The sequence below is a fragment of the Ambystoma mexicanum genome, chromosome 1q, assembly GCF_040938575.1.
Source record: "Ambystoma mexicanum isolate Mex_15411 chromosome 1q, UKY_AmexF1_1, whole genome shotgun sequence".
Lineage (NCBI taxonomy): Eukaryota > Metazoa > Chordata > Amphibia > Caudata > Ambystomatidae > Ambystoma > Ambystoma mexicanum.
Window position 1 is genome coordinate 379,151,255 of NC_090922.1, and position 72,089 is coordinate 379,223,343.

Consider the following 72,089-nt stretch of genomic DNA (forward strand, 5'->3'; position numbering starts at 1 on the left):
GGGGGTGTCCTGAGGACGCTGTCCATATTGTTCTCTGTCAAGTTGAATGTGTTCTAAGAACACTCATGGTGTCCTAAAATGTTCGCAAATAAACAAAATGGGGGTGTTCTGAAGACGTTTCTAAGAACATTCGCGGTGTCCTGGAATGTTCGTAGGGGGTGCCCTGAAGGCATAGTCCGTATTGTTTGCTGGCAAGTTGAATGTGTTCTAAGAACACTCGCAGTGTCCTGAGATGTTCGCAAATAAACAAAATGGGGGTGTCCTGAGGACGCTGTCCGTATTGTTCTCTGTCAAGTTGAATGTGTTCTAAGAACACTCGCGGTGTCCTGAAATGTTCACAAATAAACAAGATGGTGGTGTTCTGAAGAAGCTTCTAAGAACACTCGCGGTGTCCTGAAATGTTCGCAAATAAACAAAATGGGGGTGTCCTGAGGACGCTGTGCGTATTGTTCTCTGTTAAGTTGAATGTGTTCTAAGAACACTCGCGGTGTCCTGAAATGTTCGCAAATAAACAAGATGGTGGTGTTCTGAAGATGCTTCTAAGAACACTCACGGTGTCCTGAAATGTTCGCAAATAAACAAGATGGTGGTGTTCTGAAGATGCTTCTAAGAACACTCGCGGTGTCCTGAAATGTTCACAAATAAACAAGATGGTGGTGTTCTGAAGACGCTTCTAAGAACACTCGCGGTGTCCTGAAATGTTCGCAAATAAACAAAATGGGGGTGTTCTCAGGAAGCTGTCCGTATTGTTCTCTGTTAAGTTGAATGTGTTCTAAGAACACTCGCGGTGTCCTGAAATGTTTGCAAATAAACAAGATGGTGGTGTTCTGAAGATGCTTCTAGGAACACTTGCGGTGTCCTGAAATGTTCGCAAATAAACAAAATGGGGGTGTTCTGAGGACGCTGTCCGTATTATTCTCTGTCAAGTTTAATGTGTTCTAAGAACACTCACGGTGTCCTGAAATGTTCGTAAATACACAAAGTGAAATGTTCGCAAATAAACAAAACGGGGGTGTTCTGAAGACGCTTCTAAGAACACTTGCGGTGTCCTGAAATGTTTGCAAATACACAAAATGGGGGTGTTCTGAAGACGTTGTCTAACACTCGCTGTATCCTGAAATGTTCGCAAATATGAATGGGGAGTTGTGGCTGGCAAGTTGAATGTGTTCTAAGAACACTCACGATGTCCTGAAATGTTCGCAAATAAACAAAATGGGGGTGTCCTGAGGACGCTGTCCATATTGTTCTCTGTCAAGTTGAATGTGTTCTAAGAACACTCATGGTGTCCTAAAATGTTCGCAAATAAACAAAATGGGGGTGTTCTGAAGACGTTTCTAAGAACATTCGCGGTGTCCTGGAATGTTCGTAGGGGGTGCCCTGAAGGCACAGTCCGTATTGTTTGCTGGCAAGTTGAATGTGTTCTAAGAACACTCGCGGTGTCCTGAGATGTTCGCAAATAAACAAAATGGGGGTGTCCTGAGGACGCTGTCCGTATTGTTCTCTGTCAAGTTGAATGTGTTCTAAGAACACTCGCGGTGTCCTGAAATGTTCACAAATAAACAAGATGGTGGTGTTCTGAAGAAGCTTCTAAGAACACTCGCGGTGTCCTGAAATGTTCGCAAATAAACAAAATGGGGGTGTCCTGAGGACGCTGTGCGTATTGTTCTCTGTTAAGTTGAATGTGTTCTAAGAACACTCGCGGTGTCCTGAAATGTTCGCAAATAAACAAAATGGGGGTGTTCTCAGGAAGCTGTCCGTATTGTTCTCTGTTAAGTTGAATGTGTTCTAAGAACACTCGCGGTGTCCTGAAATGTTTGCAAATAAACAAGATGGTGGTGTTCTGAAGATGCTTCTAGGAACACTTGCGGTGTCCTGAAATGTTCGCAAATAAACAAAATGGGGGTGTTCTGAAGACGTTGTCGAACACTCGCTGTGTCCTGAAATGTTCGCAAATATGAATGGGGGGTTGTGGCTGGCAAGTTGAATGTGTTCTAAGAACACTCGCGGTGTCCTGAAATGTTTGCAAACAAACGAAATGGGGGTGTCCTGAGGACACTGTCCGTATTGTTCTCTGTCAAGTTGAATGTGTTCTAAGAACACTCGCAGTGTCCTGAAATGTTCGCAAATAAACAAGATGGTGGTGTTCTGAAGATGCTTCTAAGAACACTCGCGGTGTCCTGAAATGTTCGTAAATAAACAAAATGGGGGTGTCCTGAGGACGCTGTCCGTATTGTTCTCTGTCAAGTTGAATGTGTTCTAAGAACACTCGCTGTGTCCTGAAATGTTCGCAAATAAACAAGATGGTGGTGTTCTGAAGACGCTTCTAAGAACACTCGCGGTGTCCTGAAATGTTCGCAAATAAACAAAATGGGGGTGTTCTGAGGAGGCTGTCTGTATTATTCTCTGTCACGTTGAATGTGTTCTAAGAACACTCTCGGTGTCCTGAAATGTTCGCAAATAAAACAAAATGGGGGTGTCCTGAGGATGCTGTCCGTATTGTTCGTTGTCAAGTTGAATGTGTTCTAAGAACACTCGCAGTGTCCTGAAATGTTCGCAAATACACAAAATGGGGGTGTTCTGAAGACGATGTCCGTATTATTCTCTGTCAAGTTTAATGTGTTCTAAGAACACTCGCGGTGTCCTGAAATGTTCGCAAATACACAAAGTGAAATGTTCGCAAATAAACAAAATGGGAGTGTTCTGAAGACGTTTCTAAGAACACTCGCGATGTCCGGGGAATGTTCGTAGGGGGTGTCCTGAAGATGCTGTCCGTATTGTTCTCTGTAAAGTTGAATGTGTTCTAAGAACACTCGCTGTGTCTTGAAATGTTCGCAAATACACAAAATGGGGGTGTTCTGAAGACATTGTTGAACACTCGCTGTGTCCTGAAATGTTCGCAAATATGAATGGGGGGTTGTGGCTGGCAAGTTGAATGTGTTCTAAGAACACTCGCGGTGTCCTGAAATGTTCGCAAATAAACAAAATGGGGGTGTCCTGAGGACGCTGTCTGTATTGTTCTCTGTCAAGTTGAATGTGTTCTAAGAACACTCGCGGTGTCCTGAAATGTTTGCAAATAAACAAGATGGTGGTGTTCTGAAGATGCTTCTAAGGACACTCGCTGTGTCCTGAAATGTTCGCAAATAAACAAAATGGGGGTGTTCTGAAGACGTTTCTAAGAACACTAGCGGTGTCCGGGGAATGTTCATAGATGGTGTCCTGAGGACGCTGTCCGTATTATTCTCTGTCAAGTTTAATGTGTTCTAAGAACACTCGCGGTGTCCTAAAATGTTCACAAATACACAAAGTGAAATGTTCGCAAATAAACAAAATGGGGGTGTTCTGAAGATGTTTCTAAGAACACTTGCGGTGTCTGGGGAATGTTCGTAGAGGGTGTCCTGAGGACGCTATCCGTATTGTTCTCTGACAAGTTGAATGTGTTCTAAGAACACTTGCAGTGTCCTGAAATGTTTGCAAATACACAAAATGGGGGTGTTCTGAAGACGTTGTCGAACACTCGCTGTGTCCTGAAATGTTCGCAAATATGAATGGGGAGTTGTGGCTGGCAAGTTGAATGTGTTCTAAGAACACTCACGGTGTCCTGAAATGTTCGCAAATAAACAAAATGGGGGTGTCCTGAGGACGCTGTCCATATTGTTCTCTGTCAAGTTGAATGTGTTCTAAGAACACTCATGGTGTCCTAAAATGTTCGCAAATAAACAAAATGGGGGTGTTCTGAAGACGTTTCTAAGAACATTCGCGGTGTCCTGGAATGTTCGTAGGGGGTGCCCTGAAGGCATAGTCCGTATTGTTTGCTGGCAAGTTGAATGTGTTCTAAGAACACTCGCGGTGTCCTGAGATGTTCGCAAATAAACAAAATGGGGGTGTCCTGAGGACGCTGTCCGTATTGTTCTCTGTCAAGTTGAATGTGTTCTAAGAACACTCGCGGTGTCCTGAAATGTTCACAAATAAACAAGATGGTGGTGTTCTGAAGAAGCTTCTAAGAACACTCGCGGTGTCCTGAAATGTTCGCAAATAAACAAAATGGGGGTGTCCTGAGGACGCTGTCTGTATTGTTCTCTGTCAAGTTGAATGTGTTCTAAGAACACTCGCGGTGTCCTGAAATGTTTGCAAATGAACAAGATGGTGGTGTTCTGAAGATGCTTCTAAGGACACTTGCGGTGTCCTGAAATGTTCGCAAATAAACAAAATGGGGGTGTTCTGAAGACGTTTCTAAGAACACTAGCGGTGTTCGGGGAATGTTCATAGATGGTGTCCTGAGGACGCTGTCCGTATTATTCTCTGTCAAGTTGAATGTGTTCTAAGAACACTTGCAGTGTCCTGAAATGTTCACAAATAAACAAGATGGTGGTGTTCTGAAGAAGCTTCTAAGAACACTCGCGGTGTCCTGAAATGTTTGCAAATAAACAAAATGGGGGTGTCCTGAGGACGCTGTGCGTATTGTTCTCTGTTAAGTTAAATGTGTTCTAAGAACACTCGCGGTGTCCTGAAATGTTCGCAAATAAACAAGATGGTGGTGTTCTGAAGATGCTTCTAAGAACACTCGCGGTGTCCTGAAATGTTCGCAAATAAACAAGATGGTGGTGTTCTGAAGATGCTTCTAAGAACACTCGCGGTGTCCTGAAATGTTCACAAATAAACAAGATGGTGGTGTTCTGAAGACGCTTCTAAGAACACTCGCGTTGTCCTGAAATGTTCGCAAATAAACAAAATGGGGGTGTTCTCAGGAAGCTGTCCGTATTGTTCTCTGTTAAGTTAAATGTGTTCTAAGAACACTCGCGGTGTCCTGAAATGTTCGCAAATAAACAAGATGGTGGTGTCCTGAAGATGCTTCTAGGAACACTTGCGGTGTCCTGAAATGTTCGCAAATAAACAAAATGGGGGTGTTCTGCAGATGTTTCTAAGAACACTAGCAGTGTCTGGCGAATGTTCGTAGAGGGTGTCCTGAGGACGCTGTCCGTATTATTCTCTGTCAAGTTTAATGTGTTCTAAGAACACTTGCGGTGTCTCGAAATGTTCGAAAAATACCAAAATGGGGGTGTTCTGAAGATGTTTCCAAGAACACTAGCGGTGTCTGGCGAATGTTCGTAGAGGGTGTCCTGAAGACGCTGTCCGTATTATTCTCTGTCAAGTTTAATGTGTTCTAAGAACACTCACGGTGTCCTGAAATGTACGCAAATAAACAAAATGGGGGTGTCTGAGGACGCTGTCCATATTGTTCTCTGTCAAGTTGAATGTGTTCTAAGAACACTCACAATGTCCTGAAATGTTTGCAAATAAACAAAATGGGGGTGTTCTGAAGACGTTTCTAAGAACATTTGCGGTGTCCTGGAATGTTCGTAGGGGGTGCCCTGAAGGCGTAGTCCGTATTGTTCGCTGGCAAGTTGAATGTGTTCTAAGAACACTCGCGGTGTCCTGAAATGTTCGCAAATAAACAAAATGGGGGTGCCCTGAGGACGCTGTCCGTAATTGTTCTCTGTCAAGTTGAATGTGTTCTAAGAACACTCGCGGTGTCCTGAAATGTTTGCAAATAAACAAGATGGTGGTGTTCTGAAGACGCTTCTAAGAACACTCGTGGTGTCCTGAAATGTTCGCAAATAAACAAGATGGTGGTGTTCTGAAGATGCTTCTAAGAACACTCGCGGTGTCCTGAAATGTTCATAAATAAACAAAATGGGGGTGTCCTGAGGAGGCTGTCCGTATTGTTCTCTGTCAAGTTGAATGTGTTCTAAGAACACTCGCGGTGTCCTGAAATGTTCACAAATAAACAAGATGGTGGTGTTCTGAAGAAGCTTCTAAGAACACTCGCGGTGTCCTGAAATGTTCGCAAATAAACAAAATGGGGGTGTCCTGAGGACGCTGTGCGTATTGTTCTCTGTTAAGTTGAATGTGTTCTAAGAACACTCGCGGTGTCCTGAAATGTTCGCAAATAAACAAGATGGTGGTGTTCTGAAGATGCTTCTAAGAACACTCACGGTGTCCTGAAATGTTCGCAAATAAACAAGATGGTGGTGTTCTGAAGATGCTTCTAAGAACACTCGCGGTGTCCTGAAATGTTCACAAATAAACAAGATGGTGGTGTTCTGAAGACGCTTCTAAGAACACTCGCGGTGTCCTGAAATGTTCGCAAATAAACAAAATGGGGGTGTTCTCAGGAAGCTGTCCGTATTGTTCTCTGTTAAGTTGAATGTGTTCTAAGAACACTCGCGGTGTCCTGAAATGTTTGCAAATAAACAAGATGGTGGTGTTCTGAAGATGCTTCTAGGAACACTTGCGGTGTCCTGAAATGTTCGCAAATAAACAAAATGGGGGTGTTCTGAAGACGTTGTCGAACACTCGCTGTGTCCTGAAATGTTCGCAAATATGAATGGGGGGTTGTGGCTGGCAAGTTGAATGTGTTCTAAGAACACTCGCGGTGTCCTGAAATGTTTGCAAACAAACGAAATGGGGGTGTCCTGAGGACACTGTCCGTATTGTTCTCTGTCAAGTTGAATGTGTTCTAAGAACACTCGCAGTGTCCTGAAATGTTCGCAAATAAACAAGATGGTGGTGTTCTGAAGATGCTTCTAAGAACACTCGCGGTGTCCTGAAATGTTCGTAAATAAACAAAATGGGGGTGTCCTGAGGACGCTGTCCGTATTGTTCTCTGTCAAGTTGAATGTGTTCTAAGAACACTCGCTGTGTCCTGAAATGTTCGCAAATAAACAAGATGGTGGTGTTCTGAAGACGCTTCTAAGAACACTCGCGGTGTCCTGAAATGTTCGCAAATAAACAAAATGGGGGTGTTCTGAGGAGGCTGTCTGTATTATTCTCTGTCACGTTGAATGTGTTCTAAGAACACTCTCGGTGTCCTGAAATGTTCGCAAATAAAACAAAATGGGGGTGTCCTGAGGATGCTGTCCGTATTGTTCGTTGTCAAGTTGAATGTGTTCTAAGAACACTCGCGGTGTCCTGAAATGTTCGCAAATACACAAAGTGAAATGTTCGCAAATAAACAAAATGGGAGTGTTCTGAAGACGTTTCTAAGAACACTCGCGATGTCCGGGGAATGTTCGTAGGGGGTGTCCTGAAGATGCTGTCCGTATTGTTCTCTGTAAAGTTGAATGTGTTCTAAGAACACTCGCTGTGTCTTGAAATGTTCGCAAATACACAAAATGGGGGTGTTCTGAAGACATTGTCGAACACTCGCTGTGTCCTGAAATGCTCGCAAATATGAATGGGGGGTTGTGGCTGGCAAGTTGAATGTGTTCTAAGAACACTCGCGGTGTCCTGAAATGTTCGCAAATAAACAAAATGGGGGTGTCCTGAGGACGCTGTCTGTATTGTTCTCTGTCAAGTTGAATGTGTTCTAAGAACACTCGCGGTGTCCTGAAATGTTTGCAAATAAACAAGATGGTGGTGTTCTGAAGATGCTTCTAAGGACACTCGCTGTGTCCTGAAATGTTCGCAAATAAACAAAATGGGGGTGTTCTGAAGACGTTTCTAAGAACACTAGCGGTGTCCGGGGAATGTTCATAGATGGTGTCCTGAGGACGCTGTCCGTATTATTCTCTGTCAAGTTTAATGTGTTCTAAGAACACTCGCGGTGTCCTGAAATGTTCACAAATACACAAAGTGAAATGTTCGCAAATAAACAAAATGGGGGTGTTCTGAAGATGTTTCTAAGAACACTTGCGGTGTCTGGGGAATGTTCGTAGAGGGTGTCCTGAGGACGCTATCCGTATTGTTCTCTGACAAGTTGAATGTGTTCTAAGAACACTTGCAGTGTCCTGAAATGTTTGCAAATACACAAAATGGGGGTGTTCTGAAGACGTTGTCGAACACTCGCTGTGTCCTGAAATGTTCGCAAATATGAATGGGGAGTTGTGGCTGGCAAGTTGAATGTGTTCTAAGAACACTCACGGTGTCCTGAAATGTTCGCAAATAAACAAAATGGGGGTGTCCTGAGGACGCTGTCCATATTGTTCTCTGTCAAGTTGAATGTGTTCTAAGAACACTCATGGTGTCCTAAAATGTTCGCAAATAAACAAAATGGGGGTGTTCTGAAGACGTTTCTAAGAACATTCGCGGTGTCCTGGAATGTTCGTAGGGGGTGCCCTGAAGGCATAGTCCGTATTGTTTGCTGGCAAGTTGAATGTGTTCTAAGAACACTCGCGGTGTCCTGAGATGTTCGCAAATAAACAAAATGGGGGTGTCCTGAGGACGCTGTCCGTATTGTTCTCTGTCAAGTTGAATGTGTTCTAAGAACACTCGCGGTGTCCTGAAATGTTCACAAATAAACAAGATGGTGGTGTTCTGAAGAAGCTTCTAAGAACACTCGCGGTGTCCTGAAATGTTCGCAAATAAACAAAATGGGGGTGTCCTGAGGACGCTGTCTGTATTGTTCTCTGTCAAGTTGAATGTGTTCTAAGAACACTCGCGGTGTCCTGAAATGTTTGCAAATGAACAAGATGGTGGTGTTCTGAAGATGCTTCTAAGGACACTTGCGGTGTCCTGAAATGTTCGCAAATAAACAAAATGGGGGTGTTCTGAAGACGTTTCTAAGAACACTAGCGGTGTTCGGGGAATGTTCATAGATGGTGTCCTGAGGACGCTGTCCGTATTATTCTCTGTCAAGTTGAATGTGTTCTAAGAACACTTGCAGTGTCCTGAAATGTTCACAAATAAACAAGATGGTGGTGTTCTGAAGAAGCTTCTAAGAACACTCGCGGTGTCCTGAAATGTTTGCAAATAAACAAAATGGGGGTGTCCTGAGGACGCTGTGCGTATTGTTCTCTGTTAAGTTAAATGTGTTCTAAGAACACTCGCGGTGTCCTGAAATGTTCGCAAATAAACAAGATGGTGGTGTTCTGAAGATGCTTCTAAGAACACTCGCGGTGTCCTGAAATGTTCGCAAATAAACAAGATGGTGGTGTTCTGAAGATGCTTCTAAGAACACTCGCGGTGTCCTGAAATGTTCACAAATAAACAAGATGGTGGTGTTCTGAAGACGCTTCTAAGAACACTCGCGGTGTCCTGAAATGTTCGCAAATAAACAAAATGGGGGTGTTCTCAGGAAGCTGTCCGTATTGTTCTCTGTTAAGTTAAATCTTTTCTAAGAACACTCGCGGTGTCCTGAAATGTTCGCAAATAAACAAGATGGTGGTGTCCTGAAGATGCTTCTAGGAACACTTGCGGTGTCCTGAAATGTTCGCAAATAAACAAAATGGGGGTGTTCTGCAGATGTTTCTAAGAACACTAGCAGTGTCTGGCGAATGTTCGTAGAGGGTGTCCTGAGGACGCTGTCCGTATTATTCTCTGTCAAGTTTAATGTGTTCTAAGAACACTTGCGGTGTCTCGAAATGTTCGAAAAATACCAAAATGGGGGTGTTCTGAAGATGTTTCCAAGAACACTAGCGGTGTCTGGCGAATGTTCGTAGAGGGTGTCCTGAAGACGCTGTCCGTATTATTCTCTGTCAAGTTTAATGTGTTCTAAGAACACTCACGGTGTCCTGAACTGTACGCAAATAAACAAAATGGGGGTGTCTGAGGACGCTGTCCATATTGTTCTCTGTCAAGTTGAATGTGTTCTAAGAACACTCACAATGTCCTGAAATGTTTGCAAATAAACAAAATGGGGGTGTTCTGAAGACGTTTCTAAGAACATTTGCGGTGTCCTGGAATGTTCGTAGGGGGTGCCCTGAAGGCGTAGTCCGTATTGTTCGCTGGCAAGTTGAATGTGTTCTAAGAACACTCGCGGTGTCCTGAAATGTTCGCAAATAAACAAAATGGGGGTGCCCTGAGGACGCTGTCCGTAATTGTTCTCTGTCAAGTTGAATGTGTTCTAAGAACACTCGCGGTGTCCTGAAATGTTTGCAAATAAACAAGATGGTGGTGTTCTGAAGACGCTTCTAAGAACACTCGTGGTGTCCTGAAATGTTCGCAAATAAACAAGATGGTGGTGTTCTGAAGATGCTTCTAAGAACACTCGCGGTGTCCTGAAATGTTCATAAATAAACAAAATGGGGGTGTCCTGAGGAGGCTGTCCGTATTGTTCTCTGTCAAGTTGAATGTGTTCTAAGAACACTCGCTGTGTCCTGAAATGTTTGCAAATAAACAAGATGGTGGTGTTCTGAAGACGCTTCTAAGAACACTCGCGGTGTCCTGAAATGTTCGCAAATAAACAAAATGGGGGTGTTCTGAGGACGCTGTCCGTATTATTCTCTGTCACGTTGAATGTGTTCTAAGAACACTTGCGGTGTCCTGAAATTTTTGCAAATAAACAAAATGGGGGTGTCCTGAGGACGCTGTCCGTATTGTTCGTTGTCAAGTTGAATGTGTTGTAAGAACACTCGCGGTGTCCTGAAATGTTCGCAAATACACAAAATGGGGGTGGTCTGAAGACGTTGTCGAACACTCGCTCTGTCCTGAAATGTTCGCAAATATGAATGGGGGGTTATGGCTGGCAAGTTGAATGTGTTCTAAGAACACTCGCGGTGCCCTGAAATGTTCGCAAATAAACGAAATGGGGGTGTCCTGAAGACGCTGTCCGTATTGTTCTCTGTCAAGTTGAATGTGTTCTAAGAACACTCGCAGTGTCCTGAAATGTTCGCAAATAAACAAGATGGTGGTGTTCTGAAGATGCTTCTGAGAACACTCGCGGTGTCCTGAAATGTTCGTAAATAAACAAAATGGGGGTGTCCTGAGGACGCTGTCCGTATTGTTCTCTGTCAAGTTGAATGTGTTCTAAGAACACTCGCTGTGTCCTGAAATGTTCGCAAATAAACAAGATGGTGGTGTTCTGAAGACGCTTCTAAGAACACCCTCGGTGTCCTGAAATGTTCGCAAATAAACAAAATGGGGGTGTTCTGAGGACGCTGTCCGTATTATTCTCTGTCACGTTGAATGTGTTCTAAGAACACTCGCGGTGTCCTGAAATGTTCGCAAATAAACAAAATGGGGGTGTCCTGAGGACGATGCCCGTAATGTTCGTTGTCAAGTTGAATGTGTTCTAAGAACACTCGCGGTGTCCTGAAATGTTAGCAAATACACAAAATGGGGGTGTTCTGAAGACGTTGTCGAACACTCGCTGTGTCCTGAAATGTTCGCAAATATGAATGGGGGGTTGTGGCTGGCAAGTTGAATGTGTTCTAAGAACACTTGCGGTGTCTTGAAATGTTCGCAAATAAACAAAATGGGGGTGTCCTGAGGACGCTGTCCATATTGTTCTCTGTCAAGTTGAATGTGTTCTAAGAACACTCGCAGTGTCCTGAAATGTTTGCAAATAAACAAAATGGGGGTGTTCTGAGGACGCTGTCCGTATTGTTCTCTGTCACGTTGAATGTGTTCTAAGAACACTCGCTGTGTCCTGAAATGTTTGCAAATAAACAAGATGGTGGTGTTCTGAAGACGCTTCTAAGAACACTCGCGGTGTCCTGAAATGTTCGCAAATAAACAAAATGGGGGTGTTCTGAAGCCGTTTCTAAGAACACTCGTGGTGTCCGGGGAATGTTCGTAGGGGTGTCCTGAGGATGCTGTCCGTATTGTTATCTGTCAAGTTGAATGTGTTCTAAGAACACTCGCGGTGTCCTGAAATGTTCGCAAATACACAAAATAGGGGTGTTCTGAAGACGATGTCCGTATTATTCTCTGTCAAGTTTAATGTGTTCTAAGAACACTCGCGGTGTCCTGAAATGTTCGCAAATACACAAAGTGAAATGTTCGCAAATAAACAAAATGGGAGTGTTCTGAAGACGTTTCTAAGAACACTCGCGATGTCCGGGGAATGTTCGTAGGGGGTGTCCTGAAGATGCTGTCCGTATTGTTCTCTGTAAAGTTGAATGTGTTCTAAGAACACTCGCTGTGTCTTGAAATGTTTGCAAATACACAAAATGGGGGTGTTCTGAAGACATTGTCGAACACTCGCTGTGTCCTGAAATGTTCGCAAATATGAATGGGGGGTTGTGGCTGGCAAGTTGAATGTGTTCTAAGAACACTCGCGGTGTCCTGAAATGTTCGCAAATAAACAAAATGGGGGTGTCCTGAGGACGCTGTCTGTATTGTTCTCTGTCAAGTTGAATGTGTTCTAAGAACACTCGCGGTGTCCTGAAATGTTTGCAAATAAACAAGATGGTGGTGTTCTGAAGATGCTTCTAAGGACACTCGTGGTGTCCTGAAATGTTCGCAAATAAACAAGATGGTGGTGTTCTGAAGATGCTTCTAAGAACACTCGCGGTGTCCTGAAATGTTCATAAATAAACAAAATGGGGGTGTCCTGAGGAGGCTGTCCGTATTGTTCTCTGTCAAGTTGAATGTGTTCTAAGAACACTCGCTGTGTCCTGAAATGTTCGCAAATAAACAAGATGGTGGTGTTCTGAAGACGCTTCTAAGAACACCCTCGGTGTCCTGAAATGTTCGCAAATAAACAAAATGGGGGTGTTCTGAGGACGCTGTCCGTATTATTCTCTGTCACGTTGAATGTGTTCTAAGAACACTCGCGGTGTCCTGAAATGTTCGCAAATAAACAAAATGGGGGTGTCCTGAGGACGCTGCCCGTATTGTTCGTTGTCAAGTTGAATGTGTTCTAAGAACACTCGCGGTGTCCTGAAATGTTAGCAAATACACAAAATGGGGGTGTTCTGAAGACGTTGTCGAACACTCGCTGTGTCCTGAAATGTTCGCAAATATGAATGGGGGGTTGTGGCTGGCAAGTTGAATGTGTTCTAAGAACACTTGCGGTGTCTTGAAATGTTCGCAAATAAACAAAATGGGGGTGTCCTGAGGACGCTGTCCATATTGTTCTCTGTCAAGTTGAATGTGTTCTAAGAACACTCGCAGTGTCCTGAAATGTTTGCAAATAAACAAAATGGGGGTGTTCTGAGGACGCTGTCCGTATTGTTCTCTGTCACGTTGAATGTGTTCTAAGAACACTCGCTGTGTCCTGAAATGTTTGCAAATAAACAAGATGGTGGTGTTCTGAAGACGCTTCTAAGAACACTCGCGGTGTCCTGAAATGTTCGCAAATAAACAAAATGGGGGTGTTCTGAAGCCGTTTCTAAGAACACTCGTGGTGTCCGGGGAATGTTCGTAGGGGGTGTCCTGAGGATGCTGTCCGTATTGTTATCTGTCAAGTTGAATGTGTTCTAAGAACACTCGCGGTGTCCTGAAATGTTCGCAAATACACAAAATGGGGGTGTTCTGAAGACGATGTCCGTATTATTCTCTGTCAAGTTTAATGTGTTCTAAGAACACTCGCGGTGTCCTGAAATGTTCGCAAATACACAAAGTGAAATGTTCGCAAATAAACAAAATGGGAGTGTTCTGAAGACGTTTCTAAGAACACTCGCGATGTCCGGGGAATGTTCGTAGGGGGTGTCCTGAAGATGCTGTCCGTATTGTTCTCTGTAAAGTTGAATGTGTTCTAAGAACACTCGCTGTGTCTTGAAATGTTCGCAAATACACAAAATGGGGGTGTTCTGAAGACATTGTCGAACACTCGCTGTGTCCTGAAATGCTCGCAAATATGAATGGGGGGTTGTGGCTGGCAAGTTGAATGTGTTCTAAGAACACTCGCGGTGTCCTGAAATGTTCGCAAATAAACAAAATGGGGGTGTCCTGAGGACGCTGTCTGTATTGTTCTCTGTCAAGTTGAATGTGTTCTAAGAACACTCGCGGTGTCCTGAAATGTTTGCAAATAAACAAGATGGTGGTGTTCTGAAGATGCTTCTAAGGACACTCGCTGTGTCCTGAAATGTTCGCAAATAAACAAAATGGGGGTGTTCTGAAGACGTTTCTAAGAACACTAGCGGTGTCCGGGGAATGTTCATAGATGGTGTCCTGAGGACGCTGTCCGTATTATTCTCTGTCAAGTTTAATGTGTTCTAAGAACACTCGCGGTGTCCTGAAATGTTCACAAATACACAAAGTGAAATGTTCGCAAATAAACAAAATGGGGGTGTTCTGAAGATGTTTCTAAGAACACTTGCGGTGTCTGGGGAATGTTCGTAGAGGGTGTCCTGAGGACGCTATCCGTATTGTTCTCTGACAAGTTGAATGTGTTCTAAGAACACTTGCAGTGTCCTGAAATGTTTGCAAATACACAAAATGGGGGTGTTCTGAAGACGTTGTCGAACACTCGCTGTGTCCTGAAATGTTCGCAAATATGAATGGGGAGTTGTGGCTGGCAAGTTGAATGTGTTCTAAGAACACTCACGGTGTCCTGAAATGTTCGCAAATAAACAAAATGGGGGTGTCCTGAGGACGCTGTCCATATTGTTCTCTGTCAAGTTGAATGTGTTCTAAGAACACTCATGCTGTCCTAAAATGTTCGCAAATAAACAAAATGGGGGTGTTCTGAAGACGTTTCTAAGAACATTCGCGGTGTCCTGGAATGTTCGTAGGGGGTTCCCTGAAGGCATAGTCCGTATTGTTTGCTGGCAAGTTGAATGTGTTCTAAGAACACTCGCGGTGTCCTGAGATGTTCGCAAATAAACAAAATGGGGGTGTCCTGAGGACGCTGTCCGTATTGTTCTCTGTCAAGTTGAATGTGTTCTAAGAACACTCGCGGTGTCCTGAAATGTTCACAAATAAACAAGATGGTGGTGTTCTGAAGAAGCTTCTAAGAACACTCGCGGTGTCCTGAAATGTTCGCAAATAAACAAAATGGGGGTGTCCTGAGGACGCTGTCTGTATTGTTCTCTGTCAAGTTGAATGTGTTCTAAGAACACTCGCGGTGTCCTGAAATGTTTGCAAATGAACAAGATGGTGGTGTTCTGAAGATGCTTCTAAGGACACTCGCGGTGTCCTGAAATGTTCGCAAATAAACAAAATGGGGGTGTTCTGAAGACGTTTCTAAGAACACTAGCGGTGTCCGGGGAATGTTCATAGATGGTGTCCTGAGGACGCTGTCCGTATTATTCTCTGTCAAGTTGAATGTGTTCTAAGAACACTCGCGGTGTCCTGAAATGTTCACAAATAAACAAGATGGTGGTGTTCTGAAGAAGCTTCTAAGAACACTCGCGGTGTCCTGAAATGTTTGCAAATAAACAAAATGGGGGTGTCCTGAGGACGCTGTGCGTATTGTTCTCTGTTAAGTTGAATGTGTTCTAAGAACACTCGCGGTGTCCTGAAATGTTCGCAAATAAACAAGATGGTGGTGTTCTGAAGATGCTTCTAAGAACACTCGCGGTGTCCTGAAATGTTCGCAAATAAACAAGATGGTGGTGTTCTGAAGATGCTTCTAAGAACACTCGCGGTGTCCTGAAATGTTCACAAATAAACAAGATGGTGGTGTTCTGAAGACGCTTCTAAGAACACTCGCGGTGTCCTGAAATGTTCGCAAATAAACAAAATGGGGGTGTTCTCAGGAAGCTGTCCGTATTGTTCTCTGTTAAGTTAAATGTGTTCTAAGAACACTCGCGGTGTCCTGAAATGTTCGCAAATAAACAAAATGGGGGTGTCCTGAGGACGCTGTCTGTATTGTTCTCTGTCAAGTTGAATGTGTTCTAAGAACACTCGCGGTGTCCTGAAATGTTTGCAAATGAACAAGATGGTGGTGTTCTGAAGATGCTTCTAAGGACACTTGCGGTGTCCTGAAATGTTCGCAAATAAACAAAATGGGGGTGTTCTGAAGACGTTTCTAAGAACACTAGCGGTGTTCGGGGAATGTTCATAGATGGTGTCCTGAGGACGCTGTCCGTATTATTCTCTGTCAAGTTGAATGTGTTCTAAGAACACTTGCAGTGTCCTGAAATGTTCACAAATAAACAAGATGGTGGTGTTCTGAAGAAGCTTCTAAGAACACTCGCGGTGTCCTGAAATGTTTGCAAATAAACAAAATGGGGGTGTCCTGAGGACGCTGTGCGTATTGTTCTCTGTTAAGTTAAATGTGTTCTAAGAACACTCGCGGTGTCCTGAAATGTTCGCAAATAAACAAGATGGTGGTGTTCTGAAGATGCTTCTAAGAACACTCGCGGTGTCCTGAAATGTTCGCAAATAAACAAGATGGTGGTGTTCTGAAGATGCTTCTAAGAACACTCGCGGTGTCCTGAAATGTTCACAAATAAACAAGATGGTGGTGTTCTGAAGACGCTTCTAAGAACACTCGCGGTGTCCTGAAATGTTCGCAAATAAACAAAATGGGGGTGTTCTCAGGAAGCTGTCCGTATTGTTCTCTGTTAAGTTAAATGTGTTCTAAGAACACTCGCGGTGTCCTGAAATGTTCGCAAATAAACAAGATGGTGGTGTCCTGAAGATGCTTCTAGGAACACTTGCGGTGTCCTGAAATGTTCGCAAATAAACAAAATGGGGGTGTTCTGCAGATGTTTCTAAGAACACTAGCAGTGTCTGGCGAATGTTCGTAGAGGGTGTCCTGAGGACGCTGTCCGTATTATTCTCTGTCAAGTTTAATGTGTTCTAAGAACACTTGCGGTGTCTCGAAATGTTCGAAAAATACCAAAATGGGGGTGTTCTGAAGATGTTTCCAAGAACACTAGCGGTGTCTGGCGAATGTTCGTAGAGGGTGTCCTGAAGACGCTGTCCGTATTATTCTCTGTCAAGTTTAATGTGTTCTAAGAACACTCACGGTGTCCTGAAATGTACGCAAATAAACAAAATGGGGGTGTCTGAGGACGCTGTCCATATTGTTCTCTGTCAAGTTGAATGTGTTCTAAGAACACTCACAATGTCCTGAAATGTTTGCAAATAAACAAAATGGGGGTGTTCTGAAGACGTTTCTAAGAACATTTGCGGTGTCCTGGAATGTTCGTAGGGGGTGCCCTGAAGGCGTAGTCCGTATTGTTCGCTGGCAAGTTGAATGTGTTCTAAGAACACTCGCGGTGTCCTGAAATGTTCGCAAATAAACAAAATGGGGGTGCCCTGAGGACGCTGTCCGTAATTGTTCTCTGTCAAGTTGAATGTGTTCTAAGAACACTCGCGGTGTCCTGAAATGTTTGCAAATAAACAAGATGGTGGTGTTCTGAAGACGCTTCTAAGAACACTCGTGGTGTCCTGAAATGTTCGCAAATAAACAAGATGGTGGTGTTCTGAAGATGCTTCTAAGAACACTCGCGGTGTCCTGAAATGTTCATAAATAAACAAAATGGGGGTGTCCTGAGGAGGCTGTCCGTATTGTTCTCTGTCAAGTTGAATGTGTTCTAAGAACACTCGCTGTGTCCTGAAATGTTTGCAAATAAACAAGATGGTGGTGTTCTGAAGACGCTTCTAAGAACACTCGCGGTGTCCTGAAATGTTCGCAAATAAACAAAATGGGGGTGTTCTGAGGACGCTGTCCGTATTATTCTCTGTCACGTTGAATGTGTTCTAAGAACACTTGCGGTGTCCTGAAATTTTTGCAAATAAACAAAATGGGGGTGTCCTGAGGACGCTGTCCGTATTGTTCGTTGTCAAGTTGAATGTGTTGTAAGAACACTCGCGGTGTCCTGAAATGTTCGCAAATACACAAAATGGGGGTGGTCTGAAGACGTTGTCGAACACTCGCTCTGTCCTGAAATGTTCGCAAATATGAATGGGGGGTTATGGCTGGCAAGTTGAATGTGTTCTAAGAACACTCGCGGTGCCCTGAAATGTTCGCAAATAAACGAAATGGGGGTGTCCTGAAGACGCTGTCCGTATTGTTCTCTGTCAAGTTGAATGTGTTCTAAGAACACTCGCAGTGTCCTGAAATGTTCGCAAATAAACAAGATGGTGGTGTTCTGAAGATGCTTCTGAGAACACTCGCGGTGTCCTGAAATGTTCGTAAATAAACAAAATGGGGGTGTCCTGAGGACGCTGTCCGTATTGTTCTCTGTCAAGTTGAATGTGTTCTAAGAACACTCGCTGTGTCCTGAAATGTTCGCAAATAAACAAGATGGTGGTGTTCTGAAGACGCTTCTAAGAACACCCTCGGTGTCCTGAAATGTTCGCAAATAAACAAAATGGGGGTGTTCTGAGGACGCTGTCCGTATTATTCTCTGTCACGTTGAATGTGTTCTAAGAACACTCGCGGTGTCCTGAAATGTTCGCAAATAAACAAAATGGGGGTGTCCTGAGGACGATGCCCGTAATGTTCGTTGTCAAGTTGAATGTGTTCTAAGAACACTCGCGGTGTCCTGAAATGTTAGCAAATACACAAAATGGGGGTGTTCTGAAGACGTTGTCGAACACTCGCTGTGTCCTGAAATGTTCGCAAATATGAATGGGGGGTTGTGGCTGGCAAGTTGAATGTGTTCTAAGAACACTTGCGGTGTCTTGAAATGTTCGCAAATAAACAAAATGGGGGTGTCCTGAGGACGCTGTCCATATTGTTCTCTGTCAAGTTGAATGTGTTCTAAGAACACTCGCAGTGTCCTGAAATGTTTGCAAATAAACAAAATGGGGGTGTTCTGAGGACGCTGTCCGTATTGTTCTCTGTCACGTTGAATGTGTTCTAAGAACACTCGCTGTGTCCTGAAATGTTTGCAAATAAACAAGATGGTGGTGTTCTGAAGACGCTTCTAAGAACACTCGCGGTGTCCTGAAATGTTCGCAAATAAACAAAATGGGGGTGTTCTGAAGCCGTTTCTAAGAACACTCGTGGTGTCCGGGGAATGTTCGTAGGGGTGTCCTGAGGATGCTGTCCGTATTGTTATCTGTCAAGTTGAATGTGTTCTAAGAACACTCGCGGTGTCCTGAAATGTTCGCAAATACACAAAATAGGGGTGTTCTGAAGACGATGTCCGTATTATTCTCTGTCAAGTTTAATGTGTTCTAAGAACACTCGCGGTGTCCTGAAATGTTCGCAAATACACAAAGTGAAATGTTCGCAAATAAACAAAATGGGAGTGTTCTGAAGACGTTTCTAAGAACACTCGCGATGTCCGGGGAATGTTCGTAGGGGGTGTCCTGAAGATGCTGTCCGTATTGTTCTCTGTAAAGTTGAATGTGTTCTAAGAACACTCGCTGTGTCTTGAAATGTTTGCAAATACACAAAATGGGGGTGTTCTGAAGACATTGTCGAACACTCGCTGTGTCCTGAAATGTTCGCAAATATGAATGGGGGGTTGTGGCTGGCAAGTTGAATGTGTTCTAAGAACACTCGCGGTGTCCTGAAATGTTCGCAAATAAACAAAATGGGGGTGTCCTGAGGACGCTGTCTGTATTGTTCTCTGTCAAGTTGAATGTGTTCTAAGAACACTCGCGGTGTCCTGAAATGTTTGCAAATAAACAAGATGGTGGTGTTCTGAAGATGCTTCTAAGGACACTCGTGGTGTCCTGAAATGTTCGCAAATAAACAAGATGGTGGTGTTCTGAAGATGCTTCTAAGAACACTCGCGGTGTCCTGAAATGTTCATAAATAAACAAAATGGGGGTGTCCTGAGGAGGCTGTCCGTATTGTTCTCTGTCAAGTTGAATGTGTTCTAAGAACACTCGCTGTGTCCTGAAATGTTCGCAAATAAACAAGATGGTGGTGTTCTGAAGACGCTTCTAAGAACACCCTCGGTGTCCTGAAATGTTCGCAAATAAACAAAATGGGGGTGTTCTGAGGACGCTGTCCGTATTATTCTCTGTCACGTTGAATGTGTTCTAAGAACACTCGCGGTGTCCTGAAATGTTCGCAAATAAACAAAATGGGGGTGTCCTGAGGACGCTGCCCGTATTGTTCGTTGTCAAGTTGAATGTGTTCTAAGAACACTCGCGGTGTCCTGAAATGTTAGCAAATACACAAAATGGGGGTGTTCTGAAGACGTTGTCGAACACTCGCTGTGTCCTGAAATGTTCGCAAATATGAATGGGGGGTTGTGGCTGGCAAGTTGAATGTGTTCTAAGAACACTTGCGGTGTCTTGAAATGTTCGCAAATAAACAAAATGGGGGTGTCCTGAGGACGCTGTCCATATTGTTCTCTGTCAAGTTGAATGTGTTCTAAGAACACTCGCAGTGTCCTGAAATGTTTGCAAATAAACAAAATGGGGGTGTTCTGAGGACGCTGTCCGTATTGTTCTCTGTCACGTTGAATGTGTTCTAAGAACACTCGCTGTGTCCTGAAATGTTTGCAAATAAACAAGATGGTGGTGTTCTGAAGACGCTTCTAAGAACACTCGCGGTGTCCTGAAATGTTCGCAAATAAACAAAATGGGGGTGTTCTGAAGCCGTTTCTAAGAACACTCGTGGTGTCCGGGGAATGTTCGTAGGGGGTGTCCTGAGGATGCTGTCCGTATTGTTATCTGTCAAGTTGAATGTGTTCTAAGAACACTCGCGGTGTCCTGAAATGTTCGCAAATACACAAAATGGGGGTGTTCTGAAGACGATGTCCGTATTATTCTCTGTCAAGTTTAATGTGTTCTAAGAACACTCGCGGTGTCCTGAAATGTTCGCAAATACACAAAGTGAAATGTTCGCAAATAAACAAAATGGGAGTGTTCTGAAGACGTTTCTAAGAACACTCGCGATGTCCGGGGAATGTTCGTAGGGGGTGTCCTGAAGATGCTGTCCGTATTGTTCTCTGTAAAGTTGAATGTGTTCTAAGAACACTCGCTGTGTCTTGAAATGTTCGCAAATACACAAAATGGGGGTGTTCTGAAGACATTGTCGAACACTCGCTGTGTCCTGAAATGCTCGCAAATATGAATGGGGGGTTGTGGCTGGCAAGTTGAATGTGTTCTAAGAACACTCGCGGTGTCCTGAAATGTTCGCAAATAAACAAAATGGGGGTGTCCTGAGGACGCTGTCTGTATTGTTCTCTGTCAAGTTGAATGTGTTCTAAGAACACTCGCGGTGTCCTGAAATGTTTGCAAATAAACAAGATGGTGGTGTTCTGAAGATGCTTCTAAGGACACTCGCTGTGTCCTGAAATGTTCGCAAATAAACAAAATGGGGGTGTTCTGAAGACGTTTCTAAGAACACTAGCGGTGTCCGGGGAATGTTCATAGATGGTGTCCTGAGGACGCTGTCCGTATTATTCTCTGTCAAGTTTAATGTGTTCTAAGAACACTCGCGGTGTCCTGAAATGTTCACAAATACACAAAGTGAAATGTTCGCAAATAAACAAAATGGGGGTGTTCTGAAGATGTTTCTAAGAACACTTGCGGTGTCTGGGGAATGTTCGTAGAGGGTGTCCTGAGGACGCTATCCGTATTGTTCTCTGACAAGTTGAATGTGTTCTAAGAACACTTGCAGTGTCCTGAAATGTTTGCAAATACACAAAATGGGGGTGTTCTGAAGACGTTGTCGAACACTCGCTGTGTCCTGAAATGTTCGCAAATATGAATGGGGAGTTGTGGCTGGCAAGTTGAATGTGTTCTAAGAACACTCACGGTGTCCTGAAATGTTCGCAAATAAACAAAATGGGGGTGTCCTGAGGACGCTGTCCATATTGTTCTCTGTCAAGTTGAATGTGTTCTAAGAACACTCATGGTGTCCTAAAATGTTCGCAAATAAACAAAATGGGGGTGTTCTGAAGACGTTTCTAAGAACATTCGCGGTGTCCTGGAATGTTCGTAGGGGGTGCCCTGAAGGCATAGTCCGTATTGTTTGCTGGCAAGTTGAATGTGTTCTAAGAACACTCGCGGTGTCCTGAGATGTTCGCAAATAAACAAAATGGGGGTGTCCTGAGGACGCTGTCCGTATTGTTCTCTGTCAAGTTGAATGTGTTCTAAGAACACTCGCGGTGTCCTGAAATGTTCACAAATAAACAAGATGGTGGTGTTCTGAAGAAGCTTCTAAGAACACTCGCGGTGTCCTGAAATGTTCGCAAATAAACAAAATGGGGGTGTCCTGAGGACGCTGTCTGTATTGTTCTCTGTCAAGTTGAATGTGTTCTAAGAACACTCGCGGTGTCCTGAAATGTTTGCAAATGAACAAGATGGTGGTGTTCTGAAGATGCTTCTAAGGACACTCGCGGTGTCCTGAAATGTTCGCAAATAAACAAAATGGGGGTGTTCTGAAGACGTTTCTAAGAACACTAGCGGTGTCCGGGGAATGTTCATAGATGGTGTCCTGAGGACGCTGTCCGTATTATTCTCTGTCAAGTTGAATGTGTTCTAAGAACACTCGCGGTGTCCTGAAATGTTCACAAATAAACAAGATGGTGGTGTTCTGAAGAAGCTTCTAAGAACACTCGCGGTGTCCTGAAATGTTTGCAAATAAACAAAATGGGGGTGTCCTGAGGACGCTGTGCGTATTGTTCTCTGTTAAGTTGAATGTGTTCTAAGAACACTCGCGGTGTCCTGAAATGTTCGCAAATAAACAAGATGGTGGTGTTCTGAAGATGCTTCTAAGAACACTCGCGGTGTCCTGAAATGTTCGCAAATAAACAAGATGGTGGTGTTCTGAAGATGCTTCTAAGAACACTCGCGGTGTCCTGAAATGTTCACAAATAAACAAGATGGTGGTGTTCTGAAGACGCTTCTAAGAACACTCGCGGTGTCCTGAAATGTTCGCAAATAAACAAAATGGGGGTGTTCTCAGGAAGCTGTCCGTATTGTTCTCTGTTAAGTTAAATGTGTTCTAAGAACACTCGCGGTGTCCTGAAATGTTCGCAAATAAACAAGATGGTGGTGATCTGAAGATGCTTCTAGGAACACTTACGGTGTCCTGAAATGTTCGCAAATAAACAAAATGGGGGTGTTCTGCAGATGTTTCTAAGAACACTAGCAGTGTCTGGCGAATGTTCGTAGAGGGTGTCCTGAGGACGCTGTCCGTATTATTCTCTGTCAAGTTTAATGTGTTCTAAGAACACTTGCGGTGTCTCGAAATGTTCGAAAAATACACAAAATGGGGGTGTTCTGAAGATGTTTCCAAGAACACTAGCGGTGTCTGGCGAATGTTCGTAGAGGGTGTCCTGAAGACGCTGTCCGTATTATTCTCTGTCAAGTTTAATGTGTTCTAAGAACACTCACGGTGTCCTGAAATGTACGCAAATAAACAAAATGGGGGTGTCTGAGGACGCTGTCCATATTGTTCTCTGTCAAGTTGAATGTGTTCTAAGAACACTCACAATGTCCTGAAATGTTTGCAAATAAACAAAATGGGGGTGTTCTGAAGACGTTTCTAAGAACATTTGCGGTGTCCTGGAATGTTCGTAGGGGGTGCCCTGAAGGCGTAGTCCGTATTGTTCGCTGGCAAGTTGAATGTGTTCTAAGAACACTCGCGGTGTCCTGAAATGTTCGCAAATAAACAAAATGGGGGTGCCCTGAGGACGCTGTCCGTAATTGTTCTCTGTCAAGTTGAATGTGTTCTAAGAACACTCGCGGTGTCCTGAAATGTTTGCAAATAAACAAGATGGTGGTGTTCTGAAGACGCTTCTAAGAACACTCGTGGTGTCCTGAAATGTTCGCAAATAAACAAGATGGTGGTGTTCTGAAGATGCTTCTAAGAACACTCGCGGTGTCCTGAAATGTTCATAAATAAACAAAATGGGGGTGTCCTGAGGAGGCTGTCCGTATTGTTCTCTGTCAAGTTGAATGTGTTCTAAGAACACTCGCTGTGTCCTGAAATGTTTGCAAATAAACAAGATGGTGGTGTTCTGAAGACGCTTCTAAGAACACTCGCGGTGTCCTGAAATGTTCGCAAATAAACAAAATGGGGGTGTTCTGAGGACGCTGTCCGTATTATTCTCTGTCACGTTGAATGTGTTCTAAGAACACTTGCGGTGTCCTGAAATTTTTGCAAATAAACAAAATGGGGGTGTCCTGAGGACGCTGTCCGTATTGTTCGTTGTCAAGTTGAATGTGTTGTAAGAACACTCGCGGTGTCCTGAAATGTTCGCAAATACACAAAATGGGGGTGGTCTGAAGACGTTGTCGAACACTCGCTCTGTCCTGAAATGTTCGCAAATATGAATGGGGGGTTATGGCTGGCAAGTTGAATGTGTTCTAAGAACACTCGCGGTGCCCTGAAATGTTCGCAAATAAACGAAATGGGGGTGTCCTGAAGACGCTGTCCGTATTGTTCTCTGTCAAGTTGAATGTGTTCTAAGAACACTCGCAGTGTCCTGAAATGTTCGCAAATAAACAAGATGGTGGTGTTCTGAAGATGCTTCTGAGAACACTCGCGGTGTCCTGAAATGTTCGTAAATAAACAAAATGGGGGTGTCCTGAGGACGCTGTCCGTATTGTTCTCTGTCAAGTTGAATGTGTACTAAGAACACTCGCTGTGTCCTGAAATGTTCGCAAATAAACAAGATGGTGGTGTTCTGAAGACGCTTCTAAGAACACCCTCGGTGTCCTGAAATGTTCGCAAATAAACAAAATGGGGGTGTTCTGAGGACGCTGTCCGTATTATTCTCTGTCACGTTGAATGTGTTCTAAGAACACTCGCGGTGTCCTGAAATGTTCGCAAATAAACAAAATGGGGGTGTCCTGAGGACGCTGCCCGTATTGTTCGTTGTCAAGTTGAATGTGTTCTAAGAACACTCGCGGTGTCCTGAAATGTTAGCAAATACACAAAATGGGGGTGTTCTGAAGACGTTGTCGAACACTCGCTGTGTCCTGAAATGTTCGCAAATATGAATGGGGGGTTGTGGCTGGCAAGTTGAATGTGTTCTAAGAACACTTGCGGTGTCTTGAAATGTTCGCAAATAAACAAAATGGGGGTGTCCTGAGGACGCTGTCCATATTGTTCTCTGTCAAGTTGAATGTGTTCTAAGAACACTCGCAGTGTCCTGAAATGTTTGCAAATAAACAAAATGGGGGTGTTCTGAGGACGCTGTCCGTATTGTTCTCTGTCACGTTGAATGTGTTCTAAGAACACTCGCTGTGTCCTGAAATGTTTGCAAATAAACAAGATGGTGGTGTTCTGAAGACGCTTCTAAGAACACTCGCGGTGTCCTGAAATGTTCGCAAATAAACAAAATGGGGGTGTTCTGAAGCCGTTTCTAAGAACACTCGTGGTGTCCGGGGAATGTTCGTAGGGGGTGTCCTGAGGATGCTGTCCGTATTGTTATCTGTCAAGTTGAATGTGTTCTAAGAACACTCGCGGTGTCCTGAAATGTTCGCAAATACACAAAATGGGGGTGTTCTGAAGACGTTGTCGAACACTCGCTGTGTCCTGAAATGTTCGCAAATATGAATGGGGGGTTGTGGCTGGCAAGTTGAATGTGTTCTAAGAACACTCGCGGTGTCCTGAAATGTTCGCAAATAAACAAAATGGGGGTGTCCTGAGGACGCTGTCTGTATTGTTCTCTGTCAAGTTGAATGTGTTCTAAGAACACTCGCGGTGTCCTGAAATGTTTGCAAATAAACAAGATGGTGATGTCCTGAAGATGCTTCTAAGAACACTTGCGGTGTCCTGAAATGTTCGCAAATAAACAAAATGAGGGTGTTCTGAAGACGTTTCTAAAAACACTAGCGGTGTCCAGGGAATGTTCATAGAGGGTGTCCTGAGGACGCTGTCCGTATTATTCTCTGTCAAGTTTAATGTGTTGTAAGAACACTCGGGTTTCCTGAAATGTTCGCAAATACACAAAGTGAAATGTTCGCAAATAAACAAAATGGTGGTGTTCTGAAGACATTTCTAAGAACACTCTCGGTGTCCGCGGAATGTTCGTAGGGGGTGTCCTGAGGACGCTATCCGTATTGTTCTCTGACAAGTTGAATGTGTTCTAAGAACACTTGCGGTGTCCTGAAATGTTTGCAAATACACAAAATGGGGGTGTTCTGAAGACGTTGTCGAACACTTGCTGTGTCCTGAAATGTTTGCAAATATGAATGGGGGGTTGTGGCTGGCAAGTTGAATGTGTTCTAAGAACACTCGCGGTGTCCTGAAATGTTCGCAAATAAACAAAATGGGGGTGTCCTGAGGACGCTGTCTGTATTGTTCTCTGTCAAGTTGAATGTGTTCTAAGAACACTTGCGGTGTCCTGAAATGTTTGCAAATAAACAAGATGGTGGTGTTCTGAAGATGCTTCTAAGAACACTTGCGGTGTCCTGAAATGTTCTCAAATAAACAAAATGAGGGTGTTCTGAAGACGTTTCTAAGAACACTAGCGGTGTCCGGGGAATGTTCATAGAGGGTGTCCTGAGGACGCTGTCCGTATTATTCTCTGTCAAGTTTAATGTGTTCTAAGAACACTCTGGTTTCCTGAAATGTTCGCAAATACACAAAGTGAAATGTTCGCAAATAAACAAAATGGTGGTGTTCTGAAGACATTTCTAAGAACACTCTCGGTGTCTGCGGAATGTTCGTAGGGGGTGTCCTGAGGACGCTATCCGTATTGTTCTCTGACAAGTTGAATGTGTTCTAAGAACACTTGCGGTGTCCTGAAATGTTTGCAAATACACAAAATGGTGGTGTTCTGAAGACGTTGTCGAACACTCGCTGTGTCCTGAAATGTTCACAAATATGAATGGGGAGTTGTGGCTGGCAAGTTGAATGTGTTCTAAGAACACTCACGGTGTCCTGAAATGTTCGCAAATAAACAAAATGGGGGTGTCCTGAGGACGCTGTCCATATTATTCTCTGTCAAGTTGAATGTGTTCTAAGAACACTCATGGTGCCCTAAAATGTTCGCAAATAAACAAAATGGGGGTGTTCTGAAGACGTTTCTAAGAAAATTCGCTGTGTCCTGGAATGTTCGTAGGGGGTGCCCTGAAGGCGTAGTCCGTATTGTTCGCTGGCAAGTTGAATGTGTTCTAAGAACACTCGCGGTGTCCTGACATTTTCGCAAATAAACAAAATGGGGGTGTCCTGAGGACGCTGTCCATATTGTTCTCTGACAAGTTGAATGTGTTCTAAGAACACTCGCGGTGTCCTGAAATGTTCGCAAATAAACAAGATGGTGGTGTTCTGAAGACGCTTCTAAGAACACTCGCGGTGTCCTGAAATGTTCGCAAATAAACAAAAGGGGGGTGTCCTGAGGACGCTGTCCGTATTGTTCTCTGTTAAGTAGAATGTGTTCTAAGAACACTCGCGGTGTCCTGAAATGTTCGCAAATAAACAAGATGGTGGTGTTCTGAAGATGCTTCTAAGAACACTCACGGTGTCCTGAAATGTTCTCAAATAAACAAAATGGGGGTGTTCTGAGGACGCTGTCCGTATTGTTCTCTGTCACGTTGAATGTGTTCTAAGAACACTCGCTGTGTCCTGAAATGTTCGCAAATAAACAAGATGGTGGTGTTCTGAAGGCGCTTCTAAGAACACTCGCGGTGTCCTGAAATGTTCGCAAATAAACAAAATGGGAGTGTTCTGAAGACGTTTCTAAGAACACTCGTAGTGTCCGGGGAATGTTTGTAGAGGGTGTCCTGAGGACGCTGTCCGTATTGTTCTCTGTCAAGTTGAATGTGTTCTAAGAACACTTGCGGTGTCCTGAAATGTTCGCAAATACACAAAATGGGGGTGTTCTGAAGACGTTGTCGAACACTCGCTGTGTCCTAAAATGTTCGCAAATATGAATGGGGGGTTGTGGCTGGCAAGTTGAATGTGTTCTAAGAACACTCGCGGTGTCCTGAAATGTTCGCAAATAAACAAAATGGGGGTGTCCTGAGGACGCTATCTGTATTGTTCTCTGTCAAGTTGAATGTGTTCTAAGAACACTCGCGGTGTCCTGAAATGTTCGCAAATAAACAAGATGGTGGTGTTCTGAAGACGCTTCTAAGAACACTCGCGGTGTCCTGAAATGTTTGCAAATAAACAAAATGGGGGTGTTCTGAGGAAGCTGTCCGTATTGTTCTCTGTTAAGTTGAATGTGTTCTAAGAACACTTGCGGTGTCCTGAAATGTTCGCAAATACACAAAATGTGGGTGTTCTGAAGACAGTGTCGAACACTCGCTGTGTCCTGAAATGTTCGCAAATATGAATGGGGAGTTGTGGCTGGCAAGTTGAATGTGTTCTAAGAACACTCACGGTGTCCTGAAATGTTCGCAAATAAACAAAATGGGGGTGTTCTGAGGACGCTGTCCATATTATTCTCTGTCAAGTTGAATGTGTTCTAAGAACACACATGGTGTCCTAAAATGTTCGCAAATAAACAAAATGGGGGTGTTCTGAAGACGTTTCTAAGAAAATTCGCTGTGTCCTGGAATGTTCGTAGGGGGTGCCCTGAAGGCGTAGTCCGTATTGTTCGCTGGTAAATTGAATGTGTTCTAAGAACACTTGCGGTGTCCTGAAATGTTCGCAAATAAACAAAATGGGGGTGTCCTGAGGACGCTGTCCGTATTGTTCTCTGACAAGTTGAATGTGTTCTAAGAACACTTGCGGTGTCCTGAAATGTTTGCAAATACACAAAATGGGGGTGTTCTGAAGACGTTGTCGAACACTCGCTTTTTCCTGAAATGTTCGCAAATAAACAAAATGGGGGTGTCCTGAGGACGCTGTCCGTATTGTTCTTTGTCAAGTTGAATGTGTTCTAAGAACACTCGCGGTGTTCTGAAATGTTCGCAAATAAACAAGATGGTGGTGTTCTGAAGATGCTTCTAAGAACACTCACGGTCTCCTGAAATGTTCTCAAATAAACAAAATGGGGGTGTTCTGAGGACGCTGTCCGTATTGTTCTCTGTCACGTTGAATGTGTTCTAAGAACACTCGCTGTGTCCTGAAATGTTCGCAAATAAACAAGATGGTGGTGTTCTGAAGACGCTTCTAAGAACACTTGCGGTGTCCTGAAATGTTCGCAAATAAACAAAATGGGAGTGTTCTGAAGACGTTTCTAAGAACACTCGTAGTGTCCGGGGAATGTTCGTAGAGGGTGTCCTGAGGACGCTGTCCGTATTGTTCTCTGTCAAGTTGAATGTGTTCTAAGAACACTTGCGGTGTCCTGAAATGTTCGCAAATACACAAAATGGGGGTGTTCTGAAGACGTTGTCGAACACTCGCTGTGTCCTAAAATGTTCGCAAATATGAATGGGGGGTTGTGGCTGGCAAGTTGAATGTGTTCTAAGAACACTCGCGGTGTCCTGAAATGTTCGCAAATAAACAAAATAGGGGTGTCCTGAGGACGCTATCTGTATTGTTCTCTGTCAAGTTGAATGTGTTCTAAGAACACTCGCGGTGTCCTGAAATGTTCACAAATAAACAAGATGGTGGTGTTCTGAAGACGCTTCTAAGAACACTCGCGGTGTCCTGAAATGTTTGCAAATAAACAAAATGGGGGTGTTCTGAGGAAGCTGTCCGTATTGTTCTCTGTTAAGTTGAATGTGTTCTAAGAACACTTGTGGTGTCCTGAAATGTTCGCAAATACACAAAATGGGGATGTTCTGAAGACGGTGTCGAACACTCGCTGTGTCCTGAAATGTTCGCAAATATGAATGGGGAGTTGTGGCTGGCAAGTTGAATGTGTTCTAAGAACACTCACGGTGTCCTGAAATGTTCGCAAATAAACAAAATGGGGGTGTTCTGAGGACGCTGTCCATATTATTCTCTGTCAAGTTGAATGTGTTCTAAGAACACACATGGTGTCCTAAAATGTTCGCAAATAAACAAAATGGGGGTGTTCTGAAGACGTTTCTAAGAAAATTCGCTGTGTCCTGGAATGTTCATAGGGGGTGCCCTGAAGGCGTAGTCCGTATTGTTCGCTGGCAAGTTGAATGTGTTCTAAGAACACTCGCGGTGTCCTGAAATGTTCGCAAACAAACAAGATGGTGGTGTTCTGAAGACGCTTCTAAGAACACTCGCGGTGTCCTGAAATGTTCGCAAATAAACAAAATGGGGGTGTCCTGAGGACGCTGTCCGTATTGTTCTCTGTTAAGTTGAATGTGTTCTAAGAACACTCGCGGTGTCCTGAAATGTTCGCAAATAAACAAGATGGTGGTGTTCTGAAGATGCTTCTAAGAACACTCGCGGTGTCCTGAAATGTTCTCAAATAAACAAAATGGGGGTTTTCTGAGGACGCTGTCCGTATTGTTCTCTGTCACATTGAATGTGTTCTAAGAACACTCGCTGTGTCCTGAAATGTTCGCAATTAAACAAGATGGTGGTGTTCTGAAGACGCTTCTAAGAACACTCGCGGTGTCCTGAAATGTTCGCAAATAAACAAAATGGAAGTGTTCTGAAGACGTTTCTAAGAACACTCGTGGTGTCCGGGGAATGTTTGTAGAGGGTGTCCTGAGGACGCTGTCCGTATTGTTCTCTGTCAAGTTGAATGTGTTCTAAGAACACTCGCAGTGTCCTGAAATGTTCGCAAATAAACAAGATGGTGGTGTTCTGAAGATGCTTCTGAGAACACTCGCGGTGTCCTGAAATGTTCGTAAATAAACAAAATGGGGGTGTCCTGAGGACGCTGTCCGTATTGTTCTCTGTCAAGTTGAATGTGTTCTAAGAACACTCGCAGTGTCCTGAAATGTTCGCAAATAAACAAGATGGTGGTGTTCTGAAGATGCTTCTGAGAACACTCGCGGTGTCCTGAAATGTTCGTAAATAAACAAAATGGGGGTGTCCTGAGGACGCTGTCCGTATTGTTCTCTGTCAAGTTGAATGTGTTCTAAGAACACTCGATGTGTCCTGAAATGTTCGCAAATAAGCAAGATGGTGGTGTTCTGAAGACGCTTCTAAGAACACTCGCGGTGTCCTGAAATGTTCGCAAATAAACAAAATGGGGGTGTCCTGAGGACGCTGTCCGTATTGTTCGTTGTCAAGTTGAATGTGTTCTAAGAACACTCGCGGTGTCCTGAAATGTTCGCAAATACACAAAATGGGGGTGTTCTGAAGACGTTGTCGAACACTCGCTGTGTCCTGAAATGTTCGCAAATATGAATGGGGGGTTGTGGCTGGCAAGTTGAATGTGTTCTAAGAACACTTTCAGTGTCTTGAAATGTTCGCAAATAAACAAAATGGGGGTGTCCTGAGGACGCTGTCCGTATTGTTCTCTGTCAAGTTGAATGTGTTCTAAGAACACTCGCAGTGTCCTGAAATGTTCGCAAAAAAACAATATGGTGGTGTTCTGAAGATGCTTCTAAGAACACTCGCGGTGTCCTGAAATGTTTGCAAATAAACAAAATGGGGTGTTCTGAGGACGCTGTCCGTATTGTTCTCTGTCACGTTGAATGTGTTCTAAGAACACTCGCTGTGTCCTGAAATGTTCGCAAATAAGCAAGATGGTGGTGTTCTGAAGACGCTTCTAAGAACACTCGCGGTGTCCTGAAATGTTCGCAAATAAACAAAATGGGGGTGTCCTGAGGATGCTGTCCGTATTGTTCGTTGTCAAGTTGAATGTGTTCTAAGAACACTCGCGGTGTCCTGAAATGTTCGCAAATACACAAAATGGGGGTGTTCTGAAGACGTTGTCGAACACTCGCTGTGTCCTGAATTGTTCGCAAATATGAATGGGGGGTTGTGGCTGGCAAGTTGAATGTGTTCTAAGAACACTTGCAGTGTCTTGAAATGTTCGCAAATAAACAAAATGGGGGTGTCCTGAGGACGCTGTCCGTATTGTTCTCTGTCAAGTTGAATGTGTTCTAAGAACACTCGCAGTGTCCTGAAATATTCGCAAAAAAACAATATGGTGGTGTTCTGAAGATGCTTCTAAGAACACTCGCGGTGTCCTGAAATGTTTGCAAATAAACAAAATGGGGTGTTCTGAGGACGCTGTCCGTATTGTTCTCTGTCACGTTGAATGTGTTCTAAGAACACTCGCTGTGTCCTGAAATGTTCGCAAATAAACAAGATGGTGGTGTTCTGAAGATGCTTCTAAGAACACTCGCGGTGTCCTGAAATGTTCGCAAATAAACAAAATGGGGGTGTTCTGAAGACGTTTCTAAGAACACTCGTGGTGTCCGGGGAATGTTCGTGGGGGTGTCCTGAGGATGCTGTCCGTATTGTTATCTGTCAAGTTGAATGTGTTCTAAGAACACTCGCGGTGTCCTGAAATGTTCGCAAATACACAAAATGGGGGTGTTCTGAAGACGTTGTCGAACACTCGCTGTGTCCTGAAATGTTCGCAAATATGAATGGGGGGTTGTGGCTGGCAAGTTGAATGTGTTCTAAGAACACTCGCGGTGTCCTGAAATGTTCGCAAATAAACAAAATGGGGGTGTCCTGAGGACGCTGTCTGTTTTGTTCTCTGTCAAGTTAATTGTGTTCTAAGAACACTCGCGGTGTCCTGAAATGTTTGCAAATAAACAAGATGGTGGTGTTCTGAAGATGCTTCTAAGAACACTCGCGTTGTCCTGAAATGTTCGCAAATAAACAAAATGGGGGTGTTCTGAGGAAGCTGTCCGTATTGTTCTCTGTTAAGTTGAATGTGTTCTAAGAACACTTGCGGTGTCCTGAAATGTTCGCAAATACACAAAATGGGGGTGTTCTGAAGACGTTGTCGAACAATCGCTGTGTCCTGAAATTTTCGCAAATATGAATGGGGAGTTGTGGCTGGCAAGTTGAATGTGTTCTAAGAACACTCACGGTGTCCTGAAATGTTCGGAAATAAACAAAATGGGGGTGTCCTGAGAACGCTGTCCATATTATTCTCTGTCAAGTTGAATGTGTTCTAAGAACACTCGCGGTGTCCTGAAATGTTCGCAAATAAATAAGATGGTGGTGTTCTGAAGACGCTTCTAAGAACACTTGCGGTGTCCTGAAATGTTCGCAAATAAACAAAATGGGGGTGTCCTGAGGACGCTGTCTGTATTGTTCTCTGTTAAGTTGAATGTGTTCTAAGAACACTCGCAGTGTCCTGAAATGTTCGCAAATAAACAAGATGGTGGTGTTCTGAAGATGCTTCTAAGAACACTCGGGTTGTCCTGAAATGTTCTCAAATAAACAAAATGGGGGTGTTCTGAGGACGCTGTCTGTATTGTTCTCTGTCACGTTGAATGTGTTCTAAGAACACTCGCTGTGTCCTGAAATGTTCGCAAATAAACAAGATGGTGGTGTTCTGAAGACGCTTCTAAGAACACTTGCGGTGTCCTGAAATGTTCGCAAATAAACAAAATGGGAGTGTTCTGAAGACGTTTCTAAGAACACTCGTAGTGTCCGGGGAATGTTCGTAGAGGGTGTCCTGACGACCCTGTCCGTATTGTTCTCTGTCAAGTTGAATGTGTTCTAAGAACACTCGCAGTGTCCTGAAATGTTCGCAAATACACAAAATGGGGGTGTTCTGAAGACGTTGTCGAACACTCGCTGTGTCCTAAAAGGTTCGCAAATATGAATGGGGGGTTGTGGCTGGCAAGTTGAATGTGTTCTAAGAACACTCGCGGTGTCCTGAAATGTTCGCAAATAAACAAAATGGGGGTGTCCTGAGGACGCTGTCTGTATTGTTCTCTGTCAAGTTGAATGTGTTCTTAGAACACTCGCGGTGTCCTGAAATGTTCGCAAATAAACAAGATGGTGGTGTTCTGAAGACGCTTCTAAGAACACTCGCGGTGTCCTGAAATGTTTGCAAATAAACAAAATGGGGGTGTTCTGAGGAAGCTGTCCGTATTGTTCTCTGTTAAGTTGAATGTGTTCTAAGAACACTTGGGGTGTCCTGAAATGTTCGCAAATACACAAAATGGGGGTGTTCTGAAGACGTTGTCGAACACTCGCTGTGTCCTGAAATGTTCGCAAATATGAATGGGGAGTTGTGGCTGGCAAGTTGAATGTGTTCTAAGAACACTCACGATGTCCTGAAATGTTCGCAAATAAACAAAATGGGGGTGTTCTGAGGACGCTGTCCATATTATTCTCTGTCAAGTTGAATGTGTTCTAAGAACACTCATGGTGTCCTAAAATTTTCGCAAATAAACAAAATGGGGGTGTTCTGAAGACGTTTCTAAGAAAATTCGCTGTGTCCTGGAATGTTCGTAGGGGGTGCCCTGAAGGCGTAGTCCGTATTGTTCACTGGCAAGTTGAATGTGTTCTAAGAACACTCACGGTGTCCTGAAATGTTCGCAAATAAAATCAAAATGGGGGTGTCCTGAGGACGCTGTCTGTATTGTTCTCTGTCAAGCTGAATGTGTTCTAAGAACACTCGCGGTGTCCTGAAATGTTCACAAATAAACAAGATGGTGGTGTTCTGAAGACGCTTCTAAGAACACTCGCGGTGTCCTGAAATATTCGCAAATAAACAAAATGGGGGTGTCCTGAGGACGCTGTCCGTATTGTTCTCTGTTAAGTTGAATGTGTTCTAAGAACACTCGCGGTGTCCTGAAATGTTCGCAAATAAACAAGATGGTGGTGTTCTGAAGATGCTTCTAAGAACACTCGCGGTGTCCTGAAATGTTCTCAAATAAACAAAATGGGGGTTTTCTGAGGACGCTGTCCGTATTGTTCTCTGTTAAGTTGAATGTGTTCTAAGAACACTCGCGGTGTCCTGAAATGTTCGCAAATAAACAAGATGGTGGTGTTCTGAAGATGCTTCTAAAAACACTCGCGGTGTCCTGAAATGTTCGCAAATAAACAAAATGGGAGTGTTCTGAAGAAGTTTCTAAGAACACTAGCAGTGTCTGGGGAATGTTCGTAGAGGGTGTCCTGAGGACGCTGTCCGTATTATTCTCTGTCAAGTTTAATGTGTTCTAAGAACACTTGCGGTGTCCTGAAATGTTCGCAAATACACAAAGTGAAATGTTCGCAAATAAACAAAATGGGAGTGTTCTGAAGACGTTTCTAAGAACACTCGCGGTGTCCGGGGAATGTTCGTAGGGGGTGTCCTGAGGACGCTATCCGTATTGTTCTCTGACAAGTTGAATGTGTTCTAAGAACACTTGCGGTGTCCTGAAATGTTTGCAATACACAAAATGGGGGTGTTCTGAAGACGTTGTCGAACACTCGCTGAGTCCTGAAATGTTCGCAAATATGAATGGGGAGTTGTGGCTGGCAAGTTGAATGTGTTCTAAGAACACTCGCGGTGTCCTGAAATGTTTGCAAATAAACAAGATGGTGGTGTTCTGAAGACGCTTCTAAGAACACTCGCGGTGTCCTGAAATGTTCGCAAATAAACAAAATGGGGGTGTCCTGAGGACGCTGTCCATATTGTTCTCTGTTAAGTTGAATGTGTTCTAAGAACACTCGCGGTGTCCTGAAATGTTCGCAAATAAACAAGATGGTGGTGTTCTGAAGATGCTTCTAAGAACACTCGCGGTGTTCTGAAATGTTCTCAAATAAACAAAATGGGGGTTTTCTGAGGACGCTGTCCGTATTGTTCTCTGTCACGTTGAATGTGTTCTAAGAACACTCGCTGTGCCCTGAAATGTTCGCAATTAAACAAGATGGTGGTGTTCTGAAGACGCTTCTAAGAACACTCGCGGTGTCCTGAAATGTTCGCAAATAAACAAAATGGGAGTGTTCTGAAGAAGTTTCTAAGAACACTCGTGGTGTCCGGGGAATGTTCGTAGATGGTGTCCTGAGGACGCTGTCCGTATTGTTCTCTGTCAAGTTGAATGTGTTCTAAGAACACTCGCAGTGTCCTGAAATGTTCGCAAATAAACAAGATGGTGGTGTTCTGAAGATGCTTCTGAGAACACTTGCGGTGTCCTGAAATGTTCGTAAATAAACAAAATGGGGGTGTCCTGAGGACGCTGTCCGTATTGTTCTCTGTCAAGTTGAATGTGTTCTAAGAACACTCGATGTGTCCTGAAATGTTTGCAAATAAGCAAGATGGTGGTGTTCTGAAGACGCTTCTAAGAACACTCGCGGTGTCCTGAAATGTTAGCAAATAAACAAAATGGGGGTGTTCTGAGGACGCTGTCCGTATTAATCTCTGTCACGTTGAATGTGTTCTAAGAACACTCGCGGTGTCCTGAAATGTTCGCAAATAAACAAAATGGGGGTGTCCTGAGGACGCTGTCCGTATTGTTCGTTGTCAAGTTGAATGTGTTCTAAGAACACTCGCGGTGTCCTGAAATGTTCGCAAATACACAAAATGGGGGTGTTCTGAAGACGTTGTCGAACACTCGCTGTGTCCTGAAATGTTCGCAAATATGAATGGGGGGTTGTGGCTGGCAAGTTGAATATGTTCTAAGAACATTTGCGGTGTCTTGAAATGTTCGCAAATAAACAAAATGGGGTGTCCTGAGGACGCTGTCCGTATTGTTCTCTGTCAAGTTGAATGTGTTCTAAGAACACTCATGGTGTCCTAAAATGTTCGCAAATAAACAAAATGGGGGTGTTCTGAAGACGTTTCTAAGAAAATTCGCTGTGTCCTGGAATGTTCGTAGGGGGTGCCCTGAAGGCGTAGTCCGTATTGTTCGCTGGCAAGTTGAATGTGTTCTAAGAACACTCACGGTGTCCTGAAATGTTCGCAAATAAAATCAAAATGGGGGTGTCCTGAGGACGCTGTCTGTATTGTTCTCTGTCAAGCTGAATGTGTTCTAAGAACACTCGCGGTGTCCTGAAATGTTCACAAATAAACAAGATGGTGGTGTTCTGAAGACGCTTCTAAGAACACTCGCGGTGTCCTGAAATATTCGCAAATAAACAAAATGGGGGTGTCCTGAGGACGCTGTCCGTATTGTTCTCTGTTAAGTTGAATGTGTTCTAAGAACACTCGCGGTGTCCTGAAATGTTCGCAAATAAACAAGATGGTGGTGTTCTGAAGATGCTTCTAAGAACACTCGCGGTGTCCTGAAATGTTCTCAAATAAACAAAATGGGGGTTTTCTGAGGACGCTGTCCGTATTGTTCTCTGTTAAGTTGAATGTGTTCTAAGAACACTCGCGGTGTCCTGAAATGTTCGCAAATAAACAAGATGGTGGTGTTCTGAAGATGCTTCTAAAAACACTCGCGGTGTCCTGAAATGTTCGCAAATAAACAAAATGGGAGTGTTCTGAAGACGTTTCTAAGAACACTAGCAGTGTCTGGGGAATGTTCGTAGAGGGTGTCCTGAGGACGCTGTCCGTATTATTCTCTGTCAAGTTTAATGTGTTCTAAGAACACTTGCGGTGTCCTGAAATGTTCGCAAATACACAAAGTGAAATGTTCGCAAATAAACAAAATGGGAGTGTTCTGAAGACGTTTCTAAGAACACTCGCGGTGTCCGGGGAATGTTCGTAGGGGGTGTCCTGAGGACGCTATCCGTATTGTTCTCTGACAAGTTGAATGTGTTCTAAGAACACTTGCGGTGTCCTGAAATGTTTGCAATACACAAAATGGGGGTGTTCTGAAGACGTTGTCGAACACTCGCTGAGTCCTGAAATGTTCGCAAATATGAATGGGGAGTTGTGGCTGGCAAGTTGAATGTGTTCTAAGAACACTCGCGGTGTCCTGAAATGTTTGCAAATAAACAAGATGGTGGTGTTCTGAAGACGCTTCTAAGAACACTCGCGGTGTCCTGAAATGTTCGCAAATAAACAAAATGGGGGTGTCCTGAACACGCTGTCCATATTGTTCTCTGTTAAGTTGAATGTGTTCTAAGAACACTCGCGGTGTCCTGAAATGTTCGCAAATAAACAAGATGGTGGTGTTCTGAAGATGCTTCTAAGAACACTCGCGGTGTTCTGAAATGTTCTCAAATAAACAAAATGGGGGTTTTCTGAGGACGCTGTCCGTATTGTTCTCTGTCACGTTGAATGTGTTCTAAGAACACTCGCTGTGCCCTGAAATGTTCGCAATTAAACAAGATGGTGGTGTTCTGAAGACGCTTCTAAGAACACTCGCGGTGTCCTGAAATGTTCGCAAATAAACAAAATGGGAGTGTTCTGAAGACGTTTCTAAGAACACTCGTGGTGTCCGGGGAATGTTCGTAGAGGGTGTCCTGAGGACGCTGTCCGTATTGTTCTCTGTCAAGTTGAATGTGTTCTAAGAACACTCGCAGTGTCCTGAAATGTTCGCAAATAAACAAGATGGTGGTGTTCTGAAGATGCTTCTGAGAACACTTGCGGTGTCCTGAAATGTTCGTAAATAAACAAAATGGGGGTGTCCTGAGGACGCTGTCCGTATTGTTCTCTGTCAAGTTGAATGTGTTCTAAGAACACTCGATGTGTCCTGAAATGTTCGCAAATAAGCAAGATGGTGGTGTTCTGAAGACGCTTCTAAGAACACTTGCGGTGTCCTGAAATGTTAGCAAATAAACAAAATGGGGGTGTTCTGAGGACGCTGTCCGTATTAATCTCTGTCACGTTGAATGTGTTCTAAGAACACTTGCGGTGTCCTGAAATGTTCGCAAATAAACAAAATGGGGGTGTCCTGAGGACGCTGTCCGTATTGTTCGTTGTCAAGTTGAATGTGTTCTAAGAACACTCGCGGTGTCCTGAAATGTTCGCAAATACACAAAATGGGGGTGTTCTGAAGACGTTGTCGAACACTCGCTGTGTCCTGAAATGTTCGCAAATATGAATGGGGGGTTGTGGCTGGCAAGTTGAATATGTTCTAAGAACATTTGCGGTGTCTTGAAATGTTCGCAAATAAACAAAATGGGGTGTCCTGAGTACGCTGTCCGTATTGTTCTCTGTCAAGTTGAATGTGTTCTAAGAACACTCGCAGTGTCCTGAAATGTTCGCAAAAAAACAATATGGTGGTGTTCTGAAGATGCTTCTAAGAACACTCGCGGTGTCCTGAAATGTTTGCAAATAAACAAAATGGGGGTGTTCTGAGGACGCTGTCCGTATTGTTCTCTGTTAAGTTGAATGTGTTCTAAGAACACTCGCGGTGTCCTGAAATGTTCGCAAATAAACAAGATGGTGGTGTTCTGAAGACGCTTCTAAGAACACTCGCGGTGTCCTGAAATGTTCGCAAATAAACAAAATGGGAGTGTTCTGAAGACGTTTCTAAGAACACTAGCAGTGTCTGGGGAATGTTCGTAGAGGGTGTCCTGAGGACGCTGTCCGTATTATTCTCTGTCAAGTTTAATGTGTTCTAAGAACACTTGCGGTGTCCTGAAATGTTCGCAAATACACAAAGTGAAATGTTCGCAAATAAACAAAATGGGAGTGTTCTTAAGACGTTTCTAAGAACACTCGCGGTGTCCGGGGAATGTTCGTAGGGGGTGTCCTGAGGACGCTATCCGTATTGTTCTCTGACAAGTTGAATGTGTTCTAAGAACACTTGCGGTGTCCTGAAATGTTTGCAATACACAAAATGGGGGTGTTCTGAAGACGTTGTCGAACACTCGCTGAGTCCTGAAATGTTCGCAAATATGAATGGGGAGTTGTGGCTGGCAAGTTGAATGTGTTCTAAGAACACTCGCGGTGTCCTGAAATGTTTGCAAATAAACATGATGGTGGTGTTCTGAAGACGCTTCTAAGAACACTCGCGGTGTCCTGAAATGTTCGCAAATAAACAAAATGGGGGTGTCCTGAGGACGCTGTCCGTATTGTTCTCTGTTAAGTTGAATGTGTTCTAAGAACACTCGCGGTGTCCTGAAATGTTCGCAAATAAACAAGATGGTGGTGTTCTGAAGACGCTTCTAAGAACACTCGCGGTGTCCTGAAATGTTCGCAAATAAACAAAATGGGGGTGTCCTGAACACGCTGTCCATATTGTTCTCTGTTAAGTTGAATGTGTTCTAAGAACACTCGCGGTGTCCTGAAATGTTCGCAAATAAACAAGATGGTGGTGTTCTGAAGATGCTTCTAAGAACACTCGCGGTGTTCTGAAATGTTCTCAAATAAACAAAATGGGGGTTTTCTGAGGACGCTGTCCGTATTGTTCTCTGTCACGTTGAATGTGTTCTAAGAACACTCGCTGTGCCCTGAAATGTTCGCAATTAAACAAGATGGTGGTGTTCTGAAGACGCTTCTAAGAACACTCGCGGTGTCCTGAAATGTTCGCAAATTAACAAAATGGGAGTGTTCTGAAGACGTTTCTAAGAACACTCGTGGTGTCCGGGGAATGTTCGTAGAGGGTGTCCTGAGGACGCTGTCCGTATTGTTCTCTGTCAAGTTGAATGTGTTCTAAGAACACTCGCAGTGTCCTGAAATGTTCGCAAATAAACAAGATGGTAGTGTTCTGAAGATGCTTCTGAGAACACTTGCGGTGTCCTGAAATGTTCGTAAATAAACAAAATGGGGGTGTCCTGAGGACGCTGTCCGTATTGTTCTCTGTCAAGTTGAATGTGTTCTAAGAACACTCGATGTGTCCTGAAATGTTCGCAAATAAGCAAGATGGTGGTGTTCTGAAGACGCTTCTAAGAACACTCGCGGTGTCCTGAAATGTTAGCAAATAAACAAAATGGGGGTGTTCTGAGGACGCTGTCCGTATTAATCTCTGTCACGTTGAATGTGTTCTAAGAACACTCGCGGTGTCCTGAAATGTTCGCAAATAAACAAAATGGGGGTGTCCTGAGGACGCTGTCCGTATTGTTCGTTGTCAAGTTGAATGTGTTCTAAGAACACTCGCGGTGTCCTGAAATGTTCGCAAATACACAAAATGGGGGTGTTCTGAAGACGTTGTCGAACACTCGCTGTGTCCTGAAATGTTCGCAAATATGAATGGGGGGTTGTGGCTGGCAAGTTGAATATGTTCTAAGAACATTTGCGGTGTCTTGAAATGTTCGCAAATAAACAAAATGGGGTGTCCTGAGTACGCTGTCCGTATTGTTCTCTGTCAAGTTGAATGTGTTCTAAGAACACTCGCAGTGTCCTGAAATGTTCGCAAAAAAACAATATGGTGGTGTTCTGAAGATGCTTCTAAGAACACTCGCGGTGTCCTGAAATGTTTGCAAATAAACAAAATGGGGGTGTTCTGAGGACGCTGTCCGTATTGTTCTCTGTTAAGTTGAATGTGTTCTAAGAACACTCGCGGTGTCCTGAAATGTTCGCAAATAAACAAGATGGTGGTGTTCTGAAGACGCTTCTAAGAACACTCGCGGTGTCCTGAAATGTTCGCAAATAAACAAAATGGGAGTGTTCTGAAGACGTTTCTAAGAACACTAGCAGTGTCTGGGGAATGTTCGTAGAGGGTGTCCTGAGGACGCTGTTCGTATTATTCTCTGTCAAGTTTAATGTGTTCTAAGAACACTTGCGGTGTCCTGAAATGTTCGCAAATACACAAAGTGAAATGTTCGCAAATAAACAAAATGGGAGTGTTCTGAAGACGTTTCTAAGAACACTCGCGGTGTCCGGGGAATGTTCGTAGGGGGTGTCCTGAGGACGCTATCCGTATTGTTCTCTGACAAGTTGAATGTGTTCTAAGAACACTTCCGGTGTCCTGAAATGTTTGCAATACACAAAATGGGGGTGTTCTGAAGACGTTGTCGAACACTCGCTGAGTCCTGAAATGTTCGCAAATATGAATGGGGAGTTGTGGCTGGCAAGTTGAATGTGTTCTAAGAACACTCGCGGTGTCCTGAAATGTTTGCAAATAAACATGATGGTGGTGTTCTGAAGACGCTTCTAAGAACACTCGCGGTGTCCTGAAATGTTCTCAAATAAACAAAATGGGGGTGTCCTGAGGACGCTGTCCGTATTGTTCTCTGTTAAGTTGAATGTGTTCTAAGAACACTCGCGGTGTCCTGAAATGTTCGCAAATAAACAAGATGGTGGTGTTCTGAAGATGCTTCTAAGAACACTCGCGGTGTCCTGAAATGTTCTCAAATAAACAAAATGGGGGTTTTCTGAGGACGCTGTCCGTATTGTTCTCTGTCACGTTGAATGTGTTCTAAGAACACTCGCTGTGCCCTGAAATGTTCGCAATTAAACAAGATGGTGGTGTTCTGAAGACGCTTCTAAGAACACTCGCGGTGTCCTGAAATGTTTGCAAATAAACAAAATGGGAGTGTTCTGAAGACGTTTCTAAGAACACTCGTGGTGTCCGGGGAATGTTCGTAGAGGGTGTCCTGAGGACGCTGTCCGTATTGTTCTCTGTCAAGTTGAATGTGTTCTAAGAACACTCGCAGTGTCCTGAAATGTTCGCAAATAAACAAGATGGTGGTGTTCTGAAGATGCTTCTGAGAACACTTGCGGTGTCCTGAAATGTTCGTAAATAAACAAAATGGGGGTGTCCTGAGGACGCTGTCCGTATTGTTCTCTGTCAAGTTGAATGTGTTCTAAGAACACTCGATGTGTCCTGAAAAGTTCGCAAATAAGCAAGATGGTGGTGTTCTGAAGACGCTTCTAAGAACACTCGCGGTGTCCTGAAATGTTAGCAAATAAACAAAATGGGGGTGTTCTGAGGACGCTGTCCGTATTAATCTCTATCACGTTTTATGTGTTCTAAGAACACTCGCGGTGTCCTGAAATGTTCGCAAATAAACAAAATGGGGGTGTCCTGAGGACGCTGTCCGTATTGTTCGTTGTCAAGTTGAATGTGTTCTAAGAACACTCGCGGTGTCCTGAAATGTTCGCAAATACACAAAATGGGGGTGTTCTGAAGACGTTGTCGAACACTCGCTGTGTCCTGAAATGTTCGCAAATATGAATGGGGGGTTGTGGCTGGCAAGTTGAATGTGTTCTAAGAACACTTGCGGTGTCTTGAAATGTTCGCAAATAAACAAAATGGGGTGTCCTGAGGACGCTGTCCGTATTGTTCTCTGTCAAGTTGAATGTGTTCTAAGAACACTCGCAGTGTCCTGAAATGTTCGCAAAAAAACAATATGGTGGTGTTCTGAAGATGCTTCTAAGAACACTCGCGGTGTCCTGAAATGTTTGCAAATAAACAAAATGGGGGTGTTCTGAGGACGCTGTCCGTATTGTTCTCTATCACGTTGAATGTGTTCTAAGAACACTCGCTGTGTCCTGAAATGTTCGCAAATAAACAAGATGGTGGTGTTCTGAAGACGCTTCTAAGAACACTCGCGGTGTCCTGAAATGTTCGCAAATAAACAAAATGGGGGTGTTCTGAAGACGTTTCTAAGAATACTCGTGGTGTCCGGGGAATGTTCGTAGGGGTGTCCTGAGGATGCTGTCCGTATTGTTATCTGTCAAGTTGAATGTGTTCTAAGAACACTCGCGGTGTCCTGAAATGTTCGCAAATACACAAAATGGGGGTGTTCTGAAGACGTTGTCGAACACTCGCTGTGTCCTGAAATGTTCGCAAATATGAATGGGGGGTTGTGGCTGGCAAGTTGAATGTGTTCTAAGAACACTCGCGGTGTCCTGAAATGTTCGCAAATAAACAAAATGGGGGTGTCCTGAGGACGCTGTCTGTATTGTTCTCTGTCAAGTTAATTGTGTTCTAAGAACACTCGCAGTGTCCTGAAATGTTCGCAAAAAAACAAGATGGTGGTGTTCTGAAGATGCTTCTAAGAACACTCGCGTTGTCCTGAAATGTTCGCAAATAAACAAAATGGGGGTGTTCTGAGGAAGCTGTCCGTATTGTTCTCTGTTAAGTTGAATGTGTTCTAAGAACACTTGCGGTGTCCTGAAATGTTTGCAAATACACACAATGGGGGTGTTCTGAAGACGTTGTCGAACACTCGCTGTGTCCTGAAATTTTCGCAAATATGAATGGGGAGTTGTGGCTGGCAAGTTGAATGTGTTCTAAGAACACTCACGGTGTCCTGAAATGTTCGGAAATAAACAAAATGGGGGTGTCCTGAGGACGCTGTCCATATTATTCTCTGTCAAGTTGAATGTGTTCTAAGAACACTCGCGGTGTCCTGAAATGTTCGCAAATAAACAAGATGGTGGTGTTCTGAAGACGCTTCTAAGAACACTCGCGGTGTCCTGAAATGTTCGCAAATAAACAAAATGGGGGTGTCCTGAGGACGCTGTCCGTATTGTTCTCTGTTAAGTTGAATGTGTTCTAAGAACACTCGCGGTGTCCTGAAATGTTCGCAAATAAACAAGATGGTGGTGTTCTGAAGATGCTTCTAAGAACACTCGCGGTGTCCTGAAATGTTCTCAAATAAACAAAATGGGGGTGTTCTGAGGACGCTGTCTGTATTGTTCTCTGTCACGTTGAATGTGTTCTAAGAACACTCGCTGTGTCCTGAAATGTTCGCAAATAAACAAGATGGTGGTGTTCTGAAGACGCTTCTAAGAACACTCGTGGTGTCCTGAAATGTTCACAAATAAACAAAATGGGAGTGTTCTGAAGACGTTTCTAAGAACACTCGTAGTGTCCGGGGAATGTTCGTAGAGGGTGTCCTGACGACCCTGTCCGTATTGTTCTCTGTCAAGTTGAATGTGTTCTAAGAACACTCGCGGTGTCCTGAAATGTTCGCAAATACACAAAATGGGGGTGTTCTGAAGACGTTGTCGAACACTCGCTGTGTCCTAAAAGGTTCGCAAATATGAATGGGGGGTTGTGGCTGGCAAGTTGAATGTGTTCTAAGAACACTCGCGGTGTCCTGAAATGTTCGCAAATAAACAAAATGGGGGTGTCCTGAGGACGCTGTCTGTATTGTTCTCTGTCAAGTTGAATGTGTTCTTAGAACACTTGCGGTGTCCTGAAATGTTCGCAAATAAACAAGATGGTGGTGTTCTGAAGACGCTTCTAAGAACACTCGCGGTGTCCTGAAATGTTTGCAAATAAACAAAATGGGGGTGTTCTGAGGAAGCTGTCCGTATTGTTCTCTGTTAAGTTGAATTTGTTCTAAGAACACTTGCGGTGTCCTGAAATGTTCGCAAATACACAAAATGGGGGTGTTCTGAAGACGTTGTCGAACACTCGCTGTGTCCTGAAATGTTCGCAAATATGAATGGGGAGTTGTGGCTGGCAAGTTGAATGTGTTCTAAGAACACTCACGGTGTCCTGAAATGTTCGCAAATAAACAAAATGGGGGTGTTCTGAGGACGCTGTCCATATTATTCTCTGTCAAGTTGAATGTGTTCTAAGAACACTCATGGTGTCCTAAAATGTTTGCAAATAAACAAAATGGGGGTGTTCTGAAGACGTTTCTAAGAAAATTCGCTGTGTCCTGGAATGTTCGTAGGGGGTGCCCTGAAGGCGTAGTCCGTATTGTTCGCTGGCAAGTTGAATGTGTTCTAAGAAGACTCGCGGTGTCCTGAAATGTTCGCAAATAAACAAAATGGGGGTGTCCTGAGGATGCTGTCCGTATTGTTCTCTGTCAAGTTGAATGTGTTCTAACAACACTCGCGGTGTCCTGAAATGTTCGCAAATAAACAAGATGGTGGTGTTCTGAAGACGCTTCTAAGAACACTTGCGGTGTCCTGAAATGTTTGCAAATAAACAAAATGGGGGTGTCCTGAGGACGCTGTCCGTATTGTTCTCTGTCAAGTTGAAGGTGTTCTGAGAACACTCGCGGTGTCCTGAAATGTTCGCAAATACACAAAATGGGGGTGTTCTGAAGACGTTGTCGAACACTCGTTGGGCCTCATTACGACCCAGGCGGTTGTGGCTGGCAAGTTGAATGTGTTCTAAGAACACTTGCGGTGTCCTGAAAAGTTTGCAAATATGAATGGGGGTTGTGGCTTGCAAGTTGAATAAGTTCTAAGAACACTCGCGGTGTATTGAAATGTTCGCAAATAAACAAAATGGGGGTGTCCTGAGGATGCTGTCCGTATTGTTCTCTGTCAAGTTGAATGTGTTCTAAGAACTCTCGTGTTGTTCTGAAATGTTCGTAGGGGGTGTCCTGAAGATGCTGTTCGTATTGTTCGATGGCAAGTTGAATGTGTTCTTAGAACACTCGCAGTGTCCTGAAATTTTCGCAAATAAACGAAATGGGGGTGTTCTGAGGACACTGTTCGTATTGTTCGTTGTCAAGTTGAAAGTGTTCTAAGAACTATAGCGTTGTTCTGAAATGTTTGTAGGGGGTGTCCTGAAAACGATGTCCGTATTGTTCGCTGTCAAGCTGAAAGTGTTCTAAGAACACTCATAATGTCCGCGGACATTAAAAGTTTCCGTAGACCATAGTCGAAATGTTTGACTCTATGGATGTGATATGCTGCTGTGGTTGTGGCCAGGGCATAGAGTCTTGGGTGCATGGCCATTTTGCCATGCACCCAAGACTCTATGCCCTGGCCACAACCACCGCAGCATATCACATTCATATTTGCTTATAACATTGGGTGAAAAACAAATGTATAGGGAACAAAGGTATTAGATACTATGGATGTGATATGCTGCGATGGTTCTCCTTATTATTGTATACTTACTGTTTGGTCTAGTAACCGGAGTACATGTATTTCTTGTTAATTTCTGTGATAAAAGAAAATAGCATGTTAGTATTAGTATTTTGTAATGACTTATTACATTGTATAATCAACATACTTTTTTTTTTGGACCCTCATATTTAGTAGATTACAAATCAGAGTACTGTGCAATTTGCTCAGTTTCTGTGTTTGTTGCTAAAATCATTGGGTCTGTGGGAGAAACAAAAATCCATGTTGGATTTAAAAAAAAACTTTTTCTGTTATGCTACAGTTTATTTGTTTGTTTGTTTTCAGTGTTCACTTGTTGTTTCTGGCTAATGCTTTATACTTTGGCTTGTTGCATTTTTTTGGAGCAGTAACATATTATTTATTTGTTTGGATATTATAAAATTTTGGAGCAGTTAGATACCAATTGGCGTATTGTAACTGTCTCTTTTTTTGATATATTTTAGTGGTATTGTTTTATCTATTTGGATATTGTAAAATTTTGGGACAGTTAGATACCAATTGGCGTATTCTAACTGTGTATTTTTTGGTCTAATTTAGTGGTATTCATTTATCTGATTAGTTGTTGTAGAATCTTTGAGCAGTTAGATAGCTTTTGGAGTATTCTAACAGTTTATATTTTTTTAACACAAGTTTACTTAGGGTTTAAATACAGTTTAGTTATCAAATTTTGGTTTTAAGAACATCAAATAAGCGTTTGTAAGATTTGCTGGTAATCTCTGCATTAGAGTAATGGTACTATCATTACATTCCAACCATCCACATTTCTTTTTTATATATGCATTGTAGTGCCCTGAATTGGTTGTGACTCCTGCGTGGTAGATTATACATATTTTTGTGAAGGTTTTCTTACCAAGTGATATTTGACCATGTGTGAATCCAGTCAGCTTGCAGTTGTTTTTGGTACCATCTGCATTGTAACATAGAAGCATTAGTATTATGTATTTACTATGTGTTTGTATTACTAATGCGGAGCGATTATCTGAATTACAGGTAGAGCATAATCTACCATGGTTTGCATTTTGTACAAGTCGCTGAAATGGAATGGATTCACAATTTGGTATTGATATATATATATATTAAGCGTTCATTGGGGATTTCTTCTTGTGTCACATTGTTGCAGAGAGTGCATGTATGTTTCCACATGTATGAAATCCTGAAGATTTAGGTATGTTTTTGTTTTCCAGTACTTGTAGTAAGTACATTAGAAATTCGTGTGGATCTTCCTTTGAGTTTATAGTGAATTTCACCATTCCAGCACAGTAGTCCAATTTTTGTCTTATTCCATAAACACTATATGTGTTATCAGGATTGTTTGCTGCATTTCTGTGAAGTACTAACATTTGCATACACAATGGGTCTGTACTGTGTAAGTAAATGTTGTCAACAATTGGTGGTAATTGAAATAGAATATTCATTGCTACATTTGCGTATCAATTTGCACCAACTATATTTGAGAATTTAAATGGTCCAGGTAGTTCTGTATCTAACTGCTTTTTTTGGAGTTTGTCTTCCTTCTTTAAAGAAGTACCTGGTTTACTTTCCCTAATTGATTCTTTTTTGCTTGTGGTACTTGATGAAGTATTAGTCTCTTTTACTCTCTTTGGAGGATTTGCAGTGACATCCTGTTGTATTTCTGTTTGATTTATTTTTCTTTTATAACGTTTTACTTTTTGTGGAACAGAATATGTGTTTAGGTGGGGGGTGTTTAGTGAGCAAAGTCTATTGTATTCTAAAATGCAAGGAATATCAGCGTTTATTTTACTTGCATCAAAGTTGATTAGAAATAGACCGTCAAGTGTACGTAAGCGTGATAGTGCTACGTAGCTCATGCCTTCTTTAAAGACTGTGTTACCAATATCTATCATTGCTTTGTCTAGGGTAAGACCTTGTGATTTATGAATCGTGACTGCGTATGCAAGAGTTAGAGAAAATTGTTCTCTGCGTACATACATATCTTTGAAGAGAAGGAATCTAGCTGTTGAGCGTCCTATCCTTTTTACTTCTGAAAGTTTGTCAAAGAGTATATTGACAAACCGAATTTTGTTGTCGCGTGGGTATGTTTGAAAGCCAACAACTGTGCCCAGTGCTCCATTGACTAGTCCTTGGTCCACATCTAGGTTACGTTTAAGCATTACTCTGCAATTTAAGGATAATTGTAATATCTTTTCTAAGCCTGCTGTGTTTGAGATTGATTTTTCTAAACTATTTAGTCTTGTTGTGGCTTGGTCACACATGGGTAGTGTCATACCATGTACATCTAGTTTGTCTGTGGCGCTAATTTCCATGATTGGTTGCATTTCTTTACTTAGCATGATTTCATTGAATTTGAAACAGCTTGCAAGAGTTGGCATTAAGGCTATACAATTGACATTTTTGTGGGCTAATTGTTCCATAACATCTGTAGCACATGCATTATCGCCGTAAAGTGCATTAATGTGCCGGGTTTTCAATATTGCTTTTGCTTCTTTAGAAAGTATACCAACTCTGATACTTTTTAAAATGTTGGCATAAGTGAGATCTGCAGATTGCCGCATGTTTTCTGTTAATTCTCTGTATTGGAAATGTTGCCAAAGGTTGACATTTCCAATGCTGCCAACAGTTTTACGGCAGAGTTTGTGTCCTAATGTTTTAAAAATAGGCTTACCTTTTGCTGGTGTTAATTGAAGCAGATCTCCAAAAACAATAATGTGTTTTCCTGCAAAGAGCTCTTCATAGTCTGTTTTGAGTACTTCTTGTAATCTGAGGTGAATCAAAGCTAACATCAGGTTGGGGACCATGCTCACTTCATCTATTAGTAGCATTTCCATTTGTTTCAATACTCTGCGTAGTTCCATTGCAGCTTCTGCAGAAAGTTTGTAATAGTCTAATTTGTTCTGGTGTTCTACTGGTAATAGTAGTAATCGGTGTAATGTAACACCACCTATATTGTAGGCAGCTAAACCTGTGGGGGCAGTGACAACAGCTGACAGTTTGTTGTTTGTCAATTGTTGAAGGAACTTACTAATGATTTTGTTAGGAATGTTTTGCCATAACCAGCTTCACCACTGACGTACAGTAGTATAGGTTTATAATTATGGCAGGAACATTCTTTATTTTCATGTTTTACACCATGTGCAATTTGTTTTGTTACTTCTTGAAAAATGCTACTTTGCTCATTGTTTAGTTTTAATTGTAGTATAGTTAAGTCTTCTTTATCTTCATACTGACACATGGTGTTTTCTACTTCTATCATAGCTAATTCTGCCTCATTTATTATTAGTGGTTCTCCCAGTGGTTCTTGGCTTCCTGTTACAGAAGGTTGACTACTGTCAGGAGTGTCCCTATCTAGTTGGGCTTGGAGATCTTCTTCGTGTTGCTGTTCATTGTGCAACATTGTTTTGTACTGTGTAAAGTTTACATCAGTTATAGTGCTTTCATTTGCTTTGAAAGCATCCTCATATGAGTCATAGTTATCTAGAATGTGTTCTTCTTTTCTCCATGGTTTGAAGAGTTGTAGCAGGGACATGTAATATACTACTTTATGTTGAGGAGTCTTTAATGACAATTTGATATGATTAATTAAATTTGGTTTAGTGAGTTTAACTAAGCTGCCTTCACAGTTTGCCATTCTATATTTACCTTTTTTCATCAGGTTTCATATTATTTTTGTATGTGTAGTTTTGGGCTATGTGCTATAGACACATATTTTCCAAAGTATTACTTCTGTTTGGGTAGTATGTTTCCAACAAATTGTTTTTTAAAATGTCTTGGCTGTTGGGATCACGTTTGGCTATTGTTTCTATATCTTCATTTGATTTTAGAACTCTTTTTCTAGATTTAGCTGACCAAGACTTAGCAATACTATATTTTCAGATTTATCATACAATGCAATACCAGTTAAACGATCAGCTGCTTCATATGATCCACATTCTCTATGGGTGAGCATTTTTATGCCCAAGCTGTATAATTTCTGAGACACTGTTTTATCTGATGACAGGTCATTCCAGAGATCTTGGAGCTCTGTCTTTTCTGCTTTAGTTAAGTATGCTGTGACATATCGTGCAACTGCAGTAGAATTGTCTGCAATGTACTGCACATCTATGTTTGCATTCCATAAGTGGGCAATGATTGCATTATAATCATTGATATATTTTTCTTCTTCTTTTCTTTTTATGTAATATGTATTTTTAGGTGACTTACCTTTAACACTATGGGCCTCATTACGACCCAGGCGGTAAGTTACTGCCTGGGTCGTACCTTTACCACCATGGCGTAAACTACGTTTACGCCATGGTGGTTGGCGGACTTACCGCCCCATTCCGAGGTGAGTGGGGCGGTAAGTCCCCATTAACCCATTTACCCTTCCCCATTCCCATTTTTGCCCCATAGGGCATAATGGGAGTGGGGAAGGCGTTAATTACACCACCGTAAATTACGGTGGCTAAAAGCAGGTGTTAAAACCTCCATGGCGCTAAGGTACCTCGGAATCAGGCGGTAAGGGTCAGCGCTGTTTACGCCGCCGTAAACCCCTCACCGCCTGGGTCCTAATGAGGCCCTATGTCTAACTGAAGACATGAGGTTGTTCACTTGACCTGTATTTGTAACTGGTCTAGGGAAACCAAATCGGCATTTGGTGTAGTATTTCCCTTTGTTTTTGTATTTGCGACGACAATATTTTCCACATTTGTGTCTTTGAAATTGTAAAATGTGTGCATGAAGATCACTATTTGTGGCTTCGGATGGAATTTCACAAGTGACATATTTTTCAATAAACTATGTAAAACAGTGGCATCACTGTCTTGACCAAATTTAGGAGCATCTTTAATCCATAAAAGCATGTGGATATGTGGTGCTCCTCTGGCTTGGTATTCCTTTCTCCAAAAGAAGTGTTGCACTTCTCCAAGGGGATTAACAGTTTTATTACAAATAAAATGTAGCATAGCAAAGAAGCGATGGTGAAAATATCTTGAAACATTAACAGGATCCAAAGAACAAAGTTCTCCAGGTGTTAGTATATCTATGTCTGTTTTGTTTTTATTTGATATGCGTAGGAAATCATGTAAATCTTCCCATGCATATTCTGCACAACTTAATGTAACAAACCAAGAGGGTGGGCCCAGGTTTCTGATAATACAACGTACATCTCCATGACGTTGAAACCAGTACTCTTTAGTACCACGCATATTTGCTAATAGATTTGTAATATTTGATTGTAAAACCTCATCCCTTTGTTGCATTTTTTCTAATAATTGTGTAGCTGTCATATTTTGAAAGTGTGATCCTGATTTTAATATGTGTGCAACTCCGCAACATAAAGTTGCTAGTTCACTTTCAAAGAGTAGGTGGAATATGTATTTCACATTTTGTCTAAATCTGGGATCTTCAGAATACATCCGTAATGAGCGGTATTCTGAAGCTGATATTTGAATAGGTCTATCATCATAACTTCCTCCTTTGTCCGTAGGAAAGAGTAGAGGAAAGCACATGCTTCTATACTTTTTTCCCATATGCTGATTGGCGATCCTTTTGTTTGACGCATTTGGTACGTTTCCAGTACATCTTCTATGGTGTCATTAGAGTGCAAAGGATGAATTGTATAATGGTCTAAAGTATTTGATATTGTAGCAGGATCTAGTAGCTCAAATTGACCAGCTTCTTGTGTTTCTTGAATTATTTCAGTGTATCTTTCAAGTTTTCTTCAATATTAATTTCTTTGTAATATTCATTATTCTCTTTAAGATATTGGAAGGCTTGTCTAACTTTATGTGAATCTACCAGCTGTTGCCATATTTTTTTGTCTTTTGTAGGTACTCCATTTACTAAGATAATTAAAGATTGCTGCATTGGACGTTGCACTCCTAGAGTATGCACATTTTCTTTTAGATCTAATGGTAAATAAACTACTTTTCCACGAATGCCTTTTACCAATTCAGAGGGAGGTAATTTTGCTGTTCTTGGCTGAAGGCGTATTATTGCTTGAAATGGGTGTACTGTTTGAATTATGATGCTCTCATATAAATTAAGTTGTTGTAGGGGTTTTGGTACTGGGTATAATTCCAAATTATTTGTGATAGCATGTGAAGGAGTTTGGTTGTTGTCAAGTTTTGTAGTGCAGTAACTGCAAAGTATTAAGGGGTCAGTTATTTCGTATTTGTTTTCTGCTACAAGGTAGAGAGCTAATTCAAACCATTTAGAATCTTCATTGTCTTCTATTTTGTATGATAGGTCTACAGTTTTTGTGTTACTTTTATAAAAAGTTCTACGGCAACATACACATACATGGTTTGGTACTTCAGCTGATGTACTTTTAAATTTTAGTATTTCTTTTTTGTATGTGTTTAGCAAAAGGTTGCCATGTGTAGAATTGTTGCTTAATTGGTTTAAAGCTATTTCATTCTGCAAATGGCTTTCAATTCCAAAATATTTTTTCTGGATTTAGTCAATTTCTTCAAGTAGGTCTTTTGCTGTACCATGTAGAAGGATGTTATTTAAATTTGCTAGTGCTAAAGCAGGACTTTTAGCATAGTACAGTTTATATACTAAATTTCTTATAGTTGAATGATGTGTTGATATCCTTTTGATATCATGGAAAGTGGTTTTACAAGTAGGTCCTGTAATGCAGGCCAATGAATGTCCTTGTAGTCCTGTGTACTTGCGCACTGGACAGGTATCCATATTTTGCAGTAATTTAATTTTGATTTTGTCTTTGCTTTTCACATATTTATTGAGGAATTGGCGTAAAGATTTGAAACATTGTTTGGGAATGTTACACATTGACGTGCATGGCCATTTGTACACTCAGTTGAATGGAGGGGTAATTCTAAGTTTTCAGGGCATATTTTGAAAGGAGTACTTCTTGTTCCATTATGGTATTATTCACTTTTTCATAACCTCGACCACTGCTATGTATGGCAATTGTATTTGTTTGCTTTTGTTTGTAGGCTTCTTCATTAAAATATGGTTCTCTGCTCGTAGTGTGATTCCATTCACCTCTGCAGATACTTAAGAAGTTCTTTCTGTTGACATTTTGCTTATTGAGAAGTCTTTTTTGTAATTTAATTTTTAGTTTTGTTAGTGGTTTCATTTTGTTTAACACTAAAATAAATAACTTTCTTTTGAGAAGAATTGCACTGTCCATCAACGCTTCTAAGATTAATTTCCTACGATAGGTTTTAAGCATTGAACTTGATTTCTCTCCTGTTTTTATAAGATTTTGAAGGACTTTGTGACGGTACATTTTGGCTAAAATACTTTTCTTGGTATGCTTACTTTGCATTATATCAAAATTTAAAGACGCAATTTTATCTGTAGTGATAGCTGATTTTCTGTGAATTGTTTTTTGGTTTGTTTTACATTTTGATAGAGGAGGCAAAGTTTTTGTACTTTAAACTTCTTGTGTTTCACTAAATGACTGTATTAGCTGTTTTGTTTCAACTTTTTTTACAAATTCTGCTAGAGATGTTGGACAGTTTTATTTTCATTTGCTCTACTTCTGCGTTGCTTTCTATGGACTTGACTTTTGGTAGGCATTCTTTAGGGTCTGTTGAAAAAAAATAAAGATGGCATGGGTTGGGGTGTACTACAATGTATGTGCGCTGTGTGCATGAGTGTTTGAGTAAGATGATAAAGATGTATGTAATGGTTTGTGATTGTGCATTGGGAACTACAACTAGTAGGGATAGGTATTCTTGAATTTATGTGTTACTAAACTGGGGTTCAGATGACAAAAAAAAAGTAAGCTAGTGGTGTGTAAAAGTACAAATAGTAAATCTAATGTATACAATTAAAACAGTTGTTTGCTCTATAATATGAAAATTGTAGCGGTTCAGTTGGGTAATTTGTGTGTCCAAAAATAGGAATTTGTGGGCCATTCTGGCTGTAAATCGCTGTTTAAGACATGGAGATTTTTGGACAAAATGGTACACAATCTCAATTTTTAGGCACAGAAATAGCTTGTATTAAATTTACAGTATGTTTGAGTAATAATACAAATATTATGGTGATATTCTACTTACTTTTTTTTTTAAATTAACAGGTAACTTCTTAGTTCTTCTTTGTTCTTCAAATTCGGCAGCTTCTTTTCAGGAGACTGGTCTTCACTGCAATTGTAAAAGATTCAAATTAGTAATTTTGTTTGTATATAGCACTGTTTTTAATTTAGATATTGATTTTTTTAATTGAAATCCTCAGCGCCTTCTTCAAAACCATTAAACTAATTTATTTACATAAGATACATTGCATCAGTTCAGTACATATGATATGTTCTTAATGAACAAATTGTATTGAATGACTAACTGTAGCAAAAAAGTATCTTTACTATGTCTTGTGAAATTTATAATATACCAGGAATACCACTATTTCTGTAACTAAGGTAATAGCGCCTCAATGTCATGTCTAAGTTAAAATAATTAAGTAAATAAATAAATAAAAACAAAAAAATATGAAATTGTATAAGTATTTTTTTAAAAGATTTAAACATAGATTGTGCTTGCATGCAATTTTGTTTGAATATATGTAGTCTATATATTTCATTTAAAAAATGTTAGTTTAACATGATTTGAGTGTGTGTGTATAAAGAAAGTAAATAGTATAAAGGTTTATAAGTGATAGTTGATTTTAGGAAATTGAAAAAATACAGTAAATTCATTTTACAGATTACACAAGCTAAAAGTCTGTTTGAAAATGTGTTCATCTACTGTACATAAAATATGCATACCTGAAGTTTGTGTTCATGCATATGGATATGCATGGTGCTGCAAGTAGAAATCTTGGAGACTTGTACAGTATTTCTGGTAGATGGTGCTTGCCAATGATATGACACTTGTACTCAGAGAGATTCACAGTACATTTGCAGTGCTGATCTATGATGATGCAGTTAGATGTAGAGGTCTTGAATGTGATTGGTGCATGGTCATGTGACTTCTTAGCTACATCCAATGAGGGAATGGCAGAGAGAGTGAAGTGGAAATGATAGAAGGGCTGTTCATGTTACGATATGTCCGCGGACATGGCGGTAGTTCGCGGACATCGGGAGTTACATCCAGGGATTTTTGGGTTCAGAAGTCATGCAAATGAGAATGAGTACTGAAAGGGATTGGTCAGCAAAGTTTAGTGGGTGTGTTGTGACAGAAGAGAGTTTCTCATATACTGTTTTTGCTGAGAGAACAACAGATAGCTATGTCTGTGGCCCTCATTACGACCCTGGCGGAAATCGAAAAACGATGGCGGAAATGCAATACCGCCATCGAATAGCGCTCGGTGCGACTATGACCCGTCACCGTAAAGTACAATGCCATTAGCGACACCGTAGTGAACGCCAACGCTAACTGCACCAAGTACGCGCGCGCGCCATGCCAAACCGTAATTAGCACCATGGTGCAAGGGTACGCGAATTCCGACCCTAGCGGACATGTACTTAACGCCATCAAGCACGGCGGAAAGTACCATTCCGCCATGGTGAGAAGTACGGCATCGCGAATCAACCGTAAACGGCCCCACTGAGTGCCTGTACACCGCTCCCTGGCCACATAGTACAACTCCCCGTAGGTGCAAATGCAACCAGTGAAATGTACAAGTCACCCATGCATGCCAACGAACAAAAGAATCACAAGAGGGGCCAATGGGAGCTGCAGGGCACAGATGGCACGAATACAGAAGCTATACCAATGGACATGACCTCAGTCTCCCACCAAGAAACGCACGCAAACACAGGCACCTGTGACCAGCAATATTCCGATAATCACATCATTCCACCAATCCACCTGGCTGACCGGCATCTGTTACACAAAACCTAATCCCCCGCCCCTGAGCATGACATCATTCAAACAGTCATATTGGCAGCCCTCACCCCTGACCTCACTGGGCTTCGTAGGCAAACGCGCCCAGCACAGTACCACGCAACTATACTCCGAAGCTGGAACCCAATGCAGATCTCCTCACAATACATCGCTCCCCAAATAGGAATATGCCACATCACTTGCAAAGAAGAACGCTACACGGCCCATATCAGAATAGAAATTTAATGCACAACAAATTCACCAAGCCCATACAGCCATTAGGCCATGAACTCCAAAACACATTTCACCATTGTGGGCTGCATCCGCAATAAATGACCAGCTACTTCTTGTGTGACGCCCTGTTCCTTCATGGTACACAGGGGCTACATTCTCGTACGAAAAGGCAACATGGAAGCGCCTAGAACCGCAGGGCCGTCCCAATAGGGAGGCACTAGTCCAGCTGAAAGGCCGAAATGTTGCTCCGAGCCACTAGTACTGCGTAAGGGCATGTGGCCCATTGGCGATCGTCCCATAAGATCGTAATGCTGCTCCACTGATTAACACGAAGCAGCAGGTGTCGGGAGTAAAACCCATCTGCAGGAGTGGCATACAGATGGCAGTGGCAAAAGGGGAGGAGATACCTGTCAACCAAAAGAAAAGAAAAAGAATAGAATGGCCATCAGAACTACATTCAAACAACTCACTTCAATGATCACACTAGATCCACAGCCATATGCATGCTAGCCCACTCCAAAGGATCATCACCACCCCAAAACCACTTGCGACTCATAACTATCCATATCGAGGTGAAAACACCATCACAAACGAGTGTACCTGTGCATGCGTCTGTGAAAACAGAATCCATCAGATGGGATTGGTAACGTGCATGGACACAAGTGTCTGAAGGCGCGTCGAGACAGGCAGGGCTCAACAAGGCCAGATAGACGATGGTCCCACTATGGCAGCCCTGCATCACATAGCGCAGGGGAGGCGGACAGATTCCAAGAAGCCCTGTACATGGCAAACACTGTATCAAATCATCTGTCCATGCATCCATTCATCATTCCCTCATCCCGTAATGATAACGCCTGTTTCCATACTCACATAACATGTGAGAATTCCATTGAGTCTGTGCGTTATGCAGCCTGCAAAATCCACTGTGCCCCAGCCCGTAATTCCAGTGTTGTGAAGTAACATGTATTTGGGAACGTCCGGCCTCATCATCCACTTCGCTATTGCGCATCCCAAACTATTCATATCAATCATTGCATCCCCGCCATGGCCCCTGTCCCAAGGACACTGAACAATAGAACGTTATATTTGCAGTCAGACCTGTGGGCATCTCCTCGCCGCTAGCTGAAGACCGAAAGCGCCGCCCTTCGAATTCCTCATTTGCAACATCACGTCGAAAAGGCATCTGTGGCCGCTTGAAATCACAAATTAATCCATCTAGTGCGGCTGTGTGTGAAAATGGCAACTGCCTTCACTCACAAATGGGAGGCCCCGCCCGTCGGTGAACCTCGGTACAGTGATGCATGAGGGTCCACCGTTACTCGAGTACTACGTTCCACTGACCCTTCACAAGTCTGTTCGCGACTGCAAAGAATGCATGTGAAACAATGGGACCATAGCCGAATGAACATATCAACCAATGTTACACGGCCATCGGGTACTAATACATGATTGTAATAGCAAGATGCCATTCCCCGAATTGCAGCGTTGTGTGCGGGACGTGCTCGCCCAAAGGGGAGAGCAGCTTGCACAGGTGGAATGAATCACCACAGGTGGAGGCCATACAGCCTGAAAACACATAAATTGCACACCCAGTCTCCTCCCACAACCACACCCACTCCGAAATGCTACCGGCAGGACTCGCGATGTTGGCCCTGGGGGACCTGATAGCACTGCAAGTACTCCAACTCCAAGAAGAAGACGAACATCAACTACAACCGGCCGCACGGAGGAGACGCAGGAGGAGGAGGAGGGCAAGGCAGGGCCAGCAAGGGCTGCCAGCACAGCCACTACCACCACGCAGGCAGCCCGCAATCCCACGCCTCCGAGCACATCCGTTCAACCTCACTGATGAGCAGATCCACACCCTCTACCGTTTGGACCGGGACACCATAGCCGCCATTGTGGACATGACACAGGCTGACCTTGTCAGCATGATAGATAGCCCAACCGCCATCCCACCCCTACTGAAGGTGGTGTCTGTACTCCACTTCCTGGCCACAGGCACCTACCAGCACACAGTCGGACAGTTGCATGGCATTTCTCAGCCACTGTTCTCACGGACACTATTGCAAGTGCTCGATGCCCTCCTGCAGCACGCAGACGACTACATCTCTCTACCACGCTCGGAGCAGGAAACAACCAACACAAAAGTGGGATTCCATGCACTTGGCGGCATACCGGGTTGCATTGGTGCCATTGACTGCACCCATGTGGAATTGGTCGTCCCACATGCCATGGAGGCCCAGTACCGCAACCGAAAACAATTTCATTCACTGAATGTACAAATGGTGTGTGACTCCAACAGGATCATTACACATTGTTGTGCCCGATTCCCTGGATCAACCCATGATTCTATGGTCTTGAGGAACTCTACAATACCACGCTACATGGAGCGACACGCAGGGAACAGATCCTGGCTACTCGGTGAGTCTCATTTCATGCATGATGATGTGGGGTATGTGATGCGGCAATGACCTGGCAGAAAGGGGGGGGGTGCGTACGTAGCAATGGCATTCCACATAATTCGTTTATCGTCCACATACAGGTGATGCCGGATATCCACTGAAGAGATGGCTCCTCACACCAGTCCGGAACCCACGGGACCAGCATGAGGAGGACTACAACCATGCCCACTCACGTACCCGTGTAGTCATTGAACAGGCATTCGGCCTACTGAAGACCCGTTTCCGGTGCCTTAGCCGGTCTGGCGGGGCACTCCTGTACCGCCATGAGAAGGTTGCAAAGATGGTGATGGCATGTGTCATGCTCCACAACATGTGCGTACGTAGAAATGTGCCCATGCCCCCTGACGCAGAACTGCAAGCACCTGAAGATGGTCATGATGAGGGTGGGGATGTGGCAGCACCTCAAGGAGTCTGCGAGGCACAGGAGGGCCGTGAAATTCGTCAGCATCTCATAGATGCATGCTTCTAGCACTCACGCCTGGTGGCTGATACATGGACACGGGACTCGTGGCACTGTGTGTGTCTGGTACATGCACAATATGGACTGTACACCTATGATGGCCTAGTACACAAAGATCATTGTCCACACATCTCATTGTTTGATCGTGCATTGTTTATGGCATATGTGATATCATGTTGAACACCCTATCGACCCGCCACCCAAGTGAGCCCAACACACCCCCTCCACCCTCCTACCTCCCCCCCGAACACCAGTGTCCAAAGATGCTCATTGTCAGTGGGCAGTCGCTATTGCAAGCCCCCTCTGTGGGTATCAGGGGCACCCCTGCCTGTGGAGCGCAGGTTCCTCCCAGATCTACGTTGGGGGCTGCCCTGGACGGAACTTGCAACGGATGATGTCTCTGCCTGCTCACGTCCATGCATGTCCCTAAGGGTTTGTGAGAGCTCAGTGAGCACACGGCGCACTGCGGCAAGTTCGGCACATACGTCTTTGGACGTCGCATGCAGTTCCCCCCTCAGGCTCTCGGTACTACTCTCCATTTGGACTCTCAGGCTCTCGGTGCTACTCTCCATTTGGACTCTCAGGCTCTCGGTGCTACTCTCCATTTGGACTCTCAGGCTCTCGGTGCTACTCTCCATTTGTGCCCTAAGTGTCTCAGTTGATGTTTCTATGTCTGCCTTAGTGCCCCCACATCCATCGGCATGGTCCTTGAGGAGCGTGGCCAGTTGCTGCTGTTGCACGATTAACTGGTCGAGGGACTGTTGCCTCTGCTGGGCCATGGCCATTTGCGGTGGTGTCACAGAGGGGCTGTTCGCCTCATGTTGCCCTGCCACAGGGCTTGTGGGGGATGGCCAGTCGTCGTCTTGTGGATGCCCCTGCGTGGTATCCTCATGGTGTACGGGATGGAACAGACAGGGGGATTGGGACAGGTCATGGATGGATCTGACTTCGACATCCCCGTCTTCTGTGTCGGAGCATGCTGCCATTAATGGGGTGTCACCTATGGTGCTGCTGCCACCAGAGGCAGTACCTTCTGTGGCATCCATTGGGGGGACCTGTGGTGGTGCTGTTGTGGGCATGCTGGCTGCTGGGGTGCCTGTTGATGTTCCCTCCTGTGTGCTGCCACTTGATATGTGCTGCCTCCGTGTCTTGATGCGTGCAGCTGAGGTGGAGGGTCTTTGGCCGTCGGTCTTGGCCCTCTTTGCAGGTGTGCTGGTAGGGGTGTCCTGGAGCTCGTCGTTTGGATCGGACCCTGTGGTGGAGTAAAGGAGGGCGAGCATTATTAATGGGTCTGTGGGAATTGGAATGGCAATGTATCACATGCATTGGGGTGGTACCTGAGGGTGATTTGGGTCGGGGCCTTGGAGGTGCTTTCATTTGTGTGTGGAGTGAGGGTGCAGTTGTTTGGCAGCCTGCAGTTAGGGTGTGCCTGCTGCACGTGTAGTGGGTGTTTTTGGGGTTTTTACTTATTTATGTATTTATTGTGAGTTTTAAAGTGCGCTATCAGGCCAATGTGTGTGGACGTTCTCCTGGCCATGTGTTGCTGTTGCGCTATGTGGACACATGTGAGTCACATGATTGGACATTGTGGATTTGGCATGGTTTTATTTGGGCCACCTACCTGATTCTCCGGATGTCTGCACTCCTTTCTCCATCCCTCCGACTCCCTCTATGCTCTCCATTCCAATGGTGGAGGCACAGATTTCTTCCCAGGGGGTCAACTTGATGGGTGATTCCGACCCTCCCCCGGTGGCTGTGGCAATGTTGCGGTTGGCAGAAAGTATGCTACGGACGCGTATCCGCAGGTCGTCCCACCGCTTCCTGCATTGCTGTGGGTTGCGGGGTGCGGTCCCCACCGCACTTACCCGCTGTGCCACCAGGGCCCATATGGCCTTCTTGTTCGCAAGTGCCGTCCTGGTCATTTGCGTGGAGAAGACGGCGGCGGCATTCTCCTGGAGGGTCTCTGTAAGCACGGTGAGTTCCTCACGGGAGAAGTGGACCTGCCGCTTGCGGTCGCACGCTTTCTTCGCTACTTTTCCCATTTTTCTTGGTTTCACTAGGGTGGATGACGGGTTGGGATGTGTCTCAGGGTGGTGTTTTTAGTGGTTGTGTGTATTTTGTGGTTTTATAGGTGTACGGGGTGTTGTTTCCCGTTCCGGGCCCATGTTTTTACTTCCGTTTCCGTATATTTACGGTCACCGTACTTTCCGGTTGGCGCTCACTGCGGTGTCCGCTATGATGGGTCGCGGTATTGCACCTAGGGCGCCATACGGCGGCGGTGTGGGCCGTTTTGGGGTCATTTCCGCCATCGCGGACTTTGCACTTCCGCCATGGCGTGGTGCTCGTGCCCGATGGGTCGGAATGGGCCGCACTTTGCTCCATCGTGCAATGGCGGAAACGCTATTTACGCTGTGGCGGTCCGGTCAGTCACTTTCCGCCAGGGTCGTAATGAGGGCCTGTGTGTTTTAGGAAAAAGATTGTATGGATTTTGGGAGATTCATGGATATTTTGGTTGAAGGTACATTCAGAAAGGTGTGGAGTAGCTGTAGATCTTGGATTCCCACATGTGGAAGTACACTGGCAGGGAGTACGTGGAATGAAGTGGTTGGACTTGCTACCTCTCTGTGCTACTTTGGAGACAGAGAAACATCCAGACATAATTGTAATTCATTGTGGGGGGAACAGTTTAGGACATGTGACTGGATTTTTTTTGCAATTTGCTATGAAAGAAGGACTTGGGGACGTTATGGACATGTTTCCTAATTCTCAAGTGATATTTTCACGGATTGCGCAGAGACAAATGTGGCTTCGTTCTTCTTCATTTGGTCCACAAATGGAAAAATCAAGGCGCGATGTTAATAAAGCTGTTTGTGCCTTTCTAAAAGATTTTCACATGTCTTTGCACAATGAAAATATTCTGTTTCGTAGTACAAACATTTTTCGCAATGATGGAGTCCATCTTACTTATGGTGGCAATCAGATTTTTCTGAGAAATGTTCAAAATGCATTGCAACCTTTTTTGGAATTACAACATCCATTTTGAAGTAGGTGTTAAGCATTTATAATTTTTGACTTACAAACACCTCCCAAAGGCTCTTTTCAGATCCACCACTTCCTCCCAGAGAAAATTGCAATGTTTGTGATAGGGTAGCAACCCAATTTTTTTAAAGGTTCGCAAACTGTCCGCGGACTTCTAAAAAATACAAAGGGCCCTGCTTCATTTATCTTCACTTCTATTTTTTAACTGTGAAAGGCGGCTCTGAAAAGAGCCTTATTTTTTTTTGATTTTTGTTATTTTGTATTTTTTTTGGTTTTTTATACACGACACACTAGGAGAGGAGGGGAAAGGAAGGTAAAGGGGGGGACACCAACCACAGGGATAAGAAAGGGCGAGCTGAGAGAGGAAGATGTAGAGTGGGTTTAATTTGGGTAGTGAGCAGATCTTCTCGTGCTCTGAGACGATAGTCTCAAAAGCACTACAAAGTCGCTCCCCCCTGTAGAGTACTGTGTCACAGTACATACATACAACTGTGACCCTCGAAAGGTAAGGGTCTTCAGCATTCTGCATGGCCTGTGAGGCAGCTTGAGGAAGACGCTGTCCCACAGAGGTGGTCCTTGTGGTGACAGGATCAGAAACAGAGGATGAAGTAGAGGAAATCAACCTGCTACGTTCTTCGCAAGGTACAACCCTGCAAATAGCCCCAGAATGAAATGACCTCAGGTGTCGCTTCATAGTAGTGGTCCCAAAGCTGTACTTACCGTGCTTCCCGCGACTGAATATCATTTTGCACTCATTGCAGGTAACACGGTTCGCACGAGCCTTAGGACCATTCCCATGAATGGTAAATAACCGCCACACCCAAGACTCAAGCCTAGTGCGGGTAGTAGGGATTTCCTCTACCTCATTCTCATCATCCTCTTCTTCCTGCTGTGCATCCTCACTCCTGTTCCCCTCTTCAGGCCCTTGGGGAGGTGGTGGCGGTGGAGGGGGTGGGGGTGGTGCTGAAGCAGGTGCAGCACCAGGTCGCAGTAGTTCACTTTTTTTATTAACATTAAACTAAGAATCCCTTGTACAGACTTTTCATGAAAGGTAAATGCACATGTGAGGCCATCAGTGATGTCATCAATGACATTTGTGATGTCATCCTTGATGTCCTGGGTGTTAGGCTTAGCAGTGCACCATGGTGGCGCGGGTTATGATTGCTTAGCTTACCATAACTGACGAATTTCAAGGGTTTTTCGGTTTTACTTGGAACCATAACGTCCCTTTAACAAAGTTTTTTCACTGAATTTGAAAGCTTTTTAGTAGCGCAACTTAACCATAATGTCCCTTTAACAAAGCTTTTTCACTGAATATATATATATATATATATATATATATATATATATATATATATATATATATATATATTTATTTTGTAGGGGAAAGTTACTGACAGTGGAGGAGGAACTTAAGAAACAAGACAATATAAGGTTAGTGAAAGCAATTCTATTTTCTTTGTGAGAAAATACATTAATAATTGATTATTTAGATAGTAGCTTTATCTCCATTTGAATTATTTGTTAGGAAGACAGGACAGATACTCCCGAAGAAGGGATTTAGATCAGTGACTTAATGGACACTTGTTGAATGAAATCTGGACTCGTGTTGAATGTGAAGAATTTGTATGAGAAATCAAAGAAATTCAATTAGTTCATTAATTTAATTAAACTATTGTCTTTTATTATTGATAAAATAATACTTTGTTTGATGGAGTTGTTACTTTGAATGTGTATAAAAGAAATTGCTTAGTTGGATAACAAGAAAAGAGGAATTGTCTGATGATTTGAGTTTGTTAATATTGGAGATTGAATTAGGAATACAAAATAATAATAAAAAATAAAAGCATATCATGTTTATATACATGTGGAAATCAAGAGTGATAACACAACTGTGTGCTAAAAATATTTGTGGAATAAATCTGAAAGATTTGGAAGGGTGGACTACCCGTGAAAAGTGTGATTGGAATCCTCTTTTGGTTTAAAAGAGGAATTGTATTGTAATATGAAGTGTTACCAAGAAACATCCCACGCTTGAATAGTCATGGTGCACAGAATTCTACAGATGCTGCATTTAGAATGCAATGTTATGAAGAAACATAAAAGAGGCCCATAAAGAAATTGCATGTAGCCTAATGGATGCCACTCCTCTTGGTCATTGAGACCATCTATAAATCTATGTAGGTGGTACATCCAGAACTGTTCTCTTTGTGACAGTTTTACTTGTAGTTTTTAATCATTGATTGCCGTAATTCTCTCAATCGCCCACCACTTTAAGTCTTCAGAGATGTGACCCATTGTGATAAAATGTTGCATTAATGGCACTGACATCATTTTAGTTCTAATTTTCAAACAGTGTCCCGTGATGTGTGTTCTCACTTGTCTGGACGTCTTGGCTACATTCAGTATTTCATACGACATTGAAACATTTATGTAACCTTAGTGCTTTTACAATGTGGGATTTCAATGCAAAGTGTATTTCTCCTGATCAAAATGTGTGTATTACTGATGAGAATTCACATATGCTGCCATTACCACAAGGGTAACAGCCTTTAATGGGATCTAATCCTTAAATTGGGCACAGGAGCACGTTGTTTCTATCAGCGCTTGTGAGTGCTTGTTGAAGGTTTTTGCCTTTGCAAAGGGCAAATAAAGGTTTTTGCAACTCAGGCTCATTAAGCTGGAGAATATGACAAGTTTTTGGAATCAGTCTTTTAATGGCATTGCTGTAGGGACCGACTGTTGTCACACAAACCAGGTTATCAACATATTTGGAATTATTTTTCTCTTGTAATAGAGTGGCTTTTTCCTGGCATATGGCTCTTTTCTTGGAACATCTCAAATGTTGTTTGAGATAGCTTCTTCTATGAAATATATCTGAGATGATATCTGCCTTAATGTAGAAAGCTACAATTTCTCCTTGCTCCCAAAAGTGGACTAAATGGAATGTTTTCTCTAAGTGTCCTGGGCTGACAATTGTTTTAAATGGAGCATCGGTCTATGATCAGTTAGTTTTTTGCATAGTTTAACACCCAATGTGCCACGTAGGTCTTTGATCATAAAGTCAAAACATCTATCTGCTGTGTGTCAATGGTAGAAGTGAATTTGAGATGTTGGTTCAGTCCTTTCAACCATTTAAGAAAATCTTGGATGTGTCCTTTTTGTGCATTCCACATTATGAGGATAACATCAATATATCACTAAAACAACTTTGATTGCAATAATTGATTTGTCTCTCTCAAAATGAAAAGCTCTTTGAATTTGCCCATATTCAAATATGCCAAATTGGGGATAAAATCTGTTCCCCCAATAGCTGTACCTTTTGTTTGTAAATAGTACATTTTAAATAAATTCAGAAGGTATGATACGTGGTGCTGCCGTTTGGTTCAAAAATCTTTTATCACTCTGAAGGCCTCTCCTTGAGGAATGTTAGACTAAAGAAATTCTATATCCATGGTCACCAGTAAATAACTCTGTGAATTGAAGGGTTTAGTCAATCTCAATAATGAAGTCTCTCGAGTCTGTCAAACATGTTGGGACTCACAGCTCAGTGGTTTGAGGAAAAAATCAAAAAACGTACCCAATGGTTCTAGAACTGTTCCACATTGGGACACAATCGGTTGACCCTAATGGTTACAGAGATTGTTGTGAAGTTTTGGTAGGATATAAATGACTGGGATCTTGGGTTTGATAGATTCAGAAAGGTATGTTCTTTTCGGATCAAGATGCCTAACTCTAAACATTTTTGTTTGATCTGTGCTATCTGGGTTTATATGGAATTGGTCAAATTGCCAAGTTAATACATATATTGTACAATTTTCCTCAGTGTGTGACTTTACTCCATGCCGTGGAAAGATAGCCTCATGTGTATCCATTATGTTTAAAGCTTATTGATTGATCACTTCAGATACAAATTCCTATTGTTGTTGAATTTGTTGGTTAGCAATGACAAAAAATCCTACATAACCCAACCATGCCCATGGCCGTGGAAGATTACCAATAAATGTGTAGTCAGGCACAACATACATGTAAAAATACAGCCACAGACTGTATTTGGATACCCTGTCACAGCCATCCATGATTTGTGTTTTAGCCCCCAAAGATGCACAATAGCCTGCTTTCTAAAAACGTATGTATTGTACCTGTGTGGAAAACACCAAGTGACACGGCCAATTGTGTTTCAAGAGGATGCAGTCTTTCCCCAACTAAAATAATATTTGCAAGTCCTTGCTGTGTTAGACATAACCACAGTCTGAACAGTTCATGGAGCCTTTAGAACATTTGAAAACTGAGACATGTGCTTCCTCATCGTACTTGATGTTTTCTGGGTTGTTCAAGAGCATTGATCCCCAGAATCTACTTTACCCTTTCTTCAAGCTTGGGCAATAAGTCATTGTTTTAGATCAGTTCATATATTTTATAGCCAAGAGAGAGCACTTTGCCCAGATGGAATCCTTTAGGTTTCCCACCTACTCTGTGTGCTATGCTTCTCTCCAGTAATTTCAACCTCAACATGGGCCACTGGCGGTCTTCCTAACTCACAAGTCATCACACCATTGTATTACTAATTACTAAATACATGTTTTGTTAGCTTCTCCATGAAAACAAACCCCTCATTCAAACTTTAACATCAACTAATGCTGTCCTGCATACATGTCTATCTAAAATGGCACAATAAGATGAATTCTCCCCCTCACTCAGCTCACACCCAGACACTTGGCTTTTCTGTTGACTCTTGCCTGTCATGAAAGAGGCATGGGTATAAAATATTCCAAACAGGCACCTCAGGAGAAAAAACAGACCACACTAATGCAAGTTCCTCTCTGGAATTCAAGCCCTTGTTTTGTAACATCTTAATGCAAGTTATGCACTGTTATTCACTCTTCATCCTCTTCTCAGTTTCCATACAACGGTGGATTTAATGTACGAGAAACAGAAATCAGAACACATTGAACCTATCCTGGTCAAGCTACACTGGCATTAGGTTTGGTATAGTACTCAGTACACAATTGGACACAACACCTACAATTATCAAGAAAATTGCCTCCACCTTTGCCTGAAACCCACAATTTCTGTGGTCAGTAGCACTATAATTAGACAATCACTGACTGGGCTCAAAATTTGAAAATGCCAAAAAGGGAATATCTAGTGTTAAGCCTTCTTCAGATGCAACCCAAGACTCTCGGAACATCATCCCACTTTTAGAATCAGATATGTTCGTATCACTACTTTATTTCATAAAATAAAAGAGATGAAACTCCCAGCCGCAGCATCGGTAAACAGCCTCAACAAAAACCTGATTCCACTGCTTCCCCTGCTTCCATAGACCTCTGCAGTTGGTCATGTGCACCTTTCTAGTCTACTACTTATTTATAAAACCTATTCAACTATGATTTACACAATATAAACATCACAGATAAAATAAATACCATGCAATCTGGATATTCAATGGGCAATGGGTGTTGTGAGAAAATGGCTAAATAAACCATATTTCAAAATTGTACAATTAAAGAGAAACTTTTTCTTTCAGTGAAATGAACTAATACACCTGGAAACCCTTCAATAAGATAATAAGAGATAGTGTGTGCTACTAGTCTATGTCTAGGACACTGATTATTTGATCGGTTTGCTCAAGGATAGCCAAATGTGCAATTAGTACATAGGTTGCATGTGCTTCATTTTCTTATTACTTGCTGAATGCTCCTTTGGATCAAATTATTTTGCATAAGTCCTAAAAATTGTGCTCATGGACTTTGCATCAGTTTAGCTGTATGTTTAATATGCAAGCAATACAAAAGAGGTGATGGCTGGAAAGTTTAGAAGTAATCTTAACCTCTGGCATTGCTCTGAGTAACCCTCCAGAAAATCGTTCTTTGCCCGCCAAGGCATTAAAAAAGGGCAAACACCATATGCAAATCACGCTTGGTCCCACCCGAAAAGGGGCAGTCCAGCCCAAACTGCTTGGTCACATCCCTTCTGCGCGAGACCACAAACACCCCCAAACATGTTCCACACTCATTGGGCCTCATCAGTGAGGAATAGCTCGGGTCTCTAGGCAATTCCAGTTGAACATGTTCAGCCAAATTCTGAATCACCAAAGCATTGGCTGTTTCATTCGCACTTACCTTTCCCAAACTTCTTTGAGATTCAGGCAAGTTGGGACTATAATGCAGTATTCAGAGAACGCAGGTCAGGAATATTTGTGACACGACAAAACAGCTGCAAATAAAACATCTTCGAATTGTTTGTATGCATGAGTGTCGAATCAGTGGCTGTAACTCAGTGTGCCTTCTTTTTGTGATGAAACAAAACAGTGCCTGTAAAACCGATGCTTAGTATTGTTTGTAGGCAGGCATTGCCATTCTGCTGTTGCAGTGGCGGTGGCAGCGTTTGGTGAGAAGTGAGAAAATATAATATCAGTGAAGATTTGTAATGAAACAAACTACTATGTTTGAAAATGTAATCAGGAATATGTTGGAGGGAAAGATGAAAACAATTACTTCATAGCATTGCAGCACGTCTGGTACCCTCACATGGAAAATGTCTAGATTCTGCATGCATTTCTGAAAACCGAATTTGGCACAGGCTTATGACACCTAAATAGGATCCGAAAAGCCAACATTAACATTTCTCCAACCAAGATAATTTCAGGAACCATGATAATTCTGAGAGGGCATTTCACTGAATGATGACACTATGTGCTTTCCAAAACAAGGGGTTCCCTCATATACCGTCCAGCAAAGTTCAATGCAACTGCCTCTACAAGAGCTTACACCACTAAGCTGGTTAACGCCTGTAAACCTTATCTATCCACTAACAGCTGCATTACATTTGCCAGAGCTCTGATTTTATCCAAGCTTGACTATTGTAACATTCTATATCTAGGCACCAATGAACGACATCTAAACAAACTCCAAGTGCTTCAGAATAACGTGCTCAGATCAGCCTTAACTATCCCACGATCTAACCATGTCTCAGAAATCAGGCCGGATACACACTGGCTACCAGTGAGAGACAGAATTTCATTGCGCACACTAGTAATCACTCATAAATGCCTGTCCAATATGGTTCCAAAATACCTGGTGGACAAATTTACTAGAAGCCAATCCACCAGACCTACCAGATACAACTATTTACATTGACTTAACATTCCAATTTACAAACTACAAAAATCAGGAGGATACAGCTTTCCTGTACTCGGGGCCAAGCTGTGGAATGCCTTGAACCATCTTTTGGGTCCTTCAGAAATAGCATAAAAGCCTGGCTCTTCGCTCAGCAAAACTAACTCACAATCCTTGCCACCATGTACTAATTGCTTAGGCTCTTCGCTCAGCAAAAATAACTCACAATCCTTGTCATTCTGTACTAATTGCTAAGTGCCTTCTCCGGTAACTTTGTAGGCCTTTTCTGTTTATATAAGGCTCTCTAATCATATGCAGCCACATTTATGAAATTGTCTTCGTGACCTGTTCATTGTACTCTTGCCTGCCACTTGATTCTCAGACTTGCTATGTAACATAAGTCAACTGCTTTATAACTTGCATCTGTAAACTGTATGTAATATAAGTCCACTGCTATCTGTCATGTTTCTGTAACCATGTACTCAAGCATAAGCGCCTAGATACCTGAGGGTTAAGTGCGCTCTACACATAAATAAACTAAACTAAAGATAGATAAGATATTCATTGTCTGCATGATGTTCTAGAAGATATACATGGGGCTCATCTACTTATACCAGCACAGGAGGATATTGAGTCAGCAGTGGTGATTGCAATGATGTAGCAAATCAAGTAAAAGTGTAGCTTCATGGGTATTGAGAGGCAAAAACGGTGGCAGCAATTCACTGGGATTTACATGTTATGACATGGATGCAAACTTGTTACAAGTTCAACTGGATTATCAAATTCACTTGAATTACTCCGATGACACATATGCTTGATTGCAAAATGTGTATTAATATAACAAACATCTGACACTGCCATAACTCAAAACCCTAGATACACCACACCAAGACCTTGGCCAACACCTTGACCCAGAACCCTAGATAGACCCACACTACAATACCTTAGATACCTCCACCATAACCCAACACACTAGATGCTGAATTCTAAACAAGCATTTTAGATGTCCCCACCTGTGCTCAGTCACAATCTGTATCCATCCTTTGTCAACTGCCACGGCCGGAGAGAGAGAGAGAGAGAGTAATTCTTTGAACAACTGCTCAGAATGCTTATGGAGGCAGAGTTACTTCAGGGGGTCACTGTTATGTGGGTACAAACCAGGCAGGAAACAGGAGAACTATACAGGTCCAGTTTATTAAGAGAGGAAAGCATATTACCTCCAGCCAGGGAAGCAGCCTCCAACGACCAACAGTGGAATCTCTGCAGTTCTAAATTATTCATTCCACATCTGAACCCTATGATGTAAATACATGACAACAGTAACCATAATAACAAAGTTGGCTACAATGAACAGCATGGTAATAAACATCATAGTAATTGATAACCTTATAAAAAATACACAGTGAGCCAAGGCATACAAGAATCCACTCTAACACCTCCCTTCCTTAGTGAATTCCCTGCAACAATTCTTCTGCTCATAGCACAATGTTGCCTTGACACCAGACAAATATATCTTCTCTTTCAAACTTTCCAGGTCCACACCGACACACTTTGATTTATCCATCCACCCTGAACATAAATGTGAATTAGGTCTCCTCCCACGCAAGTCCTCAAATGGTGACACACCTGTGACACTGTGCGGTGCCAACCTGTATTGGAAAGTTCTTTCTATCACCATTCTAATCCAGTCATCCCCAGTTGCGACAGCGATTCTGATTGCCTCCATGAGGGTCCTGTTGAATCTCACCACACACTCATTGGTCTTGGGATGATATAGTGAGGTGGTGCCTTGCTCCACACCATACTCACACAAAAAATCCCTGAATTCCTTAGAGATTAATTGAGAGCCATTATCAGATAATCATTTTTTGGAAACCCCTCCTTCCAAAACAATTGCTCCAGAAAGCTGATAATGCCACCACTTGAAATGTCCTTAAGCACACAAACTTTGGGCCATTTCGATAGTAGATCAATCACTACCAACAAATAATTATCTCTTCCTCCTCCGATGTTAAATGGGCCCAAAAGATCCAATGCAACCTTATTCCAGGGCACCTTGGGGCTTTCCTGTACCACCATGGACACCTTCTGCACCCTGAGACCCTTATTGCCTTCTACACATTCAGTGCATCCTGCCACTTGCTCCTCAATATCCTTATCCATCCCAGGCCACCAAAACTCAGCTCTCACTAACCCCTTTGTCCTAGCTACACCAAGTGTCCCACATGAGCCAACTCCACAACTAACTTCTTCATGCTGCATGGCACCACCAATTGGTGTCTCCTATGAAAATAATTCCTCTGAACCCACAATTCATCTTACCAAAACCTTCCATGGTTCTATCACATCTTCTGATGTCACCTTTAATGACCTTTGCCATTGATACACTGCATCCTCTAAGCACTCCACATTCTACTCATTTTTCTTCAGAGTGGTGTGAACTTGAAATATCTCACCCACCTCATCCGGCTCCTGCATCAGTTGTGCTGAATCTTGTGCCTCAGGTGCCATCGATCTGGACAAAGCATCAGCCACTACATTACTTTCACCACTTACATGCATCATAGAACACTGTAGACCCTGCAATGCCCTCACCCACTTCATTATGCGTCTAAAAACTCCTTCTAAACCACCACTAGTGAAGATACAAACTAACTGTTTATGGTCTGCACAAATGGTCAATTCTCTTCCTCACATGTATCTCTACATTTTTCCACACCCCACACGCAAGCTAGGGCCTCCTTTTCAACAACAGAACATCTGCTTTTGGACCTTTCAGAGCTCTGGATGCAAATGCACAGTATGTAGACCAACTCAATCCTCTTGCATGAATACCGCCCCAATTCCATAATCACTGGCATCCACAAACAACAACATATGTCTATTCTCCTCAAAAATATTCAATATCAGTGCATTTACTCTGGCCTTCTTAATTTCCTAAAATTCTCTCTTGCAGTTATCATCCCACTTAAATGCCACACCTTTGCGGGGGTGGGGGGTTCTCAAGTTTCTGCTTTTGTCTGAAAGTCTCTTAATGAACTTTCTGTAAAATACTACTAGGCGCCGTCATATTTTCTTTTGCCTCAATGGCATCTTCCTTGGGTTTCACGCCCTCCTCTGAAATTTAATGGCCTAAATATACCACACTGTTGTCCTTAAATGTGAATTTTTCCACTTCCCTCAAAATCATCATCACCCTCTTA